This window comes from Amblyomma americanum, chromosome 11 (assembly GCF_052857255.1).
Source record: "Amblyomma americanum isolate KBUSLIRL-KWMA chromosome 11, ASM5285725v1, whole genome shotgun sequence".
NCBI classification, from domain to species: domain Eukaryota; kingdom Metazoa; phylum Arthropoda; class Arachnida; order Ixodida; family Ixodidae; genus Amblyomma; species Amblyomma americanum.
In genome coordinates, this window is record NC_135507.1 from 73,330,008 (window position 1) to 73,400,929 (window position 70,922).

A 70,922-nucleotide genomic window follows, 5' to 3' on the forward strand; every position below is an offset into this window, starting at 1 on the left:
TCGAACTCGGCGGGTTCCACACAGGGTACGCAGAGGAGCATATAGCTCAGGAGAGAGCGCAAATAAAGGATTCTGCTAAAACCAGCACTACTGCTACAGTATATTTGTATTATCAGACGGAGAAGTATATAGACCACGTGGGCTTCTTTCGTCGAAAAAATATCAGCGATGCAAAGGCAAAGACGAAAATATACAGACACGGCGTTGTGTATGTGTCCTTTCGTCATTGCCTTCCTTGCACTTTTATTTTTTTTAGTATTTCCAACTAACCAGATTGAAGTTCGACACACGGTGCCTTTAAAGTTTTATTGTAGAAGGGTCTAAAATGCCACCAAAAAAAAAGGGTCATGGACATGGCCATCTGGCAAGCAAGCATTTGTCTACTGACAGCGTGAACTTTTCCTGCGATATCAAGTTGCAAAGAAACTTTAAACTTGTTCCACGATTTATCTACTTTTCTTGCCTCTAGTACACAAAGATATGCGGAACTAACGTCCATGACCGTCATTCGAGAATACCTTTAAAACTGATCAGGCACGGGACACTCACTGTCGTGCCACCATTCCGTTGTATAATGGTAATACCCCTGTCACACTAGCAAATTTAATGTCATTCGTTTCGAATGGCATTCGCACCTAATGCGATTAATCTGCTGCTACACGGGAACATTTAATGTCATTAGGTTCGAATGACATTCGCTATCGAATGAGTTCACGAAACTCATTCGCATTTGATGTCGAACCGAATGTGTACTCTGGACACCATACGCACAGCACAAATAAGCGACGCGAAAAAATCGTGTGCGCACTGTCGAAGTTAGAAATTGTATTTATTTAGTTCTGCTAAAAAATGTTCATTTTGGTGCGAACTTTTTCACACTAGTAGCTGTCATGGATAGCTATTACTCTCGGGCCCAGCAGCAGCCAACGGCAGCAGCCGACCATGAAGCAGGGCCTTTCCCGCTACCGCCGATCATTTTTGGTTGCGTGTTTCTTGCTGATTGGCCTTACATGTTCGTTTAGCTCAGAAGTACTTAAAGATATCACTGAGCACTTCACCTTTCAGAAGTCATTTCCACGCTCCACGCGTCGCCGCGGGCCACCGTGTCAGCCATTTTGTTTGTTTACATTTTTCAGATTTGTGGTTGACTTGTACTTGGCTTGGCTTTTGATGGCTGAAGTTCCACAGAATGGCCAGAAATAATATTTTCAGCTTATAAAACTGCACAGAAATGTTCTCACCCACTCTTAAAACACTACACAATAATTTGTAACATATTGCCAGGTGGCGTTCGTGGCGCTCGTCCATCCCCTCCTCCTTTCGCGCCTGACCGTCGTCTCACCTACGCCGAAGCCCTGCGGTGCCTTGCTCCGGCTTTGGCGTCCTTCGTTCCGGCTCCTGCTGAAGTTCCGGGGCCGCCTGCACCCGTGCTGCAGTACGTGAAAGCTCCCCGACCGTCCGCGCGCAAACCCGACGTCTGGCGCACATCCGACAGACGCCCCCTATGCTTTCACTGCGGGGAACCAGGTCACCTGTATCGGCACTGCCCCTACCGCCGTCTGGGCCTCGAAGGGTTTCCCCCCGATTCTCCTCGACCCCACTATGGCGAACGACCCAGGGCCGTCGCGGATTTTCTTGAAGACCAACGTTGGCAACAGTCTCGTCGCCAGCGGGCTCGATCCCCATCGCCCGGGAGTCGTCCTTCACCTTCTACCGCGAGTTTTTCCCGGGCGGCGCAAGGCCGGTCGCCCCGCCCACGGCGGGAAAACTGCAACCAGCGACCTTAGGGGGTGGGCTCGCTGGACGTCGTTCTGAGGGGGACCCCCCATCGCCGCGGGCACGACATGCCGACGCCTCGCGGGTTCCGAAGTCCGCGGTCACCATTCACTCCGACACAGCGACACTCCCTCGACATAACGACGCTTCGACGGTTCCGAGGTCCGCAGTACCCGTTCGCTTCGACACATCGACACTGACACATGACGGCGCCTCACCGATTCAGACGCCCGCATTCTCCGATACTTCCGACGCACTGACCCCATTAGAAAGCACACGCCACGCCGACGAACTACCGGTGGCACAGCCTGCAGACAACGACGCCTGTACCCGATCATCCTCTCCGGAGCCTGCATCTCGTGAGCGGCTTTCCTTAGACATACCTGTGATGCTGGATGGTCGCCACGTTCGAGCGTTATTAGATACTGGTGCTGATTATTCGATTTTAAGCAGCCAGCTCGCCGCCGTCCTCAAAAAGGTTCTCACGCCATGGGCTGGCACACACGTTCGCACTGCGGGCGGTCATTTGATTGCACCTCTCGGCATGTGCACCGCCCGAGTTCAAATCCGGGAGTCCACATTTGTCGTCTGCTGTCTTGTTCTGAATAACTGTTCGCGCGACCTCATCTTAGGTGTCGACTTTCTGCGTGAATATGGGGCGATTATTGACCTACGCGATAACAAGGTCACGTTTTCAACTGAGAGTGCTGTCGCCCTCCCCAACGCGCCGCGACCAAGCCAGACACTTCGAGTTTCTACGGACACAGTCACCCTGCCGCCTCGAACCAGCGCCTTCATTACGGTTGAGTGCGAATCATTTCAAGACGGTGACGCCATCGCCGAAACCAACCTGTCATTACTGTTGACGCAAGGCGTGTGCGTGGCCCGCAGTCTGATCCATCTTCACAGTGGCCAGTCACAGGTACTTGCTACCAATTTTTCGCACGAGCATCGGCATCTTTTTCGCGGCACTTCCGTAGCCTTTATCGAACGCATCTCCGATGTTTCCGAGTGCTTCTCCTCAGAACCAGTGCAGCCTCCTTTTCCCCTCGAGAGCCTCGATGTCAACTCCGCGCTGTCAACCAGCCAACGGGAGCAGCTGTGTGCACTATTGCTCGAATTCAGACAGTGTTTCGCCTCCTCGTCGAAAGTGCGTCAAACTACCATAGCCAAGCACCACATCGTGACGTACGATGACGTACACCCGATCCGTCAACACCCCTATCGGGTATCGTCTACAGAGCGCGAAGTCATTAAGTCCCAAGTTAAGGAGATGCTCGAAGATGACGTTATTCAGCCTTCCAACAGCCCATGGTCCTCGCCGGTCGTCCTCGTTAAAAAGAAAGACGGCACCCTCCGTTTCTGCGTCGATTACCGGAAGCTGAATGCAGTCACGAAGAAGGACGTTTACCCATTGCCACGTATTGACGACTCTCTCGACCGCCTTCGGCGCGCTCGTTATTTTTCGTCCATCGACCTAAAAAGTGGCTACTGGCAAATTGAGGTCGATGAGCGGGATCGTGAGAAGACGGCCTTTGTCACTCCCGACGGCCTTTATGAATTTAAAGTTCTACCTTTCGGTCTTTGTTCTGCGCCTGCCACATTTCAGCGGATGATGGACACTGTCCTTTCTGGTCTTAAATGGCAGTGTTGCCTAGTCTATCTCGACGACGTGGTGGTTTTCGCCGACTCATTTAGTCAACACCTTGATCGCCTGCGGACGGTCCTCGAAGCCCTTCGTTCAGCTAACCTGACATTGAAGCCCCAAAAATGCCACTTCGGTTACCAGGAGCTGAAATTTCTCGGCCATGTCGTCAGCGCCGCCGGCGTGAAGCCCGACCCCGACAAGCTGGCCGCGGTTGCGGAATTTCCACTGCCACGTGACAAGAAAGCTGTTCGGCGCTTCCTAGGGCTCTGCAGTTACTATCGGCGTTTTATCGAAAATTTCGCTGACCTCGCAGAACCGCTGACTCGCCTCACCCGTGACACCACACCTTTTGTTTGGTCCCACGAGCAAGAAATGGCTTTCGCCGAGCTCCGCCTGCGACTTCAAACGCCGCCCGTTCTTGCCCATTTTGATGAGCGAGGTGACACTGAGATACACACCGACGCCAGCAACATCGGCCTCGGCGCGGTTCTCGTGCAACGCCAGGATGGCGTTGAACGAGTCATCGCTTATGCAAGCCGCGCTCTGTCACGCGCAGAGATGAACTATTCGACGACAGAAAAAGAATGCCTCGCCATTATTTGGGCTGCTGCGAAATTTCGCCCCTATCTTTATGGACGCCCTTTCAAAGTGGTCACTGACCACCACTCCTTGTGTTGGTTGACCAACCTGCGTGACCCGTCTGGACGCCTGGCGCGATGGAGCCTTCGCCTGCAGGAGTTTGACCTCACCATTGTTTATAAGTCCGGACATAAGCATGAAGACGCCGACACCCTCTCTCGTGCGCCTGTCGAACTCGCAACCCCCGACACGGACGACGACATCAGTTTCCTTGGGGCTATCAATTCTTCTGATTTCTCAACCCAACAACGCGCCGATCCAGTGCTACGACCCCTCATCGATTATTTGGAAGGCCAGCCAGCCACCGTTCCTAAATGTTTTTCTCGACACCTGTCGTCGTTTTCCCTGCAACGAGGCGTGCTCTATAAGAAGAACCCTGGTTCCAGTTCGCGCGCGTATCTCCTCGTCGTGCCGACAACACTTCAGGAGGAAATACTTTCTGCGTGCCATGACGAACCAACCTCTGGCCATTTAGGATACTCTCGCACGCTTTCCAGAATCCGCCAGCTGTTCTACTGGCCCAAACTCGCCACTGTTGTCAAACGCTATGTGCAGAGCTGTCGGCAATGTCAGCGCCGTAAGGCCCCGACCGCCAAGCCTCCGGGACTCCTCCAACCTATTGCACCACCACGCGCCCCATTCGATCAGGTCGGCATTGACCTTCTCGGTCCGTTCCCTTTGTCCTCGGGTGGCAACCGGTACATCATCATTGCCACAGACTACCTCACTCGATACGCCGAGGCCAAAGCCTTACCCCGTGGCACAGCGTCCGAGGTTGCGGATTTCTTCGTGCATCAGATCGTACTTCGGCACGGCGCCCCGACCTACGTCATTACCGACCGAGGAACCTCATTTACTTCCCAGATGATGGCCGAAATTTTTCAGCTAAGCGGGACGACCCACCGGAAAACTACTGCTTACCACCCGCAGGCAAATGGGCTGACAGAGCGGCTTAATAAGACTATGGCGGACATGCTGGCGATGTACGTCGATGTACAACACAGGAATTGGGATACGATCATACCGTACGTGACATTCGCCTACAACACAGCAGTTCAAGAGACGACCCGTTTCACACCGTTCCGCCTCCTCTACGGCAGGGAGGTTCAGACGATGCTCGACGCAATGCTCCCTTGCGCAACCGATGACCATCTTTCTGCTGACGCTGAGGAGTTTACCCACGAAGCCGAGCAGGCTCGTCAGCTAGCCCGTATTCACATCACCCAGCAACAAGACAAAGACTCGCGGCGATACAACCTCCGGCACAGACAAGTCTCCTACCATCCCGGCGACCAGGTTTGGGTATGGATACCTGTTCGACGACGCGGCTTGTCCGAAAAACTCATTTGCCGCTATTTCGGTCCCTACAAAGTCTTGCGGCGCGTCAGCGACGTTAATTACGAGGTAGAACCGGACGCTGAACTTTCCCAGCAGAGAAACCGTCGAAAGCCCCGTCCAGAGATCGTCCATGTTTTGCGCCTGAAGCCGTATTTGGCACGGGGACCCACCCAGAATCTTCGTGCCTCTCTTGTGTGATTAATTGTGCTTGTGTGTGCTTGTGTGTGTGCTTGTGTTCGCGCGCTCTTCTGCGCGTGTTTTTTTTTAAGAGGGGAGGAATGCCAGGTGGCGTTCGTGGCGCTCGGAAAGAAGACGACGCTCGTGGTGCTCTCGTTTTGAAAGACGTTGAAGTTCGCCGTCTCGCCAACTGAAGGACGTGCTGCCGAGCCCTGCCTTCTAACAGGTCCTCTCTTGTCACCAACACCGTGACAATATTTTATGTGCGTTGATGTGTTTGAATTGTACTTTTTTTTTCACTGATCGTCACTGCCATCATTTTCGAATGACATTATTTTTTACCGTGTAGCACCGAAAGACACCGAATGACATTCGAGGCATCGAATGACATTCGATTGAAATGACATTAAATTTGCTATTGTGACAGGGGTATAACATTACCATTGAGTGTGGGTTGGCATAAGACCCTTTTCTCGAGGGTTTCAGCATCTAAGAGCAGGCCACCGCGCCGGGGAAAACCTTCTTTCTACATTCTAAACGGAAAAGGAGTAAAAAGGAAGTGAGCTGTCGTATATAGCACACTCCTTTCTATAAAAGGGAATGCGCCAAAGGACAGCTCACTCCCTTTCTACTCCCATATAGCCGTATTTGTTTTTAGAGTGCACCCATAAAAACGGAGGGTAGCAGGCAAGCCTAGCAGGAGGTGGAAGAAAGTTAAGTGAGTGAATGAGATTAAGGACTTTGTGGGCATACGGTGGCCGCACCTGGCAGAAGGACAGGGTTAATTCGAGAGATATGGGAGAGGCCTTTGCCCTGCAGCGGGCGTAATCAGGCAGATTGTGATGATGACCTGGTGGCACAGGCGATCGAACCCAGCACCGCTACCGCTTCGGCACTGAAGTGACAGCGGGTTCTTCGAAGAGGTCAAGGCCCGGCCAAGGCCCGGCCTGGTGGTCGGCTTTTCTGGGTGCATGACTTGGGAAATGAGAATGCGCCTCCAAACTTCGCCACTGTGAGCGACCCTCGCGCGAGTCTTGTGCATCATGGATGTTGCCTGGGGCTGCTTGCCAACACTCACCAGGAGAAAAAACACAAAGAACGGCATACAAACGAAGCGCTTTTCTGTGCAATGAACTACCAACTACCCCCCGTTATTGCTCGGTAAGTGTCGAGTAGCGTGCTTAAAAGGCAAGAATCTTCATTTTGTAACCAAGTATGCGTACTGAACGGACGTTCTGTTTGTTCTACAGGTCCCCTTAGCTGATAAACAACAGTACAATCATACACTAACAACCTGACACTGACGAAGTACCCATCGCACACTCAACTCGACTGAGAGATAAGCACGCGCTGTTGTCCAGTCCTTTAATTATGTCGTCAGCGCGGATAACGGTCATAAACAAGGCGTTATAAGGTGACCTGCGCCTCGCGACGTACCCATCGAGGTTACGGTTGTTGATACTCAACGAAAATAAACATCAATGGTCCACAACGTCTGCATCTAGAATTAGTATTCTTTTTTTTTTTTGAGACACTGCTTTTCTCGAGCCCCGGACGCACGCGATCTTGATGTCACACATTCGAGCGCAAACGGCTACTGCTCACATCGTTTCGTCTAAATTTCACTTGTTTGGTTTACGGGGATTTAACGTCCCAAAGCGACTCAGGCTATGAGGAACGCCGCCGCGAGGGGTTCTCGAAATTTCGACCACATGGGGTTCTTTAACGTGCACTCACTTCGCACAGCACACGGGCATCTAGAATTTCGCCTCCGTGGAAATGCGACCGCCGCGGCCGGGATCAAACCCGCATCTTTCGGGTCAGCAGCCGAGCGCCATAGCCCCTGAGCCACCGCGGCGGCGGTAAATGGCACTTGTTTGCCTCTACACTTTCTCAAGGGTGACACCTGGTACGTTAGTATGCAAAGGTGTAATTCTAGTGCATATTTTTCTTGGCCTGATGCTGGGATTGTCTGTAGTTAATTAGTTGGAATAAATCAGTCTATAACCCCACCTCGTGCACCCCAAAAGCGCGTCAGTCGTACCGGTCTTTGTCCAAGGTACTTCATCGCTACTGAAATCAAATCAAATCATTATCATCATTGCGAATTTTATTATCGTTGTTCCTAACTTGAATTGGACCTCTAGCGGATATAGGACAGCCAGAGTTTCGACCTTACTTCGATTTATTTTTTTGTTAGGCGGTGATCAGAGCCGTGGGATATTCCATTGACGGTACGACGGACAATGCAATCCTGATAGGTAATGTGAACGCGTCTACATTAACTCCAGCCCTGTTCAATCCCCTAAACTCTCACCCCCCGATATCAACGTTAAACATCCTGGCGGCCGTGTTGATAACAATAACAATGAAGCTGTGCATTTTCCATTAATCTGGTGTCAAGAGTCCGAACAATTCAGTACGAGAGACAATAGCAGTGTATACTTGCGATAATGCGTGCAATAGAAACCTCTGGTCGTGAAAGAAAGCCTGCAGTTGGGAAAGCGTGTCCGATATGGCTGCACTGCATGCAGCTGATAACGAACATTTGTTGCTGTTTCGGACAACTCTCGAGCTACTGAACTTGGCAAACAAAGCTGTGATAAATGTGTTGCATATTTTCCGCTTCACTCGAGGTATGCCGTTGAACTTCTGCGCTGATGCGCACTTATTCTGTCTGAAGCAATCGGGTGTCCTTATTATGTGGGGTGTAGAATGCTGCACGTGGTTTATTCCCTACGAAGGCAAATATTGATTTGCCTGCAGGCATGGGGAACATAGCGAAGCAGAAATCAAACCTGGACACTTGGAGCTCAGATGGACCGCTAGTAGTTCAGTTTTAGTGAGGCGCACAGTTAAAGAAACAGAGTTAGTTCTAGACAAAAACTATAAATCGGCTTGGACCATGATTGTCTTTCCTATTACTCTCATAATGAGGGAGAAGGGAGAGAGGAAACAAAAGAGAGTAACGATAGGTGAAAATGCAGAAAGGCTTGAATACAAACAAGGCAAATCAGCTTGCATATTTTCGTTTCAATTTTACGCACAATTTTCTTTTTCGTAGCTCGCAGCGTTTCCCTTAGCTGAAGCTGAACCTTTATCGTTAGGCTCCACGTTTCTGCCCCATAGGTGAGTGGCCGGCGGTGATATGCAGCTGTCATTTACATTTATCTTGAGGGTTACTGTTCAGCTGTCATTTATGATCACAGAGTACCTGCCAAATGCGCTCCACCCTAATTATATTCTTGGAGTTATATTCCAATTTCTTGTTCCTAACCTGCGGTCACTACCTGCCGGCTGAACCTACCTCGAGGGGCATTTTCCGCTTCGTTCTTGAGTTGTCCCCGACCTTACATATCCTGCAAGGTACTTGCTGCGGTCCATTTAACCCCTTCCTTAAACCCTCTCTTCATGTGTACTGTTGAGTAGGGTGGGGCACGATACTTGAAAAAAATATGTGCGATACAAACACCCGATACCCGGTGCTCAAAGCTGCCATTATAGCTCACCATCATCATCATCATCACGGAGCGCGAGGCGTGGCCGGCGTGTCTGTTGGGGTCACCCGATTGCGGGTAAGAGACACGCGTGGTCACGTGATTAGGGGATGAGCGCGAGCTCAAGCCGAAAACGACCAACGTAACGCGAGGTATGTGCGAGGAGTGTTCACGTGATCTGCTACGCCTCCGCCAGCTTCAAAGCCGCGCAATAGGCAAGCAGGCAATTAACAGCTGCGCTGTCAAGGACAGTCCCTCTCATCGAGGGTCATATCATAACCGCTCATCAAGACCGCAACGTCACTTCCAGTGCTTCGAATTAGGAACTGGAAAAGAAGTGAATGAAATTATCGTGAAAACGTTTTTTGATGAAGACGACAATGGTGGATACGTCCACAACTTCTCTAGTAATAAACTTATTTTCACCTATTTTTCTTGCCGCTAATAATTGTTTGCAGAGAAGTTTCGGCCGGAATTGTCTGGGGATGCCGCCTTCTTGTCGCAGTCTATGCTGGTCTGTTGTCCTTGGAGATGACGAGCTCACATGCTGTTCCCTGTAGCCGGGCATAGAACGCCGTGCTTGGCGTACGATTACTGTAAGCATTGTTGTCGTTCACTATGCTCATACCTAGCAATTCTGGACAAAAGCATTTTTGAACGGGAAACCGTTTATGAACGCTATTTTTTCATATAATGTAAGATTTCAATATAACGGTCAACATATCTGCAGATCATCCGACGGCAGTCTTCAATTTTTTGTATTAATGTTTTTGCTGTCGTCAAAAGCGTTCTTTATTGGTTTTATTTGGCAGTATTAACTGTTCGATGCGACCGATGGAAACACTTTAAAAGAAAGATTTTTCTGCATATCAGAAGAATGGAGCATTACCTTCGATATTTCATTAAAACTATCTTACAATTTTCAAATTTTTGTCCGAAATTGCTGGACATGATAGTTCTTTTCAGACGAAGAAGTATCATCGTAAAAGCACCGCGCCGGACCACCAATTTTTCGCAATCAAAAAATCAGTTTGGACCTGTGCTCAAACACGCATATAGTCAGATAAAACTCAAAAACGCATTGCCATACTCCCCTCAAAGGAGACGCCTCCAGCTAATGGCATGCAACGATATTAATGACTCCGTAATTAATTTGTGCTTAACCTTCTGTCACACTAGGTTAATCCATGGATAATAACCTGTCACTCTAACTTGGAAAGGTATTAACCACGTATTAGTCTGGGGCCACAGACGACTATGTAAAAATGAATCGCGACGTTATGAAAATCGGTCGATGCCACTGGATGCTGGGCCTGATTTGAGGGGCATTTGCGACTTTGTTCTTGAGTTTTCGCGAACTACAGATATCTAGTGAGATGCTTTCCGTTCTTCACGTTCATAGCAGGCGGGTAGCTACACTTGTGAAGCGAGTTGGTGCAGACGTACGAAAGGAATGCCTAGCCGCGCAAGCGTAATGTGGCACAGATGGGGGCACTGTGGCGCTTTTAATGCTAGGGAGCCATGCAACGTGTCGTTATTCATATACCATCCCTAATTCACTGGGGTCTCGAGCAATGCATTGAATAAATATTTTGAATTGAATCCACAAGTCGTCCGATAGCCCTCGTCACAACAGTGCCACTTGTGAACGACACTACGACGCAAAAGCGAGTACGATGACGTCACGTGAATGCGGGCATCTTCACAACATATCATTTCAGGCCAACTAACAACGTGGTTTTCTGTTTACCTGCGCAGTTTTCATTATTTTATTTATGTGCCCCTGAAACACTTATTGGTTATTTCCGCCATTGAGACAAAGTAGTGAAATGGTCAGACAGTCTCTGACGAGAACGACAGCTAGTACAGGGGGCCTGGAGTGAAGGCTCCTCCCGAATCGGGGCATCGATTTCCGTTTAATATCAATTCACTATAGTTTTTTTCTTCCTCTTGTTTTCAATAAATACCAAAGTAGTAGTAGAAGAAGAAGAAGAAGAATCAAGTGAACAAGGGAAAAGAAGAAGAAGAAGTGAACAAGGTTGCTGTTCTCCGCCGCTGCAGACATTAGCGCCTTCACAGACCCGTTTTCTCGTACTTGTGATGGCATCCAACATGCAGGTCAGTTCACAGTCGCCAGCCCGCACAAACAGAGGCACAAAGTCTCCAAAGAAGCGCCCACCCAAGAAGGCTGCAGCCGAGGGGAAGTCCAGCCCGCACCGCAAGAAGGTAACTATGAGGGCGAACGCTCCAGACCACGCTAGACCTACTCACCCATTCGCCTCCTAATTTTTACACAGCCCAGTGCCAAGGTCAAGGACCGGAAGCTTCCAGAGAAGGCCAAGGAGGTGGACTGGAAGCATTCGCGGGAGGTAAGATCGGGAGGGCAGCGAGATTTTGGAAAATGCAGAACTCGCAGGAAACAAAGCAGAGCTAGAGGCAGAAAGATATATCATAATCACAGAACGGCTTCCGAAATGTGCGCCGTGTCCGCAGCGAAGAAATTAGGAAGTCAGCCTTGTCCATGATCCCGCCTTCCCCCCTTACCCCCACCCCCGTAGTGAGCGCCAACTACCGGCCCACGTAGATCACGTTCGCAATGACCAACAGGAGGATGTGGGAATTTTCAGTCAAGGGAAGTACGGCGCGCACACCGTTCATTCTTCGACACTCGCACCCGATCTTTGTCTATCATAACTAACTCGACGGGTGTGCGTACTAAATAATAGCCGCAAAAAAGACGAATTTTAAACGTTGTCCTTTTTCTGGCTTCTTGGTAATCCCAGCTTCCTGTGTGCACTGCTTGAAGGTATATCTACAAGATTCAGAACGTTTAACCGGCTGCAAGGCGGTGGCAGCACATCTTATTCATCTTTGCAATCGGCGTTTCTAGCTCAGACGCACATGGTTACCTCCATATGAAGTAACTTGACTAGAGTGTTAGCGGACATGCATGGAGAAATTTCAATCTTCGGTGTAATATGCAGCATCAGTGAAAATAAACATGGACTGTCTCTATTATTTACATTCTCATTCCAATAGAGCGTATTAATTAGTGTGAAAACTCATTCGGCAAGTTTACCACAATTATTAGGCTTAAAAGACGTAGAACAGTCCCGGCAAGTTCTTACATAATGCGTCACGGCAGCGGATAGACCAGGCCAGTTGTACCTTTCTTGAATTCTGGCGAGAGGTTGGAGTGACGCTGAGGTGGCCAGAAGAGGGTTCCTCGTGAGAGGCGTGCAAAATTTCGTCGCGCAGGCTTGCGGGCACGACAAGTAAGTACTGGCGACTGCTCGAGGCGAAATTCTTAATGACAAGAACGCCGTCGCGGAGACAGAGAGAATACAAAGCGCGTCTGAAGGCCTTAGGGAGCGTGCCGCGTGCACCTTGAAGGAAATCAAGTACGGCTCGGATATCCGGGTCAGTGCGCTGCTGGTCGGCGAAGTCGGTGGGACTGAGGGCGTTCACAAAGGCGTCGTCGTCAACAGGGGCTTCCGGAGCTTGTTGCAAGGGAGCACAGGAAAGGCAGTCGGCGCCTAGATGTTTCCGGCTCGACTTGTATGTCTCAGTAATATCATATTCCTGAAGACGTAGGCTCCATCTTGCGAGGTGCGCTGAGGGATCCCGGAGGTTGGCTAACCAACAAAGCGCGTGATGGTCGGTCACAACTTTGAAAGGTCTCCCGTAGAGGCGCGGACGAAACTTCGAAATTGCCCATACGATGGCGAGGCACTCTTTTACGGCGGCAGAGTAGTTGGCCTCTGTCTTGGACAAATCCCGACTTGCGTCCCTATTGTCCCTTCTGAATCTGAACCAGAATAGTGCCCAAACCAATATTGCTCGCGTCGCTGTGCACCTTTGTGTCGGCATCTTCGTAAAAATGCGCCAGAACGGTTGGTGTCTGAAGGCGATGTTTGAGTTCCTATCTTCGGGGCTTTCTAAACGCGAGCCATCTATTATAAATGTTACAGGGCTAGATATTACTAGCATTGGCCATATTTAAGGCATCACTGACCCAACACCTTCTTCCATATTAAATTATAATAATTCTCTTATTTTCCTTTTTAGTAAGTTGCTTTTGCTTGCACAGTTTGTGGAAAATACTAAGCGGAGATCCCCGTAAAGCCTTCGTGTTCTGAGATCTCGTCCTGCGTAGTTACTGATGTATTGCTACTTTTGCCATATAAACTTTTTTCTTGGTGCATTGTTCCCCGTAAAGCCTTCGTGTTCTGAGATCTTGTCCTGCGTAGTTACTGATGTATTGCTATTTTTGCCATATAAACTTTATTCTTGGTGCATTGTTCATAACGTTCGCCGAAAAGGACCAGTGGTATGAAAACTTTGGTAGCTTGCAGTTCCGGAAAATAATATCGATATGAACAAGACGTGCAGAGTTCAGAGCCTTGAAGGAAATCGCAACTGCTGACCCGTTCAGGTTCTCACTATAGGGTAATCTGTGACAGGTGTCGACGTTTATCAGACTCTGGGGAAGTCAAAATCAAATTCTACTCTTTGAAGCGGAATACCAGAGAAGCTTCGCTTTCTTAGTTTACTCAGGGCAAGGTCAAGCCCGACGAACACAAGCCTACTCCGGCCGTGTCTCCGTTGGAATGGCGAGTTGTCCAAGAGAGGAAAGAGCCCGCTTCAGTCCACAGGAAGAGCCTGGCTGGCGCCTCCACCACGGTCCGCACGTTTGCCACATCCGGAAAGAGCACCGAACAGAAAGCCGGAGCGACATCGTCCGTAGCGGGCACCGACGTGAAGGCGTTCATGAAGGAACTGGCCGAAAGGCACCCTGACAAATACGAAGAGGACCGCAGGGCACTCAGCGCACCGCGCTCAGTGGCGCCGCCTAGTCAAGACTCATTCGGCAAGTCCACCACAATTATCAGGTTCAAAACACGTAGAGTCGGCAGAAAAAGTTCACACGACTCGCTTGTACACAAAGAAAAAACTATTTCGACAAAGTCGCTTAACCCTATCGACTCAAAGGCCCGCGGGTGTGAGGGGACGTGCATGCCGCAAAGCAGCGCTGCAATACATTTGCTCACGATATTGTGCTGTTGGAAAAGAGCCAGGAAGATTTGCTAACTCTGGTTAACTGCTATGGAGATGAAGGAGACATTCTAGGTCTCAGTTTTAGTGCAGCTAAGTCTGGTGCGACGATTTTCAATGATACAACCGATCAGAAGCTTACAATACAAGGCCATGAAATACACCCGAGTGGCCGAATACGAATATCTCGGGGTATGGGTAAACGAAGGGCAGATGTACACGGAAAAGCACGAGCAGTCTCTCATAGCAAAAGGGGGACGAGATGCCGAAATAATGAAACATAGGGCATTGTGGGTTTAGAACTGGTATGAGGTACTCAGAGGTATTTGGAAATGAATAATGGTGCCGGGACTTGCTTTTGGGAATGCGGTTCTGTGCTTAAGGGCAGAAATTCAGTCGAGATTAGAAGTAAGTCAGAGAGCTGTTGGAATTTTAGCGCTTTGTGCCCATGGGAAAACCACAAACGAGGCAGTATAGGGGGATATTGGCTGGGCATCGTTCGAAGCACGGGAAGCTCAGAGTAAAATACTATTCGAAGAAAGCCTGAAGAAATTGGACGATAACAGGTGGGCAGCTAAGTTATTTAAATACCTGTACAGAAAGAGCGTTGACTCACAATGGCGGAAAAGAACTAGGAAGCTAAGCAGTAAGTATGCCAGGCACGAGGCCGGAGAAAGACAGAGCATTAAACGACAGTTTAAAAACACGGGAGACAAAAATTTGATAAATTAAGTGGAAAAGAAGCATAGCGTAGAACTATGTCGATACTGGAAACAGCAGATTTGGACGGAAGCGTTTTATAATAAGAGGCAGTGCCCTACTCTTTGAAGCTAGGTCAGGGTGTCTTAGAACGTGCAGCTACAAAATAGAAATTTAACGAAGAAGATGTAACATGTGCTGTGTGTGTGGTAAATCTGTAGAAACAATAGAACACCTCATACTAAAATATAATGGCATCCATCCCGACGTCGATGCTGGCACAGTAACTCTTCCTGAGGCCCTAGGGTTTAGAGATAACAATAGTAATGTAAATAAATCTGCAGTGGAAATTAGCAAAAAGCGATTGGAATATTCGTGGCTCAAAGCAGAGAGGTGGCATAAGGTTAAAAGTGTAGGAAGACGCATTTAAAGAAAATAGAGAATTTTAACGAATTACAACAGAGTTAGACAAAAATAAAGGGGAAAAAAGCTGAGCATGGTGGCAACTGCCATCACCCCGTTGTCAAGCTGTCGCCACAGCTTTTAGTCCCGGCTCCTCCTTTGTAAGAAAGGAATAAACTTCAACTTCAAACTTCAACTTCAAACGGGGACGCTCCTACCTTCAATCCATCCATCCATTATGGGGACGCGCATCCCGTAACCTTTTGCTGCCGAATGTACAACGAGGAATATAGAAGTGACAAAACACCCCATGAATTATACCGCGGAAATAACGGATGCGGAAAAGGAAGTAACAAGCCGCAAGTCATCTTTCTGCACGTTGCGAGCTTTTAATGCTGAAGCACTATATGTGCCATTAGCAGAAAAGCCGGTGTCCGTCGCCATCCACGAAATTACTTAGTGACGTCACCATGGTCTTGCATGACGTCAGCAGTCGACCATAAAATAGTGACGTCTACCAAAGGAAATAAAGTTTTCTTCCGAAGGCGCGGGGAACTGAACAAAGAACCTTCAGACTGCGAGCCGAGACCGCAGCCCATATGCCACAACACCGCGCTGATTCTTGGAGAATAAAAGCTAACCTACTGTATGCGTTTCCTTATGACTGATAATGAGTAGATGTGTCATTAGCTACGAAGTAATCTTGAAGGAACCTCGTAACAGAGCTGAACGATGAGGCAATGCTTTAGCACTCAAAGCCCATAAGCAGTCTTAAGTGCCCTCTGCATTTTTTCTTTGTTGATACTGTTGAACCATATGATACTGTTGAATCAGCACTTACTCTCTCTCTCTTGACTATTGTTCTTATTATTCAACACTTGCGCCTTCACAGCTTCTCCGCAATCAATATTCAGGGTCAGCAAACAAATCTGAGACCGAAGGCAGGGTGAGAAACGGATGTTACGGAGTCCCCGTGAATAAGATGAAGTGACAATAGGTAGCGACGCTACAGCGGAAGTAGGAAAGGAGCACACGGCCATGTATCGAAGGCTGGAGATTATATATGCAACTTTCGCGGAAAGCAGCGCAGTGACATTCTAATTAAGTGAGGCATGCAAAATTAACACAGAAAACTGTTTTCAAGATTGACGTCTCCGCAACTCACGTAGCTGCCGTTGTGGCTTCGGAGTGTATGTGTATTAATTCACTTTTTTTACGCGTACGACTGTTCTAAAGGCATGAATAAGCAGAATTGTTTACATAATGACTGATTCCAGAGAAGTATAACTGAACTCGTGAAAATAGCGTCACCTTAAGACGTGGAGATATTACCACTGGAAACAATTTGCATATTTAACCGTCGGCAAGTCTGCAATTTTCCTGTGGGCAATCCAGGAACACAGTTAACAAAAAGCTGACATTTTGGAAGCTCTTCTCCAACTGGATCATTATTGTCACTTAGGAGGATTACAGACAAGTCTATTTCTATTGCCGCTCACGCGTACTGGGGGCTTCTGTCCGCGATAGTACAACTAAGATCGAAGAACGCACTTGCGCAGTGTGCACTTCCTTTGGTACATCGCTGTCACCCCACGCGATAAGTCGCCTGCGGATTACAGACTGGGTCGACAATACTTAGGTGTCTACGCATGTCCATCGCTCTCAGGTTCTGAACACTCCAACACAACCGCACCTCGTCTGATGTTCGCACTCCGCCTGACGCTCACTCTCCGTATTCCCTTTTATTTCAGAAAAGCTCCTCGAGCGACCCATCATCCAGGAAAGCCGGCCTGCCGAACGAGAGACCGTCACTATGACCACCCACGGCGACCGGAAGCCACTGTTCAAGCACGTCCTGGTCCACAGGAGGCTCCTAGCTGCCGTGTGCGTCACCCTCGTCGCGTTAGTCCTGGCCAGCGCGCTATGCCTCCTCCTGATCAGCGCCCAGGACAAGCCAGTCGTCTCCCGGCCTGAGCCCCTTTTGGCCCAAGTAGTGCCGGCCTGCAGAACGAAGGAGTGCAGGAGTGCGATGCGCATCCTCAACCTCTCCATGGACACCAGCGCCGACCCGTGCCAGGACGCGTACGCGCTGGCCTGCGGCCGCTGGCACTTCACGGACGAAGTGGGCAGGCCCCTAACCTACATCGACATGTTGCACGACCGCTACGTGAGACAGGCGCACATGAATTTAGCAGCCAAGGGAGCCAACCGACTTGACCATCCGGTCAACCTTGATGTGCCGTCACGCATCTACCGATCCTGCATCAGGTTCTTCGTCGACGACCGCGCCCGGCTGGTTGATGTGTGGCAGGCGGCCGGGATGGACCTGAAAACGTATGCGCATGACATGCATGAGAACGCGCTTGCCTTATTCGGGGACAGCTTTTTCTGGCCTCATAGCGGAAGCTACGAGCGCGCAAGCCGTCAGCTTCTAGGCCTACGTCATTACCTCGAGCGTTCAGGAGCAGAACGCTTGTGGAATCACTTGTCTCGCGCTCGTAGCTTTCTGTGAATGCCACAGAAAGTTGTCCCCGGGTGTAGGTGCTCGAAACCGATGTTTCTCCGCACTGCTCTGTACGTGACGCCCGCTCAATGAACGTTGCCTTTTAGTGGGCAAAATATACTTTCGTTCATAAGTCTGTACCTCTTTCGTCGAGGCTTCCTGATGCTGACGCCGTCGTAGGCGCCAATGCCCAAGTACCCTATGACGTTCTAACATGAGGTTGTGGCCTTCTAACAAATGATAATTACTGCTTTCCGGGTCATTCGCATTGAGAATTTCACCCACTCTGCTTAGCAGTTCTAGTAAAGGATGTGGAATCTATCACTGACTTCTTCGCACGGAGGATAAAAAGGTGAGAGTGTCTCGCTAAATTTTTATTGTGTTATATACGTTATACGCACGTGTATATATTCAGTTTCCCGCCTCAGGATTCCTCGCCGCTCGCCCCGTCTGAACGCACTGGACCCTCCGCGGACGGCCGTCGATTACAATATAGTGTTTTATGGCCATCCAGTGTTATTCAGATTTTGCATGGTCACGTGTAGAGTAAACTGTAGAGTATGCATGGCATATCAGAGCGCTGCTTATTCGTGTTCTTTTTATCAGCTTAGAAAAACATCAAAAATGTGAAGAGGTACAACCTTTGCCCGTAAAGTTCCGAGACTGGGTCTATTAAAAAAAAGGTGTTTAACATTGAAATCATTTGCGCAGCACCCATTGGAAATAGTCTATAAGCAGCTTTCAAAGCTTATTGAGGTCTTGGAAACAGTTGGAAAACGCTTCTTTTGGCATGGCTGTCAGCTCCTTTGTCGTGGCGTCTTGAATGGCCTCCACGCTCTCCATCCAGCCATCTTTTAGGGCTCTCTTCACACGAGGAAACAGGAAAAAATCGCATCGGGAGAGGTCAGGCGAGTATGGCGGATAAGGAAGTACAGTAATGCTGTGCTTGGCGATCAATTTTGTCACGCTGAGAGCATTGTGCTGCCTTGCGTTATCATCGTGGAGTAAGCTCCATTTTCCAGATGCCCATATGTCAGGGCGACGGCGTCGCACTGCATCATGCGTGTGTTGGAGCACGCGGATATAAAACTCATGCTTCACCGTCTGCCCTCGTGGGACGAACTCGTGGTGTATGACACCTCTGGAATCGAAAAAACTGTCAGCATCGTCTTTGTTTCGGTCTTCTGTCACCGCACCTTTCTCGACGCCGAAGAGCTTGTGGACCGCCATTTGGCACTCTGTATCTTTGTTTCAGGATCATATTGACAACACCATGTCTCGTCTTCAGCAATGATGCTGTCGACGAATGCAGCATCCTTCTCTGCCTCGGAGAGCAAATCAGCGCTCACTGATTCCCGCGCATCCTTCTAGTCCTGTGTAAGGGAGTGCGGCACAAGCCTGACATTCAGCTTTCATTTCCCCAAGTTCTCACGCAAGATTTGGTAACATGTTGTCTTACTGATGTCAAGAGCATCTGATAGCATGCGGACTGTAATGATGCGGTCTTGCTGTACGATTTCCCTGTACCGAGCCACGTTGTTTTCATTCAGTCGTTGAAGGGTGCCCCGGCCTTGTGTCGCCTTCCACCGACGTTCTCCGCGAAATGAACCTCTTGTGCCACTCAAAAACTCGCGCCCGCGATAATGTCTCTTTGCCGTAAGCGTAACGAAGGAACTCGTACGTCTGTGTGGCTGTCTTGCCAAGCTTCACACAGAATTTTATGTTTACACGCTGTTCGAGGTGGACGTCCATCTCATTCACTCACAGTAGAATGCGCAGACGACTTGTGACAACGTATTTTTCTACATGTAGTGCCATCTAGCGGCTGCCACAGCAATTAGCATAAATAGCACAGGCTACCGAACAGATAGCGCTACACATACGCACCAACATTTGTTTTGGCGAATCATGTCTACCGAAGAAAATAAATCATTGTAGGACCAAAAGCGCAAAAAAAACACACGGACGCAAAGACAGACGAAGGACAAGCGCTAGATCAGCATAGCCATTTGTCGTGCGCGCTGGTACTCGTTCTGCATTCGCACCAGGACGATTCCACCTGAGGTGATTCACCTTTTCGGTGGTTTTGCACCGTGTACGGGTCACGGAAATCGGATTTGCAAGATGCTACAAAAAAAATAGCGCTTGTCCTTCGTCTTTCTTTGCGTCCGTGTGTTTTTTCGCGCTTTTCGTCTTACAATGCATTACCAAAACTAGCCCACACCCACACCTTACTAAAATAAATCAGTCTCGAAACTTTATGGACAAAGGGTAGCACACGACGATGATAGCTTGAAGAAATACGTCGGCCTCTCAGAAAACTCCTGTAAGGCAAGCCCAAAAAGTAGAGTGAGAAAGTCAACCTATTGCAGTTAAAGCTGTGGGTCAATCCAAGCGTAGCAGGGATTATCCCACACGATTTTAAAAAGATAGCTGTACAGATCGTTTTTCTCGAGTTCAATCAGGTAACGCTGCCCTAGTAGGTCGTGATTTAAAACTCCCGCCTTCGTCTGTTGGGCATTAAATTTGAAATTGAATCGGTGAATGGCGTGGTATAGAGGACGTCCCCTGTTTGGCCACGTAGGCAATCCAGATGAGCCGTCGTGTGAGCACTTTCACTGGTATAAAGATTTGGAGTGGGGAGGAGGAAAAGAGGAAGAAGAAAGACGGTACACCTGTGGCAGTCGCTTCTTCGCATCGAAAGGAACTGTATGGCAGCATTTTATGGTTAGGCTTGAGTACAGTGAAGTTGCATTCTTTACCTGCATATTCCTTTCGTTCGCCCCTCTCCTTTCTAGCTAACGAAGGGAGGAGAAGGAGAGGCAGGGGTATAACTCCGAAAGATGACTTAGCAAAAAAATTGCTGATGGTTTAGCCCTGGTTCAACCTAGTGTGTGCGCGACAGCTGACACGAAGAAGACGTGGCTTCGCTCGCGGCTTGTCGCTGTCGTTTCTCCGCTTCTTGACGGCGTCGTTTAGCGAGCCCTTCCTCTCGTTGTTCCGGCGTCTCGGCCGCGCGCTTCGCATTCCTGGCTTCTTGGGCTCGTTGTCGACTCTCCTTATACCATGCCACAACTTCGGGATCCATCAACGTGGCGTCCCGCAGTCGCCGTTGATGTCGGTCGCAGTATACACGCGTACTTTCCGCTTCTTCACCCACCGTTCTTCTGAAGAACGAGCGCTTCGCACCCCCTGTTTATAAAGAGGCAGAGCAATGACGCGCATCTGTTGCCCAACTGCGCATGCGCGACGCGCGCAGCAAGGCTGCGGTAGGGTCAGCCTTGGTAGGGTGGCTAGACTAGAAGGTGTGAAGATCGCGGCGTTTTCCCTCGGCAGCGCGTGACCCCTCTGCGCACCGATGCCGCCAGGGGGAATGCGGCGCTGCAGCTAGCGGCGCGGTAAGCTCAGCCGCTCAGCCGCGTCGGCCTTGCACACGTCGTTGCAGTTTTAGTCAGTTCAGTTCGTTTCGCCGCCTGTATTGGAGTCTCTATAGCAGCGTTTTTTGTTTTTTTTATGCGAGGGCGAGATGCCTTCAACAGCAAAAGTGGCGCGGAAAAAGTTGAAGTGGCTGTAGGCCATCACAGCTACGCTGAGCGACACAGCGATGCGCGGCTGGTATATTACATTGCAGGCTATGTGGCTAAGAAGGGTGTTTTGACAACTCATCGAGAAGCCTGCAGAAACTCCAGGGACTCCGGAACAGGAGTGGGGGGAACGGTTGCCCCCCAGCATTTCTACAGAGGGGGCAGCGCCCCCTCCCCCAAGTCTCCAACTTCTTGCACTCAGATCAGATTTCTGACAAACACTTCATTTTCAGGACGTTATAAATGTAAAGCACAGTGAGGCTGAGCTCGTTCGCTTCATACCCAGCCTTAAAACGTTTATTATCCGTAACCTAAACCAATCATGTCCCAGCAGAAATGGTTAATTGAATGAGCTTTGTTCATGAGCATGATTACTAGCATTGAAAAAGTATGAACAAACTTTTTTTAATGCAGTCGATCACTCCTCATCTGTACATTTTTATATATATGTAAAGTTGCCCATTTCAATTCAGGTTTTATATGCGTAACAAATATACTTTTGAACAGCGAAATATAATATTAACAAAAACGAAATAAAATAAACATTTAAATAAAATATGGAATAAACAGACAAACAACTAAGAACTCGAAGACCTGCCCACCCCTCGAAAAAAAAACTTCCGGAGTCCCAGCAGAACAGCATGTCTCTGTGATAAAGGCAACATACCCAAAAAACTTCCAGCTGAGGCAACTAACGAGTTGGACCTTGGGGGCCTTTTACATTCGACAGTCTCATTTTACGATCTTGTCAACGTCCTGGAAAACAAACTTGCGTTCAGCCGAATGCTCTTGCATGCCGAAGCTGCGGCAGAGATTCTACAGTCAAATGGTGATGTGCCAAAAATTGGTTGTTCTGAGAATTCTGTTGCGCTGACAGCATCAAGTGTACGTTTTTATTGCCTCACAAGGATTCACTTTTTGCTTAAGGGTTTGAGGATAGTGAGAAGAAACGGAAAACACTGAAACCTTGTGTATTGTAGATCAAATTCTGCAACCCCCCTCCCCCCAGGTGAAAATTTGTTAATAGGATTCTGCTTTCTAATGGTTTCATCTGGCCCCAGAAGGAAGCCGTAGATCTGGTTTGCTGCTGGTTGAAATGATCACTGTATAGGGCACCCAGTGGTGTTTTGCTTGGCTCTACTGGTCCCAGAAGGAAGCCTGGTTTTGATCTGGGGTCTGCTGGTCCCAGAAGGGAGCCAATTCTGATTTGCTGCTTGTTGATATGGGGCCTTCAGTTGTAGATCAACAATTTCATGGCCAGATGTGTTGCTTCACTGTCTAGAATCGTCGGAGATTGCTTACAGCTTACATGAACGTCAAGATGGCATACATGCTACAGGCTCGCAAGCGGCGACAAAAACTGGTTTGTGTGTTGGGGTGGCGCTCGGCTACTGATCCGGAGTTCCCGGGTTCGAAGCCGACCGCGGCGGCTGCGTTTTTATGGAGGCAAACCGCTATGGTGCCCGTGTGCTGTGCGATGTCAATGCACGTTAAAGATCCCAGCCCAGGTGGTCGAAATTATTGCGGAGCCCTCCACTACGGCACCTCTTTCTTCCTTTCTTCTTTCACACTCTCATTTATCCCTTCCCTTACGGCGCGGTTCAGGTGTACAACGTTATATGATACAGATACTGTGCAATTTCTTTTCCCCAAAACCAATTATTATTATTATTATTATTATTATTATTATTATTATTATTATTATTGTTATTATTATTATTATTATTATTAATATTATTATTATTATTATTATTATTATTATTATTATTATTATTATTATTATTATTATTATTATTATTATTATTATTATTATTATTATTATTATTATTATTATTATTATTATTATTATTATTATTATTATTATTATTATTATTATTATTATTATTATTATTATTATTGGGGCGCTTTCAGCCAATGCGACTGCAGTTGCGACGTCCTACGGCACGCGTTACAACGTGCTCTTCTCGCCGTAGTGGCTGCGTTTCGATAGCGGCACAACGCAGAGTCAGTGCACGTTAAAGAAACCCAGGTGGTTGAAATCATTGCGAAACCTTCCATTACGGCGTCGCTCACATCCTGGGCATCGTCTCGAAATGAGCACGCACAATACGAGCTTGTCCAGCTGCGCAATGCAAACTGCGCTTGTGAAGCAGCATATTTCACGGGAATAATGATGCGAGTTGACGAAACATTATTTTATGGTAAAGATTCATTCTTTGACATTTGCAGAAAACTAGCGGTAAGCGAACGGGCTCATTTTCGCCTCAGTGGTAAAAATTTTGCCTACGCGATGCGCTCATTTGGGCTGCGCGCCCTACCGCGCCTCTGCCGTCAGCGCCGCCACATGGCATCGGCGCGCTGCGGGGCCATGCTTCCCCGGCCGGTTTTCACACCTGCCCACTCTAGCCACCTTAGCTGCGGAGTCAGCGGCGGCGACGGCACAACTCTGACGTCACGCGTGGCGCATATCGGCGCATGCGCATTAACGGCCCGGGCTCGGCACGGTGGCCTTGACTTTGCATGGCGTAGTGAAGCTATCGCTTCAAAAATACGGTAACTGGCTTCTTCAAAACTTTTTTTTTTTCCCGCAAGTAATATCGTCTCGCCATGAAATATTGTGTTACAGTGCAGAGTCAGGGTTTTTAGCGATAGCGATAGACGCTTTTTGGGGGGATTCGAAAACTGCAGTGCGGCGGCGAAGAATTCATTTCGGCGGTAAAAATCGGGGCCGTAATTTTCTCTGCAGATGGCTGGCCGTGAGACACTTCTCCGAACTGTTTTCCTTGGTTGTGCGTACCTTTGTGGAGAACGGCCTGGAAACTGTGTTCGTCGTGGGAAGAGCTTACCATTTCCCCCACGTATTGACGGGGCGATCGATGAAGACAGGGGACGTCTATACATTCAATGTGGTGACTGAGCTGTTCAGGTGAGAAGCTCCGGAACCAATCATTCGGCCAAGTTGGTTTTCGAAGGTAAAAAAATTACATCAGTAAGTTTGCGGGCTCACGGTGACCGCAGCTAGCAAAGGATAGGGTTAATTGGAGAGACATGGGCGAGACCTTTGCCCTGCAGTGGGCGTAGTCAGGCTGATGGTGATGATGATGATGATGATGGTTTTAACAGTAGAGAAGCAGGGCGATTTCAGATAAGATCATGCATTGAGTTGCTGGTCTAGGTGTTGTATTTACCTATTATTTTATGTCATTGATTAATGACTGGAACGAAGGCGCGCTGAGTTTTTTTTTAACTTTGGAGCCTTTAATCTGGAAGAAGAAATAAGCTATGATCGCAATCGTTTAACGTTGCATTGCTTACAAAGCCTCTCTAATACAAACTTCACCAACGTATTTTAAACGAATACGGAAATATTGAGCAAAGTTCAGGAAAACACAAATCCATATGAAGTTGGTTTGCGATTTAAAATAGCATTTTTAATGTATTTTTATGTTCTGTCCAAATATTGCATGCATACGAATATTCATAAGCATTAAAAACATGTTGCGTAACATTGCTTGCATAGTAGACACAGCTCCTCTGAACAGACCACATTCCTCTCCTTGTCAGCTTCGGTTATATCTAGAAATAACTTACCTGAAAATGCTTAAGAAATTTTAGAGGACAATATTCTTGTCAACTCCTAACATTTATTATGTTTTCTAAAATTTTGCGGGCAACAAGTTTCTATGCTAAACGTCGAGCGCTTTGTCTCAGAAAATAAGCATACTACAACCGTAAATAGTTTCAAAAGGCGTTATTTGCAAACGTATCTAGAAAATGATATAGAGCTCACTGTATTAACCATTACTAGTACGGAAATGCAAAACCTTAAACACAAGAAAGGCCGCCGCGGTGGCTCGGTGGTTGCGGCGCTCGGCTGCTGTCCCGAAAGATGCGGATTCGATCCCGGCCGCGGCGGTCGAATTTCGATGGGTGCGAAATTCTAGAGGCCCGTGTACTGTGTGATGCCAGAGCACGTTGAAGAACCTCTGGTGGTAGAAATTTCCGGAGCCCTTCACTACGACGTCCCTCATAGCCTTTTTTTTTTAGTTGGGACGTTTAACTTCATAAACCAAACCAATCAAAAACAATAAAACACAGAAGGACAACATTTTGCACAGCAATTACAATAAACGCTTCAGGTATATTTTTGTAATTTCTATGCGTGTTATTGATTCTAGACGATTCAGAAGTATTGTAAACAAACTTCATGACGTAACTGGGAATAAAGCAAGTGTAATAAGACCATTTTGCAGGGCTCGACACACATTGCAACTGCGAAAATGCCCGTTTCCTGCTACGCGCATTGAAACGCCGGCAGTTTGTTTCCAGAATGGTAGTTAACAGCTAAATAAATTAACAGTGGAATATGTAGATCCTCCCTAATTGTGCCAATAACCTAAAGTCAGTGTCACATACGGCCGAGGCTTCGGTTAGCGTATAATGCACATGCATACTCAACCATTCGGGACAAAAGCATTTTTGAACGGAAAGGAGTTTGTGAACGCAATATTTTTTTTCATATATCGTGAGATTTCACAATAACAAACAATATATCCGCAGATCTCCCGTTGGCAGGTTTGAATTTTTCTGCTATGAACGTTTTTGCCATTGCCAAAGGCGTTCCACATTTTTTTTGTGTGTGTGGCAGCCTTACCTGCTCGATGCGAGCTATGGGAAAACATTAAAACAAAGATTTTGAGACACATCGGAAGAACGACCATTACCTTCAATATATTCATAGAGCACATTGCAATTTTCCAATATTCAAAATTTTTGTCTGGAAGTGTGGTACATTGAAAATTTTAATTTCTGGTGCTCGAAACACAAGACAACGCACATTCGTTAACAAGCTTGAAAGTGTTGAGGTCTTGTTTTTCATTGTGCGGTTTAGCCCGCTAAAAAGACTCACGACGTGAAGAACGCCGGAAATTGACTGAACGTTGCAACGCATCAATTAGAAACCCGAGGCTCAGCGTTGAACTTGCGAAGTGTCGATTGATATTCGCGGTGTGGCTGCGATACAGCTGAGGAACACTTATGTAAGCACATGGGAACGACAGAAAAGACGGCACATTCCCACTTAAATAGGCGTTGTCCGTAAACGCACTAATAAGATGTATTAATTCACTGAACCATTTATTAGGGGCACTGTGCGTTAACACGGACGCCGTATACTGCCGCGCAGGAGAAGGGTACCATCGAATGGACGGTATGCTTTCCTTGGAAGGCTAAGGATTGTGGTGTGAACATTGACAAAGGTCGGTACCTGCTTCTACCTTACTTTTTTTCGAGACGACTTGATCATCAGTGGAAGATCCGAGAGATTAAATGTAGGACAGATATCTAGAAAACCTCGTTCTTTCCATGGACGATCAATGGGTGGAACAGGCTGCCAGCCGGCGTCACTGAGTGCTGCACGGAAGAATTCCGCGCATTCTTATCTGATGTGTGACGTGACGCGCAGTTCTCTTGCGCGTATCTTTCATTTCATTGGTGTCATTGTATTTAGGGAGCGCAATTGTCCTCCTTCAGTGCAGGCTTTTTCCTCATCCATTATTAATTGTGTCATTGTATTTTTGTTATCGTGTGGTACTTTCGGCCAAACGAGCAGAAGTTATTGTGTTCTCCCCTGCAATAATTCCTTCGGGCGCTGCAGGTCTCTGTAATAAAAAAAATATTAAAATGGTATGGTATGGTATGGTATGTTACAGTATGGTATGGCTTGGTATGGTATGGTATGGTATCGTATGGTATGGTATGGTATGGTATGGTATGGTATGGTATGGCACGGTGTATGGTATGGTGTATGGCATGGTATGGTTTGGCATAACATGCTGTGGTATGTTATAGTATTCAATTCAATGTTTATTTTCCAGGAAGTGCCTGGAGGGTCTCCCTGGCTAAAAGCTACTCATGCAGTTTGACTAAGGCCAAGAAGACCGATACATAGCAGTATCAGTGACATCATATTTTAGTTAAAACTGACGTGTTACCTCTAATTTTCAACAGTAAATACAAATTTTGTACAATATTCAGAGCACTGAAAGTTATTGCAGGTAAATAACATAAGTCAGACATCAAACAAAAAAAATGCATTTCAAGAAGCGTGGCAAAAACATTGTAAAATTGATTTGCATGAAATGAAGCACAAGAACAGAAAGAGAGAAAAAAATGATAAGGTGTAACAAAACAAATTATAACAAAACAAGTATTACCAGAGCAGAGCAATTACAAAAAACAAGATCTCAAGCGTCTTCTATTCAATCCTAAAGTGTGAGTATTTTTGTTTTGTATAAGTGGGAGGTTATATAACGGTTTATATTTAGAAAAAGTTCGGTATGTTATGGTATGCTATGATCCGGCAGGGCGTGACATTGAATACTATGGCATAGTATATTGCATGGCACGGCATAAAAGGTAAGAATTGATACGGCACGTTACGGTATGGTGTCCGTAAAATGGTATGGTATGGTACAGTATTTTATGGTATGGTATGGTATGGTACGGTATGGTATCATTTGTGCTATGAGTGAAATAGTAGTGTAGGGCTCTACATTAATTCTGTCCACCACCTCTTTCTAACTATATTGCTTAACGTGCACTGGCATCATACAGCGCAAGGGCGAGTTTTCATTTGCTTCAATCGGCATGGGCCCGAAAACGTTGTAACGAGGATTCTTGCTATATCTTTTTCCACGGTCATACTCGTGCTTTTGCAATCCGAAAGTGACAATTTTCTTTACGCTGTGCGATGCATTCTCGCCTACCTCGTGGGACGCAGGGAAGCTAACCGGATCCTGGAACGTTACAGAAGGCACATAGACTTCGACATCGATGCCGTGAAAAGGCTGGACGATGCCATCGAGAAAGTGACGTCAGCATTCAATAAAAATAACCCGTATCATGAAGTGGACCCCGAGCTGCTGGACAACGGTGCCTTAGGAGTGCACTGGACCCCGGTGCTACAGAACACCATAGTACGTCGTTATTTATTTATTTATTTATTTGTTTGCACAAAATACACCTAAGCTCAGTTCGAGGGTATTACATAGACGACGGGGGGTACAGGCATGTAATAAAAAGTAAACAAATAAACTACAATTTCACCAAACTACAAACAAAACAGATAAAAGCATATGAGTGTTTGCAAGAAAAATACAAAGCACAAAATTAAACATTGAAGCGTAGAGGGGAAAAGAACAACATGAACAGAGCAGCAGACAGTAACGTTAATACAAGTTGTACAATGTCTCACAAAGGACGGAATGAAAATAAAACGAGAATCATCAATAACAGAAATACAAGAAAAACCTAATGCACTAGTAAGTTAACAATGTACAGAAAACATTTAAGCAGAGGTAGTGGCAGCCAAGGTTATAAAATTTATCCGCATCAGTGACGGTAGAAAGTTGTGAATGCAGAGCGTTCCAGTAAGTTATAGTATGTGGTATGAATGAAGGTGCATAGTTAGATGCACGTCATGACAAGCGTTAAATTTAAACGGATGGTCGCGGCGGTCAACAATGGAAGATGGCAAAGAAAAAAGTCATTCTGAAGAGTTGAATGATGATACAGCTTATGAAAAAGTGATAAACTTGCCACTTTACGACAGAGACATAGATCCTAAAGATCAGCGCGTTTAATCAATGCTGTGATGCTGGTATGACGCGAATAATCAGAGAAGACAAAACGAACTGCGTGATTCTGCAAAGATTCGATGTTATTTATTAAGTATGCTTGATGAGGGTCCCAAATAGCCGACGCATATTAAATTTTTTGTCGAATAAGAGTGGTGTAAGCACGTAATCGGAGGTGGCATGGAGCATGCTTCAAGTTATGTTTTAAGAACCCTGAAGACCGATTAGCGGATGCAAGAATAAGGTTAATATGGTGATTCCTTGTTAGGTCTGGAAGAACGCGAAGACTGAGGTATTTATGCGTGGCTACCAGCTCAACTGGAGAGTGTTATTTAAAGGATACGCTGTTTAAAATCTAAACATTCGGTTAGTAAAAGACAAAAATTTTGTTTTAGAAAAGTTAAGTTGCATGAGCCAAGGAGCTGTTACTGTGTCGAGGTCGGATTTAAGGGTTAGGCGATAATCGTTAGTATATATTTTGTGATAAATCACATATTCGTCTGCGAAAAGTCTGATTCGGGAAGAAACTTAGTTAGGTAAATCATTAATAAATATCAAAAAAGCAAGGGGCCACACACGCTTCCTTCTGGAATGCCGGAATGAACTGGGCTGAGAGACGAATTATGGTTATTGACACTGGGAAACTGAAACCTGGAACAGAAAAGATATTTAACCCATGTAATAACAAGAGGGTGAATATTAAGAAGTGGTAATTTGGATAATAACCGGTTGTGAGGTAGTCTGTCAAATGCTTTGAAAAAATCAAGAAATATGGAGTCAACTTGAATACCAGCATCAAGAGATTAATGAAGATCTTGGATGAAACCAGTAAGTTGCGTTTCGCACGAGTACCCTTTACGGAAGCCGTGTTGGTATTTAAAGGTGATGTCTTGCTCTAACAAGTTAAATACCTTCGAATGAATCACGTGTTCAATGAGTTTACAAATCGTGCTAGTTAATGAAGCCAGTCGATAATTTAGTGCTAAAGAACGATCACCGGTCTTGAAAATCGGCACAACCTTATCTCGGCGCCAGTCACGTAGAACCACACCAAATGAAAGAGACTGCGAAAAAAAAAGCGTACAAGATGCGATTGATACCTTGAGATGAATTCCTGAATATTTTGTTATTAAAACCAAGGTGATCAGACGCTGATGTCGTTTTAAGTTTCTTTGGTACAGATAGGATTCCAGTTTCACTAATAATTATTTCGGACATTGAGGTATTACAATTATTCGTAGTAGCAGGGGCTGAATAAACCTCTTCTCGAATGAAGACTGATGTGAATGCGTCGTTGAGAGCTTGTGCGCATTCAGCCACAGGAGCGCTGCCTCCCTCGGCGTTGGTTAGAGTTATGTCAGGATGGCTCGAAGGGTTAATTGTCTGCCAGAACTTACGAGGGTTATTCTTTAACATCGATGGTAAATCATGGGTGAAGAAATGGGGACGAGCAGATTTAAGCGCCGTCTGATATTCCTTATCGCATACTTTGTAGCGTTGACAGGAAGAGAGCCTGTTTTTGTGGGCCTGTCTGTAAAGACAATTCTTATTATTGTTCAGGCGACGTAGGTGGCTATTAAACCAAGGCGCGGTGTTAGTGTGTGGTATAGTGATAACAGGTATGAATCGGTCGATAAGCGCAGCAAGTTCAATTGTTTTTGAAAAGGTTTCAGTTGTCCTCAACTGAACGTGTTGCAAATCCAGAAGAAAGTTCTCAGCAAAAACTGACAACTCAGCGTTTATTTCACCGAAGTTTGCTCGGTTTTAGTATCTTATTCGCTTCTTGCGAGTTGTTTTTATATGGGGTGTGAAATTAAGCTTTCCGGTGGTTATGTAATGATCCGAAATGCTTTCTAAGAGCGCAATATTAGAACATAGCTAATGATTATTGGTGAATACAAGATCAAGAACATTTGCAGACGTGGCGGAACAACGCGTGGGTTCCGATATAAGTTGCTGCTAATTATTCAAGGCAAGACTGGCGGAAAGCCTGGGCTTCAGCATCATTAGTTGGAGCAAATAAAGAGGGCAAGTTAATTGCCGGAAAGTTAAAATCCCGTATAAACAGGAAGCTTGAATTCGGAAACCGAACAGCAAGTTCGCTTACGGTTCGACCAAATTCACTTGAGAAAGTCACTCGTAAATAAGAAATAAATAGGTTTTTTAGGAAAAAAAAGGCGCAGTATCTGTCTCACATATCGGCAGACACCTGAGCAGCGCCTTAAGGGACGGGATAAAGGAGGGGGTAAAAGAAGAAAGGAAGAAAGAGGTGCCGTAGGGGAGGGCTCCGGAATAATTTCGACCACCTGGGGATCTTCAACGTGCACTGACATCGCACAGCACACGGGCGCCTCCGCGTTTCGCCTCTATCGAAACGCCGCCGCGGTCGGGTTAAAATCCGGGTACTCCGGATCAGTTACCGAGCGCCCTAACCACTTAGCCACCGCGGCGGGTCCGTTAGAAATACTCAGAAACGAAAAGCTCAAGGGGATGCTCAGGTATCCGTTGAGAGTGTAGCAGTTACTGCACTTTTTGTTTTGTCACAAAAATTTCCGTTAGAAATACTCAGAAACGGAAATTTTTGTGACGGAGAAAGGTGCAGTAACTGTTGCACTCTCGACGGGTACCTGACCACCCCCTTGAGGGTAAATTAAGGTAAATTGAGGTAAATTAAGTTGGCTTTGAGGAAAGCTAAGGCAGCTTTAACTGTTCCAGGTACACCCCAACCACGCTCTTATTGTAGTGATGGAAGGTGGAGTAAAACAAGAATAAATTCGTCAGATACGTTTGGGACCTCGTTGGCGAATGCGGGAACATTACCCTGCAGTGTGCATTGCTCTAATGTCAATGCATTACTGCGTAGACTCTCACACACAAACACACACACCACCCGCACTCGTGCGTATGACGTAGGCCGGAACGGTGTACGACGAACGGTTTATAAGAATTTTGATGCTAAAATCGCCTTTTGAGAAAGTACACGGCACAGTAACTGTCTCACATCTCGGTGAACTCCTGAACCACGCCTTAAGGGAAGAGGTAGTCTGGGAAGGCATTCAATTGAAGGTGCATATGTCGTCGTTTCCAATCCTTGTCGCTAGCTATAGCCTCTAACTTAATCAGAACATGTAAGATATATGCAACGAGAACGCGTATGACGCCACTCGGTACGCCATACGACAAACGGTTGCATCACTATTTTGCTATGAATGTTGTCGGGAAAACAGGCGCCGCAGTGAAGTCTGCCAAAGGGGACTACGGGCCGCCGCGGTGGCTGAGTGGTTATGGCGCTTGGCTGCTGACTCGAAAGACGCGGGTTCGATCCCAACCGCGGCGGTCGAATTTCGATGGAGGCGAAATTCTAGAGGCCCGTGTGCTGTGCGATGTCAGTGCACGTTGAAGAACCCCAGGTGGTAGAAATTTCTGGAGCCCTTCACTACGGCGTCCCTCATAGCCTGAGTTGCTTTGGGACGTTAAACCCCCATAAACCAAACCAAACCAAAGGGGATTACATATAGACGAACGACATGTAAATGGTTGTCTGAAATGATGGTGCTCGGCTTTCCCTGTGTGTCATACAGCCGCTTGATGGCGTCACAGTATTTTTCCTGCCATCGCTGGGATTTCTTGTGCCACCTGCGAATACACACACGCAGGCGGCACACACTCACGTCGCAGGCTTTTCTGGTAATGGGTCTCGTAATGCAGTCGCATTAAAAATGCGAGAGGTGCCGCAGTGGGGGACTCCGGAATCATTTTGACCGCCTGGGGATGTTAAACTTGCACCGTCATTGCACAACACCTGTCTGTCTTTTGCATTTTGCCTTCGACGAGGTGTGCAGTTCGAAGCGAGGGAGTTGAACTTCTATGAGCGCAGCTGTGTTCTCACGCCTTGTGCACATGGCTGTAAAGGCCTCAGCGCTGTCACTGCAATTTCGTTCCTAGAGCACACAAAATTTCCCGTATCCTCCTGCGTATGCCCACTCCGGACAGGCTCTTCCGCTAAATCGGTATGCAGTCTCGAAAATGCTCTAATAGGAACACTTATATCTCAAATTAAATCTTTGAACGCAAGCAGTTAAATCTAAAGAAGTTAACGAGAAGGCGTTATCGTGCCGCAAGCGCGAATGACGCTAAAGTAATGTACTCTACGTGGAGGTGCCATCGATATGCCATTTTTCGAACCGTCGATCGTCAGCGGCACCAAGTATACGAAATGTTGTTCGATAAATTTGTAACTATAAGCCACTCAAAAGAACCACTGTCCCGGTAACTACCTCCGATGACTTGATTAATTGATTGATTGATTGATTGATCGATTGTTTGTTTGTTTGTTTGTTTGATTGATTGATTGATCGATTGTTTGTTTGTTTGTTTGTTTGTTTGATTGATTGATTGATTGATTGATTGATTGATTGATTGATTGATTGATTGATTGATTGATTGATTGATTGATTGATTGATTGATTGAATTTTCGACACAGGGCACCAAGGAGCCAATCACGAAAGTCATCGTCGACGACGTCGCAACGCTTCGGCGGCTGGTTGCGCTGCTGGGTGGGGCGGAACTGAAAGTTGCCGCACTCTACACTATGTTCGTGCCAGTCGCTGAATACATGAGCCTGGAGTACAACGTGTCCCGGCAACGCGGCAAAATGCCGTACGGCACTCGGCGGCGCACCTGTCTCTCGAGCCTCCACCTCCTGCTGCAGGATAGGTTCAGCGCCGCTCTGGCCAGTACCCTCCAGCACAAGAGCACGGCCGCGGTGATCGCCAGGATGTGGAAGGGTCTGCGCCAGGTCGGAGCGTCCATGCGCACTATCGCCCAGGGGCTCCAGCTCAGCGACATGAGGCTCATGCACGCCGAGCTGGAAGACAAAAGTGAGGGCGCAGCGTCAGAACCGTCTCTGGTGTCTCAAGTTTGGTCCACGATGGTCGCTGCATTTCGTCTTGCACGTGTTCGCTTCACTCACAAGGTGCAGAACAACACCCCGATGACTTGCTAGGCTCACTTCCTTCGACTCTGATTCAATGTCTTTCACCGAGTGCAAACGCACTTAATTGGACTAGTATGTCGGTCAAGTGAATTCTTTTGACTACCCTATTCAGACTGGGACTTATTGCCTGTGACCTCTTGTCCTCGTCTGAGTTCACTGGTAAAGGTACTTCATATTTATACTATTGCCCTTCCCCGTAAGCGAACCTGGAGGCGCGTCACTTTGCAGTGTCCCGTCCCTCTTCAGTTTGCGCCATTGTCTTATCCCGCATCCCTACCGTGCAGCGCTTGCATTCTGTCAGACTGACGGGACGGCCAACTATTCCTGGTCCACCAGACTGTCGACCATACTAGTGTAGGCATTTATTAAGGCCCAAGTCTTTCTTGCCGCATCAGTGTGCGCAAGACCTGTCCGCAGGAAACGTGTACAAGAAGTGTCGGCTCCACCTGTCAATAAAGAAGAAATTTCAGCGAGGATGAGATTCGATCTCACGCGCGCAGAGCCCAATGGATTAGCACTCCATCTCCGTAAAGACTCAGCCACCTCGTCCTACGAAACGAGGGTGTTTTAGAAGGTATATGTCGTAACTTTAAACGGGATGTAGCGAAAACATCGGATATAACGAAGGTGTAGTATGTCGTAATTTGAAACAATATAACGAACACACCGGATATAACGAAAGTGTGGTATGTCGTAACTTGAAACCGAAACTGATTCGGCAAGCGTGAGGCGATCGCGTTGAGCTAGAGAGCTCAACAGGACGACAGAAAGGCTTTCGACTTGATGCACGTAAGCTTACTTTGGTGCGCTCCTGAATTTGTCATTCTGATCCGAAATTGATTATCACTCCTCAACTTCAGAAAGCACCGCGGAACAAAAGAATACACACACACACATCGCGGATGGGGCGTGTTTTCAGATAGGTCGTAATTTGCGCGCAGTTCCAGGCACGCCGCCTTCCATTAAGGATGGAGTTTAGCAACTGACGCTATTACAGCGACAGCTGTTAGTGGATCATACCTGGCGCAACATTATCATTAATCTGTAGTCAGGTTCACTGATGTTAGGCAAGTCACACAAGCGCAGCATAAATCTAATAAGTGCAGTCTCGAAACTCGGAATTCACCTTACCACGCACTGCGCAGCGTTCACGTGTATTTTGTAGGTTAATAAGAACAGAGCACGTTTAATAAGCACAGAGCAGGTTAATAAGCAATGTTTCAATGCCCAATAAAGCATGGCAAGTCTCCACGCAGCAGCCAGACGATCGTAGGTTAAGAGCCAACCGTTCAACTGTCGGCTCATCTTTTTTTTTCATATAAGCGTCAAGTGGGTTAGGGTTACGGACCTGTAGCAGATGCAGGGCCTTCGCTTCAATTGGCATGAAATATTAAAGTCAGATTAATGGCCCCGGCCCGGAAGCAAGGTTTACAGCGAGAGCTGTTATGCGCCCGTCCTTGGCTTGTGCATAGCCATCGCCGTCGGCGTCGTCAGCGTAACCGGCGGGTGCGTCACCATGGTAACCATGGTAAAGCGCCCACCGGTTACCATGTCAACCCGGGTATAGTTATTATCCCGCGTGACGCCACGTAGGCTGTGTTAACGTTTATTGCTGTGCGTCTGTGTCTCGTCGTCTGATGTCACCTTATGTAACCTGGGTCGCATAAGCCTACGGGTGGCTCTGTTTGGAACAGCCGTCTGCCAAAACTAAATGCCTGCACAGCTATCACTGAATCTCGCGTCACATAGTCGTAAACGCTCTATGAATTCTTTTTTCAGGCTATAATCCGCCGGAGCGTCTACTGCGCGCGGCTTCCGGATCGAGAGTGGCGCTCCTAGCAGCCGCTTTTGTCCGCAAACTAAACTTATTTTTTTTCTTGTTAGTGGTTATTTATTGATAAAATAACAATGGTAGGAAAAGATGTCCCTAGCCGCGGCATCTGCCATCGGAACATGAAGCACCTGAGCTGCGACTAGCGGGAATAAAAGGACATGGAGAGGACAGGGAGAGGGAAAGAAAGGGGGGAGCGATAGTAAGAAAAGACAGTGGCAGGGGGTAGTATACGCTATGTACACGTTAATAATATGGAAATAAATGCGGGATGCTGCGCCGCGCATGACAGGAGTACTCGACGGGAGTTTCAGAACCATGAGGAGTATTGAGATACTCTGGTGTTGCATACATTGAACGACAGCCGTCCTCAGCCTCATACCAGTGTGCATACCCCTGCAGAGACCGAGAACGTGCATTCTCAGGGCAGGGAGTCTTGGCAGTGGGGATACGAGGATGCTTTCGTCTCCAACCTGGTCAAGCACGTGAAATTCACCAGGCGACGGGTGGCCGCCCGAGACGTGCTCTCGGCTGAGTACGAGCAGCACGCCGTCATGCGCCTCATGCCAGACTACTTCTACCCGCTGGCTGCCGAGACCAGCATCAACTACGGGACACTGGGCACGTACATGGCCGAGGTGCTCTTCAACTCCAGCTTGCCACCGTACAGGGTGCAGACACGCGTCAACTGCTTCGTCAACTACGCCAGACAGCTTGGCCTCGACTTGAGCGGCGGGCTGGAGGACGTTGTGGACGCGCTGCGAACCAGGTGAGGAGTCGCCTGTTGGGGTACGTTCCTTTGACGCTCGCGCAAAGGATATATCTAGTGCTATAGAGCTAGGAGGCAGATATTTGACTAAACGAGATTATTTTGATACTTTCTCCCTGGCCATAAAACTTTCTGCGCAAAGCTGTGGGGGAAGTTTGCATGCACCCCACCTAGGGGCGCTGCGCCGATTTGGAGGCACAGTTGCTGTTCTCAAGTTACAATGAAGTTGGCACCGAGAAGCGGCGTGTTGCACTGTCTCGCCGAACAGGTTACTGCACGGAATTCATCCGCCCATCACGCTCCTTACGTCGACTCCCAGCAACCCACATCACGCGTCCAGGAGGGAGGGGGGCGGAGTTAAATTGGTTCTCTTTCCGTCGGGGTGAAGGTTTTATCCTGACACTGGGGCCGCTGCGCGGTGCCACTGGTTAAGTCGGTTGCACACGCCACAGAAACAGCTGGTTTGCCATCGTGGCAGTGATCCAACGAGCCTGTTGGATGCTTTGATTGCAACAGGTGCTAGCATAAATTTTCATTAGCTGTAAGTGAATTTTAGCTACACTAAGAGGTTTGCCACGTGAGCCGGCCCAAGAACCTCTGCTCTTCGTAGAAACGGTTTATCCCCCGTACGTGGAACAGCCCCTCTTTGCTAACTTTTACAAGTACATCATGGAAGCCAGCAACCCCGCTGATATATGCCGCCGCACAGCGTGCTAACCGTGTTTGATACCTGCTCTCCACCTGTACCAGTACGAAATGGTTAATGGCATGACCTGTCAACGGATTCAGGTATTGTAGTCTGGCAAGGTACACCTGGAAGCTAGAGCAGGTCAGCTGCATAACACAGGGGGGAAAGAGGCAGGGCCAGAAAGTGAGGACGTCATCTCTGCACCCACAAAAGGATCAAACCGAATGCATACTGTATCCTAGTAAACAATTTGGCTCTAATTAGGAGAAACTCTTTCGCCAGCCGATACGCGGAGGAAGCCCCAGTTGCAGCCCAAAAGTTGACTGCAATCGAATGCCAGCTGGGGCCCGCCAGAAATTTGACCTTGGCTGATTTAGACCAAAATCGATGTCAAACCGTAGCTGAGCGTGCCCGACACGATGGCGACCTCCAAATGTGACCTGGGATGTTTCCAAGAATATGGTCCGGGCCACCCCTGAAAAATAGTTCACTGCTTTTAGATTAGCGCCATCTCTTTGCTGCGGTGTCTCTTGTGGTGTAACCATTTATGTCATCACGCTTTCGCACGTCACACATCGGTTTAAGCCTGGACTCTATGTGCGCGAAAGAGTGAGCGACGCGACAAGGCGGCACGGCGACGCTCGCTCCGTCGCTTGTGGGCAACCTCCATGCAAGCGAAGGCGGCAGGCGACGCGAACCCGCGACGTGCGCAGCGGACTCCGTGCTTTGCGCACTCAACTTAATAAACACGCTTGTAACCTGCTCTCTCTATTAAAATTTTGCGAATGTGCCTCATAGTCAGGGCCAAAGGAATATTTCCTCTACGGCAGCGGTGTAGCGGCAGTGGAGATAACCAAAGGCGTGCTTGCGGAGACGAAGTCACATCACGGGTTCACGGGGGAGGTGTGCTTTCGTTCGGTGCCTGTGCACTCCAGCTTAGTAAAAACACTCCCATAAACTATCACCGCAATCTGATTGTAAGTGAGCAAGCTATAATATACCAGTGAGAATGCGCGCCGTGAGTGTTTCTGCACAGTTGGAGCGCAGCGGCACGGTGGATCGAGCGCCGGAACCCGCGGCTCGGCACGCATCTCTCCCTGCAGTACGCCCGCTCGCGTAGCCCGCTCCAAATGCTGTTAGCCCTCCGCACCCAACAAGTAGATTGTTTTAATTATTTAAATCATGCGGGTCTGCCTCTCAGCTACAAAACCAAATATTTTATCGACGGTGGCGATGACCAAGACGACGGGCGGGTTTCGTGAGATGTACCCGTGAGAAACCCTAGACAAACCGGAAATGGCTTTGGGGGGCTCTGGTTGGCCAGTCTAGTGGGGGACTTCCGGGCTTGGAGCGAAATTTTCTGTGGGTGCAGATCCGAGCGACACTGCAAGCGACACATGCATTTTGCTTCGCGCGACGGCGTCGCTCGTCGCTTGCCGCCGTCGCCTTCGCGTTCGCATGAGTTTTCGCGTACATGGAGTCCAGGCTTTAAGCGGAGTTACCGTAGCAGCACAACTAATAGGCTCAATACTGGAAATGTATTGGAAAATGCCGGTTCTACAAAGGACCAGAGTGAGGCCATCAATCTCCAATATTTGGCCGATTACCTGTGGTGTTTTGGTAAGCACCGGCTTTTTTTTTTTATCCCAGGAATGTATATCATCCTCGCGGCGTCCACTGGACGCACACCCAAGGTGCGAAATGAGTCCCACACAGAATAAAAAATTGAGATCACTGCGGCACCCGTATTAGAGGAATGTGTAAGCACCAACTTTCATGACCATATATGGACATGTTTATCACCGGTATTCAATTCAATTCATTTTATTTTACCAGAAGTTTGTAAGAATATCTTGGCTACAAGCTGTGAATCACAGCTTGACATGGCCCAGAAAACCTCTACAAGACAGTGCCAACATAGTTATTAACAATACTTAAGAGAAAGAATGGAGAGATCTAGAATAGCAGATACTATACAATGATAACTTTGAGTAGTATTCAAAACACAAACAAGCTTAGTTTCCAAATATTATCAGAAATAACCCAAGAATACATCATACATACATATTTGAATAAAACTAGATTTCTACAATCATAACTGAAATCGATTGCATACTGGTACAAGAAATAATAGGTCAGTGAAGCAAGCATATATCATAAGCGCGACTACTTATAGCTCACAGACGTCGACTTCCTGCCTATGACGTCTCACTTATGACGTCACACCACTTTTTTTTTCTTTCCAGACGTCGTTGTAACCCATCCACACTCTTGACGGTCACTGTGACATACGACCGGAAGTGTAGTATCACGTGTCCCAGGACACCATTTGTCGCATTTTCCCCCTCAATTAACTCTAATTAATTAACTGTCACACCATATGACGTGGCCCTCCTTTTTTTCTTTCCAGACGTCGATGTAACCCATCCACGCTCTTGACGTCCACTGGGACACGTTACCCCGGACGCGATTTTGTCACATTTTTACCCCTTAATTCACACTAGTTAATTAACTAATCTAATGCAACCATTATTTTTCTGATAACTCAATTCGTTCTAACGTTATTGTGACGACAAGATCGTGATGCCACGAAACCGAAAACATAGCCATACAGTGCTTACGCATTAAAACAATAAGACCGTTGCGTTATACACCGTCCACGTGCTGTGAACTTAACCGAGCCGCAACACGCAGGTGGGCGGCCGAGGTGGCGCTACAAGCGTGGAAGAACGACCGGCCAGGGGTGTCCCTGTTCGCTCCTCTGACGCAACTCTTCTTCCTGCGCGTCGCAGTCACCTACTGCGGCGTGACGCCGTCGAAGCGGACCCCGCTGCGGTTCGCCATGAAGACGTTGGCCAGCTACGCCACCGTCTTCAACTGCAGCGTCCCGCCGCCGGTTCCCTGCTGAAGAGCAGAGTGACAGCTGCGCGCGCCTGACGATCGTCAAGCTTCGCCAGGCGCCATCGGTCGATCAGCCGCTGCTGCGAACTGTTCCCCTCGGCCGTCAGTCGTTCAGGTGTTATTGCGGGCTATCGGCGGCCATTGATCGCTTTGATTTTAGAAGAGGCAACGAATTTTGTTTCAAAATACTACGCAGGCCATGACAAGCAGCCCATGTGCGCACCGAACGCCTCTCAGACTTCCGCATCCGTAACAAACACAGATTGGGATCCTCTTCATATTATTCTATGATTGTTCATTAGCTAACCCAGATGATGACTATTCCAGGTGATGACCAGTCTTAAAACGAACATTTTTCTATGTCAATACGGGGAAATAAGCAGCACACTATAATTTTTTAGTCTCTCTATGAACGAAGCGTGACAGGAGACACGATTATCTGACTGACATTATTACTCTGTAATCGCTACATCTTTATAAAAGATAATCTACTTGTTATCTGTTAAGTGTGTAAAATGTTGGCAACGCTTTTGGGCACTAATAAAGTCGGAAATATAAGTAAGCACGTAACCGATGCGGCATCGCTTATGCAACTGTTTGACATGCGATTACGGAAATCTGCCAGCTCTTATTGCATGAGATACCCCCTGCTTAAACTGTTTCCGTTCATGTGTCCTCTCCTGACATCACGTAAACGGAGGAGAACGCGTATGCAAATGTCAAAGTTGGGATCTTGATGTATCTGGGTGCCACCTGAATCCACCGCATTAATCAGCGAACGATGGTTGGCATTAGCGGCCGAGAGGTCTGCTGTGGCAGGCCCGCATTGACGCTTCACAGGCGAGGTGCATACTCGGCCTGCTTTTGCTTGCGGTCTTCGGTTCGACCGCGTTCCCGGCACACTTCATGGACTCCAGGGCCTACTCGCACGAAGCAAATCGTCTAGTTCCAAGCGTTGTCTCATTCGCAGTCTAAACCCCGTCCGTTGGTTTTGAGGAAAGAAAGGCGCATAACTGACTCCTTGGGTCGGTGTACAGCTCAAGCTGGAGGTGTACATAGCGGTGGTGTCCACCTACAGAAACACGTTACCCGTAACGCGTTACACGGCTGCCGTTCTACCCGCTTTATTGTTTTTACTCATTCGTTTATGCACGGGTAATTACAGCTTTCGCTGTAAAATAAAAATCACCCTCTCGCATCCAAAGAGGCACTGACAACCGACAGAATAAAACTCTCAGACAACCCGCCCTCTTCATGGGACACTGAAGTGACAGTGATAGAAGTAGAGCGCCACCCTCTTTCCGCCCAACACAAGGTCCAACTTCAAGCCTGCCTTGGCTCATCCCGCCCGGACGACATGACCTAATAGATCACAAATGCGTTAAGAGATTTTTAGCATAGCGTTACCGTGTACCGCTATCGCATACAGCTACCTCCAGCCTCCAAATCGCATTCGCATGTGGCCCTCGATGAGCCTGGTGCATTGCGCCCATATGCCCAGCGCTTTTCCAAGCGGCGGCAGCGGTTTGCGCTTACAGTACCCTGTAACACTGTGCTAAAACTAGAGCTTTAGTATAGCAAGTTTCACGAAACTCCGCGGAGTCATCTGCACATGCGCAGATGGGTCCGGGGACGCAGACCTGCCACTGCGCAGACTCAGCTCGGTCCCCGCTTAAGCGAATCACGATGGTGTTGTACTAAATGGTCTACATTCGGCAACAGAGCTTTAGTATAGCTATACCGCTAGCGATACCGCATTCCGCGGCAGCCCATTCAAGAGAATCGCTGGCTGGCGGTTCGCGGTAAACGGCAGCTCTAAGCCGTATACGCTATGCTAAATCTCTCTGCTCCCGTGAATGACAGCTTCGCGGCTCTCCTGCATAAATTCTCAGTGACCATGAGATCGCAGTTTTTCTTTCGGGATATACCAGGCCGGCAGCGACGCTATCTTCCTAGGTAAAAGGTGCCTATACTGCGAAGCACATTTAACAAGCCAAATAAAAGGTTCTCAAGGGGCTCTCATAAAGTTGATGTGTGCATGGGATGTTAAAGGACGCCAGTTCGCGAATATCCTCAAGCTAGAAATTTTCTGTGCGTTTGTAGCAGTTACTTCTACTTCGGATGGTGTGCTACCTGAATTACCAGAGCGACGCGGCTGACTGGACGCGACTATGGTAGCTTTAACCACCAAACAACTAGTAGCTAGTAAAAAATCTAACCAATAGCCATCCTTTAGGAGACATATGTAGACACGCGACGCGTAGGAGAGCAAACGTTTCTAAAAGTTGTCGATAAGGACTCACCGACCTTCCCCGCGCCATTGTGGATTCTGTGCAGCATGTAGAAGTGTATTGTTTGGCCCAGCTGTTCATGTCAACGCAATGTAGTGATCGAACAAGTTTATGTACTCTGCTCAGAACGTGTTTCAGGGCCCCCTTAAGGGAAAACCGCGGTACGCCGACTCTCCGCGCTTCCAGTAGCAAGGAAACAATAAGACAGACAATTCTTTAGCCGGTAAAGGGTTCGTTTATACTTAAGGCCAAAGAAGACCCGTTTACAGCACACATAATATACTACTATAGCTGAAAATTTAAAGCGCCTCACCCGGCATAAGGAAAGCACGTGCTGTGCTCTGAGACTACAATGTGCAAAATGGCGACTAACTGCAACGCTTGCGAGTCGCGACGAGCCGTTAGTTTTTAAGGATTAAGTGTATAACTCATGGTTATTCTCCGGTTATTGCCTCCGGGGGTAATGTTATCATCTTTTTATGATTATTGATAATGAGAACAGTTCCCAAAAAGGAATCGACCCTGCACCACATTCAGCCATTCCTCGCTTAGAGTACAGAACAGCTGTACACCAGACTGTGAAATCAAATGCGCCATGCGGGAAAATGCCTTTGCCTCCTTTCATCAGTCACTTTAAGCCCATAAAAAAAGAATTTCTTTAAAGTTCCCTCTCCCCCTTCTCATCGAAAGCGCAGGAAACGAAGCTTTGGTAGGGATCCATTTAGTAGAATGTGGTACAAGATCTGAACTAGTGAAAACTGGTTAAAGAGAAAAGAACGCACAAGAGAACGATGACACATTTAATCTCGTTTGCGTGCAGGCATTTTTCTGTTTTTCAATTAACTTGCGACAAACAAGCGCTACTAGCTTTTTACAGTGGGCCATCCATTATTCTTTATGCCTTCAACCTCCCTCCATGGCTGGAACCCATGGTGGCGTGCAGCAGTGTAGCCCAAAGCATTCGGTGCGTGTTTCATATTTAACTCTTTTCAATCGCAATCTGTCACGCATGCAGTCATCTTACGCTTAGCAAAATATACTCCTCGTTCGTGAGCGCGTCCTGGCTTAACTCAATGCAATACACTAGCACAGTCGGGAGTCTAGTGGATCAAGAATGGTTGGCCTTCCTGGCGGTCTGAGAGAAAGCAAGCGCTGCACGGGAGGGATGCGGGGTAAGAAAATGGCGCAGACGGGGCACCCCAAAGTGGCACGCTTCCATATTCGCTTACAGAGATGTGCAATCGGGTAAATATGAAGCATCTGACGAGTGCACTCAGACGAGGACTAGAGATCACAGGCAAGAAGTCCCAGTCTGAATGGTGGGGTAGTCAAAAATTCGTTGGAGGCACTTAGATATCTCTTAAGTGCGGGAAGGCGAAAGCCGTCTGCGACTCATTGCACGGGTTTGAATTTGAATTTTCCGCTCTAGAATTCATTATCATTTAATATCATTACTCTATATGAATATTAACTAAACCTTGTACTAGCACAAGAACTGTGTCGTAGTGATTAAGATAGCTCGCCATACGCGTGGGAGGCAGCAGGTGGGCTGGAATTCGGTGCAGTGCCACATGCGATGCACTCCAGGTTGGCATTGCACCCTACCGAAAGACTGTGACTGTAACTGGACACTGGTTCCCTCGCCGGGTTGAGGGCTGGGTGCGGTCCTCCTCTATCTGAAGCAACTATTCTTCAGCGGTTTTTCTCCCAGCCTTTTTAGTTCCAGAGTTAAGACTTCCGGCACGTGCCAAGGTCCCAAGTTTGGAGGTCTGCTTGTGATCACGTGACCTTGCCACGTGACCTAGGTGGCGATGTAATTGACGAGCACGATCACGTGACCTAGAATGTAATGGACGGACACGGTCACGTGACCTAGGATGTAACGGACGGACGCGAGTATGAGAAATTAAAGGATTATGCCTTAACAAACTGCCCACCACACATTTGTTCAGTACCATGCAGCTAAGTACCCTTGGCGTGCCGTATACCATCATCTCATCCAAGCTCTGTTTGAAGGTGCAAGCAGAGTTGCAATGCTAGTGAATGTGCCTGTGGACAAGGGACCCTTTAAATCAAGGACATGACAGGAAAAAGCAAATTAATCCTATGGCCATAAAACATGCAGACTCAAAGTAAATGAGCATATAGAGGGTGTTTCACCCGAGACATGCAATTTTTAGAAATAGTTTTTTTGAGTTAGAAGAGTTTTTTCGGCATAGCGTCGTCAGTGATGTAGGGCATAAGAATACTGCTAAGACGAGTTATGTAGTATGCTGGTTAACTAATATTGAGTAGCTAAATTTTTAAGGCGAAAGCCTTTAATGGCTCATACTCGCGTCCGTCCGTTAAATCCTAGGTCACGTGACCGTGTCCGTCCGTTATATCGCCACTTAGGTCACGTGATTACAAGTGGACCTGCAAACTTGGGACCTTGGAACGTGCCGAAAGTCAACTCGGGAACTTGAAAGGTTCGGGGAAAAACGGCTGAAGAATGGTTGCTTCAGATAAAGGAGTACCGCACCCAACCCGCAACCAGGTGAGGGAGCCAGTGTCCAGTTACCGCCAGAGTCTTACGACGGGGTGGAATGCCAACCTGGAGTGCATCGCATGTGGCACTGCACAGAATTCCAACCCACCTGCTGCCTCCCACGCGTATGGCGAGCTATTTTAATCACTACGACACAGCTCTGGTGCTAGTACAAGGTTTAGTTAAGATTTATATAGAGTAATGATATTGAATGATAATAAATTCTAGCGTGGCAAATTCAAATCAGTGCAATGAGTCGCAAACGGCTCTCGCCTTCCCGCACTTAAGAGATATCTAAGTGCCTCCAACGAATTTTTTAACTATTCCTGTTAGTATCCTTATTTATTCAGGTGTGTGACCCAATATCCTTATGATTTTTTGGCTACTTCAATGAGTTACGTGCCCTGGAGGGGTTGCTTTGCCTCCAAGCTTTTTTAAAGCGCATGTATTTTGGCGCGATGTAGAATAAATTTGTTGGACCACACGGCCGAGGGCAGCTACGTTTTCGAAAGTCTAAGCAGATATGAATATTACTTACGGTGGGCTACGCACCTCTCTGTAAAAAAAGGAGACCAGCATTAATAGTTAAATCTAACTGTTCAGTATTAGTTTAGTTGGCACGTCTTAGCTGTCTTCTGATGTGCTACACCGTTTACAATGCTATGCCGAAAAAAGCGCTCTCCTTACTCAAAAAGACCTCTTTCTTCCTTTCTTCTTTCACTCCCTCCTTTATCCCTTCCCTTATGGTGCGGTTCAGGTGTCCAACGATATATGAGACAGATACTGCGCAGTTTCGTTTCCCCCAAAACCAATTATTATTATTATTATTATTATTATTATTATTATTATTATTATTATTATTATTATTATTATTATTATTATTATTATTATTATTATTATTATTATTATTATTATTATTAATATTATTATTATTATTATTATTATTATTATTCAAATAACCTGTTTTTCAAAATTGCGGAACATCTTAAGTGAAAAACCCTGCATAGTGTGTTCGCCCATGTCACGTACAGTCATTCATAACATTCTTTGTTTCCTCGGCGTCCCATGAAAGTGGCATTGCCTTTACTGGTTTCATCTGAAGGATGAAACCAGTAAATGCATCACACTCAAGCTAGGAATATTTTGTTGCGTGCATGAGCATCAGGCTGGAAGCATTTAAGTACCTGGTGTTGTAGTGATCGCCACTTGTGTTTGGCTTCTTTGTCACCAGATGGCGCTGAGAGCAAGGGGGCGGCTCCTCTAAATGGGTACATATACTCCCTGTGGGCAGCAATAAATCTTCGTGTTCAGGCTTCCCATGATGGGGGCACAGTAGCCAAAGCACCATCTCTCGGCAGGGCAGAACAGGTGCCCTAACTATATCCTCGACCACAGAGCAGTGATGCATTGAACACAGTGGTAAAAGGTGTTTCTTTATTTCGGTACCGGTGACACTAGAAGAACGTGATGATTTTCTTTGGATCACCTGGTCACCGTACAAATCCGGCTTAATATACATAAAACTTCAGACTGGGAAAACAAAAAAATAGCTGTGGTTTATACTTTGGTTAACCATGGTGAGAAGCGAAAGCTTCCTTGGCATGGCTACGTTCACAAACGCCTCACACACTGCCGAACGAATTTTCTGTAACGCGTCGATGAAATTCTCGATGGGGCAGTTGCCACCTGCCACGGTGGGCAGATTGTGATGACGACAGTAGGTCGCATGACCTGCTACGTGACACCTGTCACGTGACTGCATTGACGCTGCCCTCTAGAAAACCTAGCGTAGTGGAGCTTTCGCTTCAAAATTACAGCAAGTAAGCTTCCCGCACAAGGCAGGGCTCTCCGGGTAAATTCTGTCACTGAAGGGTTGCCGCACAAGCGTAGATTCCCTCAATGTATTCTGTTGCTGAAAGCGCTGATGCTCACCCTGAATGTTCGCAGAGCTTTCTACTGAAGCTGAAAAAGAGTTCGAGGCTTTCAGCGGTTTCACCTTACGCAAAGAAATCTTCGCCTTGCTGCTCAACTGAACGCCAAAAATAGATGTCTGTCATCGTGAGTGCTTGATAGCGCTGCCGCCATCTTGCCTTTCCGCGAGCCTCCGAGATCGACTTTTCAGTTTTTGTTCTGACCTCGTATGCGTCTCCCATAGAAGGAGGGAAAAAACAGGAGAGGCCCTTTCACTACACTCCCGCGGCGCGAAAGAAAAGCGTGGCGGAATCCATGTGGTTCAGATGGCGATCTTGTCCGGTCACCTTAAGCTAGAAACTGCGTTGCAGTTGCTTTGGAAGAAGGGCTGTTGTGGCTTCAGGAAGCAGATTCAAGTAAACAAGAAAGGCCTTGTAAACGAATGAGAAGAATTTGTCCGGATGAGTAGTGCAGTCATTATGCAGGCCAACATGCCCTGGCACCCATTAGCAACGGCCAGAAACTGCGTTAGTTGTCCTGTGAGGTAGTATTCCTCTTGTGGCTCTCAAAAAATAACGTCATAGCCATTTCTGCCTTCCTCATGATATCTTCCGAAGGTTTCACCAGGCTGCGACTCTGTTACCGCGGGATTCCATGCACTCTTCCCGCATCTGCGTTTTCAGGCAGGCACAATCTCATGGGTATTTGAGGCGGGCAACGAATTCCGAACACATGTCCAACATTCTTGGATAAAAATTTTTAATATTGAAATATTTTAAGGCATGGCCATAGAAATATTGAAGGCAATGGTCCATTTTTCTGATATGTAGCAAAATTTTTTTTTTTAGTGTTGCCATCACTAGCATCGAGCAGTTAAGGCTACTATAGAAAAAAAGTGGGGAGCGCTTTTGAAGGCAGCAAAAACGTGAATAGCAAAAAAATAAAGCCTGTTGACGGGATACCTGCAGATATATTGATTGTTACAGTGAAATCTTGCAGTATATGAAAAAAATGAGTTCATAAACTCGTTTCCGTCCAAAAATGCTGTTGTCCAGAATCGTTGGGTGTGATTATGACCGACAGCGCGGCCTTCGTGCCCCTCTTGTGACTGCTTTAAGCAGTGTGCAACCAACGAACATCACCTTCCTGTGTCTCGAGTTATAAATATGCCATGCACAACAAAAGCTTCAGGACCAACGTGCAGACTTCACAGAACACAGTTACTGTCGGCGGTGCACGCAGAGTGAGGCTAGGACAAATACCCCGAGACCCGACGGCAGCCCGGCGGTCGCCGAGGAAGGCACGAGTGTGTGCCTCTGCATCATGAGCTGCTCTCGGTCCCAGTTGAAACCCGACGAGCCTCGATGCACGGAGTGGGGTTGGTGGTGGCCAGGTGCGTTGTAGGCGCCGGCCGACGTGTGGACGCCCTGCGGATTGTGGCAGCCGCGGATGCGGGGACAGTGGCGGCTGCTGCTTCGCGTGCAGCAGACCGTGGTCGGGTGGGCTCCCGTCGGAAGGTGGGCCCCGGTTTGGGAAATGTGGCAGCAGCGGTCGTGGTCCCAGCAGTAGCGGCCGCTTCCTCCGCAGTCTCCTGTCGTTCCGCCTGTGGGACAGGAAGTCGAGCCTGGGTTTTGAGACCGGAACTTGAAATAGAAAACTCATCCCAGTTTTTTTCTTTGTGCATTTGGTTTTAATCGAAACACTTCCCTTGAACTACCAGAAGCATCAGCAGGACAAGATTTAAGTTTAGGTTTATGAGGGTTTAACATCCCAAAGTGATTCAGGCTATGAGGGACGCCGTAGTGAAGGGTTCCGGAAATATCGACTACCTGGGGTTCTTTAACGTGCACTGACATCGCACAGTACACGGGCCTCTAGAATGTCGCCTCCACCGAAATTCGACCTCCGCGTCTTTCGGGCCAGCAGCCGAGCGCCGCAACCACTCAGCCACCGCGGCGGCAAGCAGGACAAGAGATAACGATAAGCCCGAAGAAGCATAAAGAACACAGGAAGTTGGAAGGAGTGAACGGAAAGCAGTACAGCTTCTGAACGTTTACTGAAAGCAGCGCCGCCGTTTACACATATCAAGCGCAAGTGTGCACCGCAAAACAACCATGAGACGAGGGCGAAAACGCGAGTGTAGTGCAAAGAAAAGTTAAGCCGTGTTTTACCAAGGCTGTGCCCATGACCAGAGCATGTCCACAGCAATCGCGATGTCGTTAGGAAACGTTTCCCTGAAGCACATCGAATTGACAGCTATAGCGTACCCGCACTGGACACCACGGATCCTTGGGAAGAGATTCCCTGGTGCCGTCTGGTTACCACGGGCACCAGGAGAACCCTGCTGGGTCCGCCTGGCCTGGGCTCAACGCCCACGCGCACGCATGTCCGATAGTTGGGTTCGCAGCGGTAGCCGTCCCTGCAGCAGCCGCTGGGACCGCGACAACAGTCGTCCATGTCCGCGGAAGAAGGCACGGGCCGCGAACGGTCGGGATTCCATCCGTAGCCTGCGTTCAAGCCGGTGAGAAACCCACGAATTGCGCGGATTAATTATGCCCATATACCCTTTCAAGCGATGGCATATACAGTTCGGATTATGGTTTAAGGGTTTTAAACGTCCCAAAACGAGTCAGGCTATAAAGGACGCCGTAGGGAAGGGCTCCGGAAATTTCGACCACCTGGGGTTCTTTAAAGTGCACTGACATCGCACAGCACACGGGCCTCTAAAATTTCGCCTCCAGCGAACCCACGTTGCCCGCATCTTTCTGGTCAGTTGCCGAGCGCCATAACCACTGAGCCACCGCGGCGGCCGATATCGTATACAGATCGTTCGGTCGAAAAGCCGTCGGCGTAGTCGGCACCGCGTGTCAGAAAAAATCGGGGCCTACGTGAAAAAAAGTTGTATCGTGCTAATTTGTGGTTCTAGTGATTGATGATTGATTGGTGTGTGATAGGTGACGACGAGTTAAAAAATCATCTTAATTGATTTAAAATTAATGATGAAAAATGAAAAATTGAAAAAGTGCGTTGAAAGGTGTCAAAATGCTCAGAATGAAAAGTCAATGCTTGACAATGTTAATTAAGAAGATTTAGTCTGTGTAAGTTATCAAGTAATTAATTGAAATAATTGAAAAATTCCTTCAAAGGTATCAACCTGCTCAGAATTGAAAGCCTAGCCCACTACGCTATTGCGGCATACCCTTAACGCGGAGCTTAAATTTCCTCTCCAATTTTTTTTCGTCTTATTGTCACCTCACAGTGAGAGAGGAGAACAGCGGAAAATAAAAGATACAGGCATACTATTTCATTCGAGCCGCAATGCGCCATTTCCTTTCCTCACGCGTGGAGGAAAGAAAATTTCGGACCATCGTCATATCAGCAGCGGGGAACACAACCTGTGCAACGTTTTGACGCAGTCTGACATCATCGTCTTTTCTTTCTCCGCGTCAAAAAAAAATGGTGGTGGTTTAGCTCTGGTTAAACCTGGAGTGCCGCGATAGCTACAGATGCCCGATGGCTGGTCACGTGACGAACCACGGGACCAGCCACAGCGCTGCGCTCCCGGCGGTGGCGGTGGCGCTGCCGGCGGTGGCGGCGCCGCCACGTTGAAGGCTCGAAATGTTACCGTAATGTAGCTATCGCTACAAAACTGTGCTGTGTTCCCCGCTCTCAGGGATTACCAACTGGCAAGTTATGTCACGTATGTTCTATTTGGCTCCACTTGCTTCAGCAGTTCGTTAGAGTTCTGCGGTGGTGCCTCGAGCGAACAGCACCAGTTCCGGCACTTCACGTGCAGTTTGGCACTCGCTGCTTCCAAAACGAGTAGTCGAGTGCAGGTTTGGTCGTCTGCTAGGCTTGGCGTCGCCAACACATTGCAGCCAGCTGCGGACAGGCCACCCACGACACCGGCGACCAACGTCCCGAACCGCGTGGAGAATTTCGAAACAGCGCATCCAAATGAGTGTTGCCAGCCTCGATGCATGTGCACCTCACGGCACGCGTGTACGTTCTTTTACTGAGCGCGACTGAAGTGCCGACGGGCATCATGCTGAATGTACGCGTTCGCTTTTTAGACCTGGCGTCGAGTACGCATAGCCGTTTGCGTGGCGAACTCGGCCACTGTTCCCGTCGACCAGCGGAATAACTTGTGTCCGTTCGACGTTTATCACAATGCGCAAAGCATCGTCTGCATCAATGGCAGCGGCACGATCTGCACGATTTCGGCACTGACCGCTCAGAAGGGGCACAGCTTTCCTCAGCTTTTCCTGAACTAGACCTTCACGACGTCTGATGTACTTGTTTGAAACGAATAACGTCGTGCCGAGGGTGCCATGTATTTGCATCCCCTGAAACGAGCGGCGAAGTGCAGCACTCTGTGAACCAGTTGGTATAGTGCACGCGAATCGAACGGACCTATCGTGAGCTGGCCTTCCCATGACAAGCCTTCTTGAAGCCGCTCTCTTAACTTTTTCTCTCTTTAGGTGTACCGTGTGTTGGATCGGGCCAATGAAACACCCCGACGGCCATCAAGCGGGGTCAGCTTCCTCCCTTTTATTTCTATGCATAAGCTTCAAATTCGCTGTACGTGGTTCTCCCTCCGCAGTTTTGTTTTCCTCCGTTGAATTACGTGTGACTCTACAGCAAATGAGCACAGCCCCTAATTTCCCTACCCTTGAGTCTATATTCGCTCGTAAACGATAAAAAATAAAAGCAAGCGCTTTCAATCCTTTTAATTACTTACCTGCTTTATTTGTTTCTAATCATTCACATTTATTCGTCCCCAAACAATATCTCCGGCACTTTTCTTGAAGAATCAAAGGCATTGTGTTGGTACTAACCTCGAACTGTTGCGACGAAGCCGAGCAAGATGGACACCCTTGTGGCTGCTATCATGGTCAAGACACCGGGGTAAGGAAGATCTGCGTGTGTGAGAAAGGAGGGGGGAGGTCTTCGAAGCAGGAGATGCTATCACTCCCTTAACAAACGCAACCTTATTATGTTTAACGCTGAAAGTTGACTGCTGCAGTCGCATGCGATGCGATCTCTGCATTCCCCTCCCCATTTCGTTTTCTCTCTCTACTCCTTCGCAAACCTCTCTCTACTGCTTTCCTATTCGCGGTTGGAGTTGGGTATTCTATGGAAACATGGTTTCTAGAACGAACGCCCTGGTTCCTTTCACCAGTGTACGCATTACCGCAAAGTTTATTTGCTACGTTAGATGTTTGCTACGTTAGATGCCCAGCCATGCCGTTCGGCCGCATGGCGGCACTCGCAGAATGTGAGCAGGGTGGCAATATTTTAATTTATTCCTCACAAAATCAAACACATTGTCAAAGCACACATTTGAAATTTTTATCCACCGTTTCTACGTGACCTGTTGCTCTTCACTGTGTTTTTGCCCTTTTGTGTAATAACCCTAACTCGGCCTTCCAGAGGACACGCGTGCTCATGGTTATTATTAAAAGCAATTTCTTTGTAGGTCGTCCTGTCGATAATGGTAAAGTTCGACATGGAATCCGTTTAACATAAATGAGGCAAAGACGAGACCTTTTGAGTGGTGCTCAGAACTGCAAATAACTCTGAGCAATGAAGTCCAGATTAAAATGTTACAATGTGCTTTTATTTGATTTATTTTATGAATTGCCACCAAATAGACACTTCGAACTGCGCTAGCGTCATCTGGAACGAAGATATTCTGAAAAAACACTTGGTAGGAGTATACTCCCTAGAGAATGGAAACAAACCTATGTAGTCGCAGTGTTCAAAAATTACGTTTAATTCATCCGTAGTAAACTATAAGCCTAACTCGTTGTGTTCCGTGTCCTGTTATATATTCCAACATATTCTGTACAGTAATATAACCAAGAATTTAAAACTGAATACTTTCTTTTTTCGAAATCAACGTAGGTTTAGAAACGGTGTATCTTGTTCCAATCAACAACTGCCAGTCTTCCACGATGTAGGCATGGCTTTCGAAAACGGATTAGAAACGAAAGCCGTTTCCTAGACTTTCGAAAAGCCTTCGACTGTGTCTCGCACAAGCTCTTAAAATTTAGGATGAAGGACGTACAAACTGGTGGAAAACTTTTAATTCTGATATAATACTATTTTGATGAAAGAAAACAGTGTGTGATTGTAGGTGGCAGTAAGTCGGATAACATAAATGTGACAACTGTGGTTCCACAGGGATCTGTTCTTGGACCCTTGCAGTGCTTAATAAATATCAATTAAATCAGAGGCAATATATCTTATCATATTAGATTCTTCACCGACGATTCAGTAGTTTACCTGGTATTGTCAAGTAGCTGCGGTACAGAAATCTTGCAAGAAGAATTAGACCACATAACCGTATGGTGCCCGTTTCGGGAGCTCTTATCACTAACAAAAGCAATAAAATCACTTTTTTTAAAAGTTAAGGTAAGTACCTTCTTCTACGATTGGAAATAATATACTAGAAAAGTGTGCGAAATTAGGCATAAGATATTAATCACCAAAGGTCTCAAATTCAATCAGCCCATCAATGGGGATAACCAATAAAGCAAGTGGAATTCTTAACTTAGTAGCCCGAACGCTTCCTAGCGCTCCCCACTAATTAGGACTTGCAGCTTACCAGGCACTCGCAAGGCTTCACTTTGAATGCACCAGTTTCGTACGGAACCCACGCCAACATTATCTAATAGAGAATTGAGAACGTATACAATACCGGGCAGCCAGGTTCATATCTTAACAATATTCAAGAGAAGTTAGCGTAACTGACATTAAGAACGGTATCGCACGGGGACCATTGGTAAAAAGGTGAAAGAAAATCGGGTTTAAGCTGATGCACTCGATATATTATTTTACGAAAATATAGAGGCACGAATACATTCAACCTCATAACTACCGATCGGACAGAAGGGACTATAAAAACAGGATTAGCGAAATTAACTGAAGGTTAATTAATTAAATTCCTTTTCCCAAAAACAATCTCTGAATGCAATGCTCTGCCAGCGACTGTGGACTGTGCAAGCAGCAACACTTTTGTCTCGTTATTGAACGAAGTGTAAATCCTCTATTTCTCTTTTTTGTCCATGAGACGTGTTTGGAAATTTATTATGCTTTTATCTACGTACTTTTTCCGCAAGGAATATCTGATTTGTGTAATCTAATATTATCTACTGCACTATGATACCCGCTTCCCTGGTGTAACATGCTGTCGCTGTAGGATAAAGTATAAATTAATAAATAAGAGCTTATAATTAACAGCTTTCTAATTCTTATAAAATATCAATTCACACACATATACAACTATATATACATGTAGGGTTGTTCACTAAAGGGTTTTATAGATTTTTGGAAGCTCGGGAAAAAAATTAGGTCCTATTTTGATGCGTTTGAGGTAAGTTCATTTGCGTGTCAATTTATGCGTTCGAGGTACGTTATTGATAAAGTTCATATCATTTCTTTAGGTAGTTCCAAAACTGAAATTTTGTTTAGTCTTTTACATTAGAAACAAATACTAGCTCTCGTTTTTCTGCGGAACATAAAAGTGACCGTTTCTTCATTCCTTACATGAATTACCTATTGCATGCTGCCCCAAGAAAATGTTTTCTCAGTCAAATGTCTCTTCTTTCCTCTCATTTGCAACAATTATTTCTGTGCTTAATTATTTGTAACCGTAAATGCTGCCTTTCTCACGTTTGCTCATTTGGCGATGACCATATAGCGCTTCGCCACTCTAAAGCGGTCGTCGTCCCTGGCAGGTTCTCTAAGAGGAATGGTAAATAAATCAAAATTCACGGCACGATTGAACCCAATGGCCGTGTTACTAGACCGCAGTTGGCTTTTCTGGGACTCGCCAGGAGTGTATTCCATCAGCAAAAGGAATATTTACGACGGCATCAATAACCTAGCAATAACAGAAACGTGGAGGCTAACGGAAAGGGTTCAGCTTGAGTTAAGTGCCACGCAGCAATCTATGCAAAGAACATGATATGTGTGACATTAAGAGATCAGAAGCGGGCAAAGTGGGTCAGGGAACAAACGTGGGTTAATGGACATCCTAGTCGAAATCAAGAGGAAGAAATGGGCTTGTGCAGGGCACGTAATGCGAAGGCAAGACAACCGCTGGTCCTTAACGGAGTGGATTCCAAGAGAACGCAAGCTTAGCAGGAGGCGGCTGAAGGTTAGGTGGGCGGATGAGATCAAGAAGTCAGCGGGGACACGGTGTCCGCAGCTGAGAAAGGAGACAGGGTTAACTGAAGAGACATGGGAGAGGCATTTGCCCTGTTGTGGGCGTAGTCAGGCTGATGACCAAACAATAATAAAAATAATAACCTCTCCACCCACTTTCTGTCTACGCCTACCCCCCTCCCCTTTCACGGCAAACAGGCTTCCTTATTCAGGCCATCGACCTTGCCTCAGTTGTGCAACTCACTGAGCTCAGCTGACACAACAATGGCGCGTAGATCCTAAGGCGCGTGAGAGGCGCTCGATCTGCCATCAAAAGCGGTCAAGGCCTCCATAGGTGAATAGCTGCAACATGCAGCGTTCGAAATGCAGTCATCCAGAGGTTAATTGCTAATAAAGAGCGATGCCGCTTTTCATTGGCGATATAAAGGCCCACATTGAACTTACAAGGGCAAGTTTGTTTGCTTTTTTTTAAGAGTAGAAATGAATTCAAGAGCCTCCGGTCCAGATTTTAGTGGACTCACATTCTCTTCCGTGCTACAAGTATAACCTGAATAGCAATTTATTTACAAACTCACCTGCGTAACCTAAAGAGCACTCGTAGCTTCATAAGGGTACACTCTATACAAAGGGCTCTTCGCTTTCGAATAAAATCTCATTTTAACCGGTTCTGGCACCCAATGTTTTAGTTAAACCCGATTTCTACAAGAAAAAGTACCTTTTAGAGAAAATAGTTTTAGTTTTACAGCAGACAAAACTGAAGAAACAACACAAAAGTTTGTCGATGTCTTGTATTTACTGCAATAATTTTTTGTGTTAGCTCATTATTTTTAAAATCTCTTTAACTCTTATTATTCAAAACGAGGCCTAATTTGAGGAAAACCTCGAAAAATACTTATAGAGCGATAAGCCGTAACACGGTTACTGACAAGACGCCTTTTTAGCATCACTCTGTCAAGCGCTACCTACTCTAATGATGTCCTGCTCTAAGGCTCTTATGGGTTTAAAATGGTCGCCTTGAGGTTGAACATTTCGGTAGTGCACAAAGAAAGACAGGTCTTGTGCGAGCATTGAAGAGCTGCGCAGGAGATGATATTGTCTGCGCGGCAAAATAATTGTAACAATAGCGAAAAAAAGATAAATATTCGATTTGGTAGACCTGTTATTTCTATACTGTTTACGAAAATTCTCAGCAAAATATACAAGATTTTGTGTCCCGCACAAAATTAAGCGCAGGTAATAAATTATCTTCTGCTGCAAAAAATAACCCCAAAAACCGTAAATTCTGGATTTTTTTTTGAATAACCCAATCTATACCCGAATTTGATCTCAAAAAGTATTACCCTATTTTCACCCCCGATTTCCGCAAATATATGAAGGCTCTAAACGAATCACCCTAGCGTATACACGACAAGTATAATGCATACTGCATACAAGGAACCGTCGGTGGGAGCATATGCTATCCACTTTATGCCTGTGCGCTTGGATGAGAAGACAACAGCCTCTGCAGAATACGTGCATGGTTTCCACGCGAGGTCCCGGCTCGACTGTAATAAGTTGTACCTATGAATTTATGAGCGTCTACTGCGAGCATGGCCACGTAGTTAGGCAGACATCTTATCCGCAACATCCGGAGAACCTTGCAAGAATAGGAAGGCGACGAAGCAAGAAGCAAAACCAGATAGCTCTGATAGAATACACTGAATTGCACGGGCGATCTGCGATAATACATTTCTGCAGCAGTTGAGCCCTGCATTCTACATGGGTATCTTCAGGTTTTTTTCAGGCGTGATTCATTACATCGCCAGGGATGACTTCTAAAAATGCTATTTAGGTTAAGAGTGAAAGGTCATTCAGGAAAGCTAACAAGCGCTCAGGCAAATGCTGCGTTGTTATGTTCAGCCATCGGCCAACGGCGAAGCTTTGAAAGAGTGCGAAAGCCTGGTAAAATTCGTTGCGCTACGAGTATTTCGAAACGCTGCCGTTAACGTATTCTAACACCGTGCTTCGCAGGAGGCTGGCGCGTAAGGATTTGCACCAGTACAGGGTACAAGGGTAAAACTTAGAGCTTCCGTCGCGTACTCAAGTTTTATGTGCGAGGACTTGAAAGGTAAACAGAATGGCTGCTGAACCATTTCCAGAAGAAGTTTTGTTAGGTGGCAGCGATCATTCATTGGCGGGCAAATGAAAGCCATCCACCTTACTGGGGTGGCTTAAATCCTCAATAACTTGCAGGTCCCTGCGCCCTAGAAAAGCGCATTCTGTACACTCAAACACTGCTTTCCAGGGGTGAAAAAGAAAAGGTTAATAAAAAAAACTATTGAATACACTAGTGTTGTTTACTAGCTCGCTTGCATGAGTCAACAAATATACATGCATTACGACTTGATCCGCATTATCCCGTCATAAATTACTACATTGCATCTGCCGTTCCCACAAAGTTATTACCAATTCTCATTATTACGTTCCGATTAGAACTTCCCTCTTGACGTTTGTTCATCGCCTTTGCTTCCGTATCAAATCATCGAAACCTGCCTATAACTATACACATGCCGTAACAATTTTCCAGTTCCATTCTTTCTTTACTCAAGCAACAAAATACGAATTATTTTCTCCATGCCGACTGCTCCTGCTTCAAGTATTGAACAACTCATTCGCTCATGGACTTCCATACGCCGCCCTCATGTAGTGCTCCGTGCAAGCGTACTCAAGATATGAATTGTGAGGAAGATAATCATTAACCCAGCCGCATTGCCATCGCTCCGAGCGAGACCCTGCTGAGCCTGACCGACAGTGGGCCACCGCTGCTTCACCGCTACTTCCGTCGACCTCAGCGTCACCAAATAAACCACAGCTCCAGAATAAACAAATAAAGTTATACTTCACAAATAAGCAAAAAACAAGCGAAAGCGGAGAGAACAACGTGACAATGGTGAGCTTTAGCCAGTTCCACCACACTGCTGACCGTAAGCATTGTTCCACGGAGCCTTAATCAAAAACAAATAAAAATTAACAAAATCGAGGCGAAGTTGACATGCGCATACAGAGAGCCTAAGGATCTTTTCCAGGAAGTAACTTACGTGGTTGTTCACAAGTGAGGGCCGGTTGAAAGCCTACAGCCGGAGTCTCGGCGCATGCACTAGAAAGCGTTCACGACGAATCAACAATCCGGCTCGTCGAGTGGCGGGCATAATAAACGAAGTACCGATGACGGTTGATTTGTCGCACCGAAAGAGGGCGCGCGCAAGCGAATCGGGATGCGTATAACGCACATCGGCCGCGGCCGTAAACAAAAACAAGCGCAGACCAGCACAGACGCGTCATCAACGAGCACACCGCTGACGCGTGTCACGCAGATGTTGACACGTGTGCCAGGCCAGGGTTGATACGCGCGAAGGTTGCGCGTCCATGGAGCCTTGGAGCCAAACACAATGGCCCCTGGAAAAGCGGCCATTAACACCACACGCTGCTTCGCAGACGGCCCCTTGTTAGCCTCAGATCATGTGCTCAGTCTGTTCACATGTCTAACATTCTCGGACAGAAATTTTGAAAATTGGAAAATTCAAAGACACTGTTATGAAAACATTGAAGGTTATGGTCCATTCTTCTCATACGTAGCAAAATCTTTCTTTCAAATAGTTTCCATCCATCGCATCGAATAGTTAAGACTGCCATAAAAAAAACAATGGGGAACGCTTTTGGCGATAGCGAAATCGTTAATAATATTAATAATTTGTTTTGGGGAAAAGGAAATTGCGCAGTATCTATCTCATATATCGTTGGTCACCTGAACAGCGCCGTAAGGGAAGGGATAAAGGAGGGAGTGAAAGAAGAAGGGAAAAAAGAGGTGCCGTAGTGGAGGGCTCCGGAATAATTTCGACCACCTGGAGATCTTTAACGTGCACTGACATCGCACAGCACAGGGGCGCCTTACCGTTTTGCCTCCATAAAAACGCAGCCGATGCGGTCGGGTTCGAACCCGGGAACTAGGGCTCAGTAGCTCAGCGCCCTAACCACTGAGCCACCGTGGCGGGTATCGTTAATAGAAAAAAAATACAAGATTCCGTCGGGTGATTTTCGGATATATAATCGATTGTTATAGTGAAATCTTACATTATATGAAAAAATGGTGTTTATGAACAAGTTCCCGCTCAAAAATCTTTTTGTCCATAATCGCTGGGAATGTGTTCCGTTCCTGCTCAGTATGTGTGCGGGAACTGCGCTCAGCTGACGTCATCGCATTCATCTAACCTCGTCTAGTGTGTGGTCATGTCTCCTGTGCGAGCGCGGCTCTACATGGGAAGCTTGAAGGGTGACTCCTGAACTATTTTGAACGGCTGGCGTTCATGAGCCGATTCTGCTCATTAGAGTCATCTCTTTTTATTACCAAAGAAGCTTATTTTTTCTAATAATATCGAGCAAAATTATTTTCAAACAACATGCAGGAGGCGGAACTGGGCTAGGGTAACTGGGCTCCACGAAGTGCTTGAAGCTTAAGAGGCCCCGGAGCGACCTTCATGTTTGTAGACGGTACCCCAAGTTGGAGCTCTACCTAACGGTGCTGCATCCTCGATGACTTGGAATTACTTCGTACTGTTGCAACGCGCACACGGACAGGGAGAAGAACGGAGACAAAGCAAGCGTGGTGAAGATTTGTGCCCGCATACCTGCTACGTCAAGTGGAACCTCCACGACCCAGAGTTCCAGCGCCTCACCTTCGGCCTGAGCGTCGACATTCAGAGATGTTGGTGTAATGCTGGCTGTCTTTGAACGCGTGGGAAGGTAGCCGTGTCTGTGCAAGCTTCTGCACAGAAATAAGCAGCGGGAGGCTCATGACAACATGCAGGCATTCACGGTACAGAGCCCGCTCTTACAAAAATTTCTTTAGACAGTCCATAGACTTCTGTCTACAAACTCTATAGACTGTCTACAGAGAAACCCTAGAGAATAGTTTATAGGCAATACAAGTTCCATAGAAAGTCTATAGACAATCTACAGATTTATGGCCATACGCTTTTAGTAGACATTTGTCTATAGACAGTCTATAAACTATAAATAGAGAAAAAGAAACAGCTAAAGAAAGGCAATAGAGTTGATATGAAGTTTATAGACTGCCTATAGACCATTTTTATAAGGGCGGAGTTGCGGACTATGCATCTTGGTTAATGGGAACCGCATAATTGCCTGTACGTCACGAAGGCTGCGGTGTATCAGAGAGGCCGAAGGCCCTTACCATGTAGACCCAGCACACCGAACCAAAAAAGAAATAAAACAACAAATAAAATCAGATTCAAAGGAAAATAACTTCCAAAAAAAGCAACACCAACGACCGGTGAAACGTGCATTACCGCATGGCAACCGCTTGGAGGGCATATCTGAAACCTATAGGCACCGGCAAACACCTTTCTGGGGTTGAAAAACACAAGATGGGACCACCTAGAGTTTAATCATTTCCGTGAACTCAAGAGCTCCTTGAGTATTTCGTAATGAATTATGTTAACACTCCTCATTTACGCGGGAACCACCCCATAACGGCATCAGATGGCGGTACTGAGCAGGAATCAAGAATATCTACGGTGTGGAAGGTACGCTTAATGATATCGACGACCAGCAAAGATGAGGGTCGTCCGTTGTTGCAAACGGACTGCATCATCACACGCCTCAAACCTTTAAAGCGTAAACTCAACGACACGGCAGTAAGAAATGCATCCTCGACACCGCTTTCATCTTTTCCGTCTTGAAATAGTTCCGAGCGTGCTTCTGCAATTACAATACGCGTATGGCGCCGTTTCCAACTGGTGCTCAAAAAAACGGTTTCTGAGCGATCCTCATTGAAGCTAGATATTCGTGTCAAAAGTGTCACGCAGGTGTTCTCGATTCGCTCCTTTGAAACTGTATTTTGAAGACGGTGCGGATCTCCGCTTAGCCCCTATTATGTCCGCCGCCTTTCCTTCACGCATGCTGACGGTCTGGACAGATGGCGGGCGGCGTGTCGAAAGAAAAACAAAGTCATACCTCTAGCCCCGTCCGCGACACTGACAACTCGACTCGTGTGCGGACACCCCGATGCTCGGTACACTCTGGACGACTGTGCACCTCGGTTCCTGTCGCAGACGAATCAAGGCCACGCAGAGAGCAAAAGTGAAGCTTCTCTTATGTGTCTTCATTGCACTCGTTTCGATTGTCTTTTTACTCAAGGTATATTACGCGCCTCTGCTGCAACACATACAAGGAGGTGTCATGACACGGGTCCCCACCACCTTCAACGTGCACTCTCCTGGCCGTCAGACAAGGTACCTTACGCTCTCCCCAGTAACAAGGACTAGTGCTTTCGTCCCCGAAACCACAACAGATCACTCCTACTTAATATCTAAATTCAGCGACGTCTGCAACCCATTGGATGACGCCAACGAGACGTTGGCTCTGATCACAGTATTCACAGCAAGTGATCACTTCGAGCACCGCTTCACTGTGCGAAAGACTTGGAAAAGCGTCGTGAACAAAATGGCGGGCTTCAGACTTCTGTTTCTCCTCGGACGCCCTCGAAGCGGCGCTGTTCAGAGACGTATCGTCCAGGAAGACAAGCTGCACAGAGACATCGTACAAGGTACCTTCCTCGACACGTACCAAAACCTGACCTACAAGTCGCTCATGATGTTGCACTGGGCTAAGCGCTACTGTCCCGAAGCAGAGTTCGTCCTCAAGGTCGACGACGACGTGCTTCTAAATGTGTGGGACCTTGCCGTCACTCTGAACCGCTTGTCAGAGGACAAGGCACGCTTAAGGATATGGGGAACGCTCTGGACAGCGTCGAGGCCGTCCCGCAGTGCGAGTGGGCGTTACCGGAAGTGGTACGTACCGAGGTCGGTATACCCGAACGCCACGTACCCGGACTACCTAAACGGGCCCGCTTACCTCATGTCAGGCGCCGCCCTGTCGCTTCTGGAAGAGAACTCGAGATACGTGCCCTACTTCTTCATCGAGGACGTCTACGTCACGGGTCTGGTTGCAGACAGGGCAGGCGTAGAACGCATCGATGACAAGGGGTTCCTCCCCGATCGCAAGCACGATATTAGACCTTGCCGGAAACCAAGGATCATCGCGAGTCACGGATGGAATCCCCATGTCCTGCGGCTGGCTTGGAAAAGGATGCTGCGCAGGATAGACTGGCAGAGGTGCATGTCTTTGGGACTGAGGACATGGCAGAAAGGCATCTGACGCTTCGATAGGACAGCTCGAATAGGCAACTATCATGTGAAGTGTCACGAATACGTGGTGGAACGAACTCGAATGCTGGAGACTATTGTATTGTGTGAGAAGAAACTTCCACCGGTGATGAATCAATGGTTCCGCTGGGCCAGCCCAAGTTAAATGAAGCTGTTTTGCTAATCCTGCTAATTTATATCTGCGCTACTCTTGAAATATTGTTATCCCGGTGTGGGCAGTTTCAAAGAGCCTGATTTTATAGTGTGGTCTCTCTACTGCCTCATTTTCTGCTGAAAAAATCGTTTCATGACGAGAGGCAATCATAAAAACGCCCTAAGACCACGATTTAAAAATGTACAGCAGCATGCGTAAATTTTAAAACACTGGCGATACTTCCTCCCCCGCCGCGGTGGCTCAGTGGTTAGGGCGCTCAACTACTGATCCGGAGCTCCCGGGTTCGAACCCGACCGCAGCGGCTGCGTTTTTATGGAGGAAAAACGCTAAGGCGCCCGTGTGCTGTGCGATGTCAGTGCACGTTAAAGATCCCCAGGTGGTCGAAATTATGCCGGAGCCCTCCACTACTGCACCTATTCTTCCTTTCTTCTTTCACTCCCTCCTTTATCCTTTCCCTTACGGCGCGGTTCATGTGTCCAAAGATATATGAGACAGATACTGTGCCATTTCCTTTCCCCAAAAAAACCAATTATTATTATTATGGCGATACTTGCAATATTTTCTCGAGCATTCATGAAGAAACGTTACCCATCCCCTCAACACACATCTGCATCATTTAAAGGAGAAATTGAATTTTAGACAGGAGGATAAGCTGAGGTCCCCGCTGCTCTCTTTTTGAGGTGGCTTTTATTTTTATCTCAGGAAGATGCTAAATATCTTTGTCAAATGGCCGCGACCCGTTTTCAGACCGACGACAATCTTACAGTGAGAACAGTGATAGGCATACCACCTCAACATGAGTCTACTTGAATGAATACGTCAAACAAATGTCGGGTAATTATAAACAGCTACAGACTTCGTTATATGAAAAGTAGGATCATGAAGAGGGAGCTTATCAAGCACCTGTTGAAAAACTCATGAAATCAATAGCGATAACGGGGAATACACTCCGCCTTATAGCTTCCAGGAAACGATTTGCAAAATGATGACGTATGTCCAACATTCTTGGGCGAAACTTTATACTCCGCCGTTTATACACCGCTGTTTAGGCGCGTTTATACTCCGGCGTAATGCGCGCGCGCGCGCTGCACAGCGATGTCACGTCGGCCACAGCGAGACCCTCTATACTCCAACTGCGTTTGACCGCCGACGCGTTCGGCGGCTTGGCGCACACTGACCGCACTCGCAGATACTTGGAGCACGTCTCTATTTCGCGCCGAGTGCGCCAGCCGCCGCCGGCCCAGCCAGACCGGTTTGGCCCCGCGGCGAGGCGCGCGTTGTGACGTCATGTGCCTCCTCGGAACACCGCCATGGCCAAATCGCAAGTTCGGGGCTAGTAAAGCTTTCGCTTTAAAATTAGCTGCGGTACAAACCGGTTGAACCTCAGTAAGACGAACGAAATCTCTGTTAAGGTAAGCACACGAGGGTAAGCAGGCGCCACAGGCTTTTAAATAGCGAACGGAAAATTAAAATGAAAATTAAAATTGCTTTTTGGTGGAAGGAAATGGCGCAGTATCTGTCTAACATCTCGGCAGACACCTGAACTGCGCCTTAAGGGAAGGGATAAAGGATGGACTAAGAGTAGAAAGGAAGAAGAGGTGCCGTAGTGGAGGGCTCCGGTGCAATTTCGACCACCTGGGAATCTTTAACGTGCACTGTCGTCGCACAGGCTTTGCAAGCAAGGCGAACGGGGGCGTTGCGCGCACGCTTTCGCTGGCTTTTGCTTGTGCCGCGTGGGAAGTTCCATGTTTTTTGGTGTGTTCCGCTTTAAACACCCAGAAAAGTTCGACTCCATTTGACTCGTGAAGTCATTCGGAATCCGTGGACACCAGTTTTGTGACCCGGGAGCCGTTACTTACACCGCAACGTCAGAAGTAGCCCTCCACTACGCGGCAGCCGCGCCAAGCCTACCGATAGGTAGGAGACGCTGGCAGCTGCGCCGGCGATGCCGGCAACGCAGACGCTGACGATGGCCCAGGCGTCTGCGCTCGACACAAAGAACCCCGACGGGCGTTCCTCTGCTACGACGGAAGAGGACGTGGACCTTACCGGACCTTCGACGAGCAAGACCGACGGCATCAAGCAAGGACAACTCACACTGAAACTATTGAAAGAACTACCACCGAGGACGACTGGCATACCGTCCTCACTTTTCGTAAAGGAAAACAACAAGCGAGAGAGAAGAAACAGGTACTAAGAAGACCCGAAGAACGAAAACCGAAGAAAACTCACTTCGAAGGAAAAGGAAGGGGATCAAATACCCGCCGTTTCTGAAAGACGACTTCAAAATAGTGATTCGACCCCACAAGGGCCTACCACTACGAACAATCACCACCCCGGAGATGGCTGAGGCAGTCTCATATGCCTGCCAACACACCGTAACAGGTGAGCACTTTCTCTTACAAATAAAGCCGGGATCAAACATAGTTATCTTATCAACCTCGAAACAAGAAGTGGCAGAGCGAATTCGTCGCTTAACCACACTCACACTAAATGGCAGTAAATATGCCATAAACGTGTACGCGGCGACTGGCGAAGAAGCCCTCAGGGGAGTGGTGCACGGGACACCAGCCAGCACACCCACTGAAACGCTCATGGCCAACTTGCGGGTGAGAACGCAAGGGGTGAAAATAATACATGCACGCATGATGAGGGAAACGAAGAGTGCAGCGGTCACCTTCTAGGGGCCGACTCTTCCGCGCTTTGTGTATTACTGCGGGCGAGAACTAGCCTTGCCATCCGTATAAAGCAACAGTGCAGGTGTGCAAGACCTGCTACAGCAAGGGGCATCGTACAGATGGGTGCCCCCACCAGACACTCGCGTCTGCCGCATATGTGGTACGAGGGCCCCGCTTGACGCACACATGTGCGCGCCAAAGTGTGCCTCGTGTGGGGAGGAACACGTCACAGGTGACCGCACCTGTACACAGCGACTCGGACAGCCAAGAAAACCCACCAGGCAAACGATCGAGAAGGCGCTCGCCCAGCACAAAGTGTAGGGCGATCCGCTGGTTTACATCTGAGGAAGAAGAATCGGAACTTTGTAACCAAGAGAATTCACGATCGCCAAGCCGATACAGGACTCCGTCACCCAACAATCGAAGAAGAGTCCGAGCACGCTCCAAGACATCGCCTACACCCCGACGGAGATCTAGCTCAAGGTCCAGGCCTTCACCGACAAACAACAGTCCGAAACATCAAGCAGGCGGAACGCAGCTGCCCACTCGAACCACCACGGCATCGGCGGCACAGAAGTCGACTTCCCTACGAACACGCAGGTAAGCTGGGCAAGGGTCGCTACTCCCACGACCACCCCAATAATACAAATTGGGGAATATCAGAGAATAATCGCAGAAAATAAGCAACTTAAGTCCAGTCTTGCTGAACTACAGGCCGAAATCGCAGCACTCAAACAACATCTAGCAACTACGACCCAAAGCCAGAACACACAAAACCAACCAACACAAATGCAAACGGACGTGACACAATACGCTACCCCCGCGGCGCAACACGGGGAGGGATAGATACGCAACATAGAAACCCAGCTCAAACTTCTGTTTGCGGAGATAGGAAATCTCAAGCAATATGTCGGCGACTCCATCAAAGAGCTAAAAAAAACACGGAAACGGGGAAACCCAAGCCCCGGAGGCCGCGATACCAAGGTCCTGTTAACGACTGGCACGGAGACAAATTTTGAGAGCCCCTATGATGGCTAAACAAAACACATGCAGTCAAGAGAATCTCGAGTTGCGGCAGTGGAACTGTCGCTCCCTGCACAACTAAGAAGCTGCACTGACACAATTCGTTGAAGCAGCGGCAATTGCACCAGATCTTATATGCTTTCAAGAACCAGGCCAACCGAAACGCTCAATAAGAGGATACACACTCCACAAAAACGCCGATCACGAGGAGACGGCAGTATTGGCTAGGAAGGATCTCGAGGTAAGCGTCGAAACTATACCGGGCATTCAAATACCACATCAAATAGCCACGGTATGGCCGGTAAAGCGAGGTCGCCCGAAGAACATCGCAGCAAATGTATACAGCTCGCCACCAGACCACTAGGCGGACTTCACACCAATTATCTTACACATCATGAACACCGCGAGACGAGGAGATAGAGTAGTATTGCTAGAGTATTTCAACGCCTAGCACACGGAGTGGGGTTACAGAAGGGACATGGCCAAAGGTAACAGCCTACTGAAGGCAACTCAGACTCACGATCTGATCCTCGTCACGCAGCCTGACTCGCCCACCAGACTGGGAAATAGCGTGTCAAGAGATACGGCCCCTGACCTCACTTTCGTAAGCGATGAACGAGGAGTCACTTGGACTAACCTAGACGAGACATTGGGGAGTGACCATTACATTCTCAGTGTCTCCATTCAAACGGCAAAAATAAGACACCCGATCGGCACGGCACGTCTGTCATACTGGAATAAATTCAGGGAATGCCAAACTGAGGCCCCGAAATACAACACGATACAGGATTTTACGGAGTATTAACGGGACGCAGCGGAACAAACCACCAGACAATTTCAAACTACACAGGAAATCCCAGTGGTCGACAGCCATCTGAGCCACCTTTGGGAAGCAAGAAGAAGCCTTACCAAAAGATGGAAGAAACAGTGGTACAACCGAAAGCTTAGAGAGCGCGTAGCACGACTCACGGAGGCAGCCAAACCATACTCGCAAGAGCTGTGCGCTACGAACTGGAGGAATTTCTGCGACTCTCTCCGCGGCACTCTAAGCACGAAGAAAATGTGAGCAATCCTTCGCAGTATGCTCACTCCTGCAACCACGCGGAGAGAAACGACGCTCGCCCTGAGGCGCATAGCTAACAATTACGCAGGCTCAGACGAGGAGCTACTGAACGAGCTCCAAAACACGTACGTGGTAGAAAGGGTGACCCCAACCATCACACCAAGTGATACGGGACCGGCTAACCCCACCCTTGACGAACCGATATCGCTCGCAGAAGTATACGCTGCAGCGCTGTCTTTCAAGAGGAAGATGGCGCCCGGACCGGATTGTATCACTAACGCCATAATCAGAAACCTGGGCACCGGAGCTTTAGAGAAACTAACGCAGCTCTTCAACGACACGGTTTGGGAGATAGGAGGGTCCGTACCACCTGAATGGAAAGAGGCTGAGAAAATTTTAATATTTAAGCCGGAGAAACCAAAATCCCTACAGAACCTCCGACCAATCTCGTTAACCTCCTGCCTTGGCAAACTTTTCGAAAAAGTCATTAAAACAAGGATTGGGAGACATTTAGAGGATAACGAACTCCAACCAAATTCGATGTACGGTTTCCGACATGAGGTTTCCACGCAGGACGTCTTCCTCCTCCTTCGGGACAATGTTCTCAACTCACCACACAGAAGCATGAACAGAATCCTGCTTGTCTTGGACCTGCAGAACGCCTTTGACAACATATTGTAACGAAGACAGGACCGGCACAGATCACAGTCTCAGCGAAGTCCAGTGCACAGCAGGGAACTCACAAGATGGCTGTCCGAACCACACACACACTTCGTCTTTGTCCCCCGGCACACGCACACACTTCGTCTTCATCGTCGGCGCGCTCCCATGAGCACGCGCCATTACCCCCTCCATCAAGGCGGCGGCCCGACGCCGGAAACGAACACGGACAGCAAAGGTAATGTTCGGTACAGACGGCGGACGGCAGAGAATGCAGAGAGCTGTTAAGCTGGTAAAGCGGCGGGTTGCAGCCTGTCATGGTAGGGCTTCATGCACACCACGTGGACCGTCTCGGTCGGATGGCGCCGACGTGGTGAGGAGGTCGTGTCCCGCGGAAAAACTTCGTATGTGACATCACTTATACGACGAACCACCTCGTACGGACCGAAGTAGCGTCGGAGGAGCTTTTCGGAGAGTCCGCGGCGGCGCACAGGTGTCCATACCCATACAGAGTCGCCGGGCTCGTACGGAGCGCATCGGTGTCGGAGGTTGTAGCGACCAGCGTCGAGTTGTTGTTGATGTCGGATGCGGCACCTTGCGAGTTGGCGGGCTTCTTCAGCCCGCTGGACGAATGTGTCAACGCCAGCGTAGGGGCCGATGTCTCCGTCGTTGTGAGCAGCGGGTAGCATAGCATCCAGCATGGTAGTGACACACCGTCCGTAGACCAGCTGGAAAGGTGTAAGACGGGTAGTCTCCTGTTCTGCCGTATTGTAGGCGAAGGTTGCATAAGGAAGAACTTCGTCCCACGTACGATGCTCAACGTCGACATACATAGCAAGCATATCTGCAAGCGTCCGGTTGAGGCGTTCAGTCAAGCCGTTTGTTGGGGGATGATAGGCTGTTGTCTTCCTGTGACTGGTGTGGGTGAGTTCGAAGAAAGATTGCATTAATGCCGCCGTAAAGGCGGTTCCACGGTCCGTGATGACGACTGATGGCGCACCGTGACGCAAGACGATTGATGTCATAAAAAACTGAGCCACTTCTGCAGCACTAGCGTGGGGGAGCGCCTGTGTCTCGGCATACCGCGTTAAGTAGTCCGTCACCACAACAATCCATTTGTTCCCAGAGGAAGACAATGGGAATGGGCCCAGCAAGTCCATGCCCACTTGTTGGAAAGGTGTTGTAGGCGGTGGGATGGGCTGGAGAAGCCCTGCGGGTTTAACTGGTGGTGTCTTTCGTCGCTGGCAGTCACGGCAGGTCCTCACATATTGCTGGACTGATGAGAGCAACTTTGGCTAGTAATACTTCGCACGAATGCGGGCATATGTCCGCGTAACACCCAAATGACCAGCCGATGGCTCGTCGTGGCAGGCGTGCAAGATTTCTGGACGGAGTTCGGATGGCACAACCAGAAGAAAGGTTTCCGTGTTATATGCGAAGTTCCTCTTGTAAAGGACGCCATCTCGGAGACTGTAGGAACCCAAACCTCGAACGAAAAGCCGCGGAACAGCGACGTTAAGGCCCTCCAGATGCTCGATGAGCGGACGCAAGTCTGAGTCAGCCCGTTGACGCCGGGCCATATCGGACGACGTGACGAGAGCAAAAAACGGGAAGTCGTCCTCCGTTTCGGCCGGAGCAACGTCGGCAGGTGCACGTGACAAGCAATCGGCGTCATTGTGCTTACGGCCGGACTTGTACACTACCGTGATGTATTCCTGGAGGCGAAGGCTCCATCTCGCAAGCCGTCCCGAAGGGTCTTTGAGATTGGCTAGCCAGCATAACGAATGATGGTCACTGACAGCTCGAAACGGGCGACCATAGAGATATGGTCGGAACTTGCTAATCGCCCACACTACCGCAAGGCATTCCTTCTCTGTGGTAGAGTAGTTTGCCTCTGCTTTCGAGAGGGAGCGGCTGGAGTACGCTATGACTTTCTCGTTGCCATCCTGCCACTGAACTAGAATAGCGCCGAGACCAACATTGCTGGCGTCAGTATGAATTTCAGTGGCAGCTCGTTCATCAAAATGGGCGAGTATTGGGACAGTTTGTAGGCGGCTGCGTAGCTCGTCGAAGGCAGATTCCTGATCATCATGCCACACAAAAGATACATTGTCTCTAGTAAGCATTGTAAGGGGCTCGGCAATTGTGGAAAGTTTTCAACGAAACGTCTGTAATAGGCACAGAGGCCCAGAAACCTACGAACGGACTTTTTGTCGGTTGGGCGCGGGAACTGTGCCACAGCGGCAGTCTTCTCCGGGTCAGAACGGACTCCGTCAGCGCTTATCACGTGACCAAGAAAACTGAGCTCTTCGAAACCAAAGTGACACTTTTGTGGCTTTATCGTCAACTGTGCCGAACGGAGCGCCTGTAACACCATTCGCAGCCGGTTGAGGTGTTCCTCGAAGCTAGGAGCAAAAATGACAACATCACCAAGGTACACTAGGCATGTCTGCCATTTCAGCCCATAAAGAACGGTGTCCATCATGCGTTGGAAGGTTGCTGGCGCAGAACAAAGTCCGAAGGGTAGCACTTTGAATTCATAAAGGCCGTCAGGTGTCACGAACGCTGTCTTCTCTCTGTCCCTTTCGTCCACTTCGATCTGCCAGTAGCCATTCTTAAGGTCGAGTGAAGAAAAAATATTTAGCGTCACGCAGTCGATCCAAGGCGTCGTCGATACGTGGGAGGGGGTAAACGTCACGTTTCGTGACACGATTCAACTTCCGATAATCGACGCACAATCGCAAGGTGTTATCTTTTTTCTTCACCAATACCACAGGCGAAGCCCAGGGGCTCGTGGACGGCTGGACTACGTCGTCTGCAAGCATTTCTTGCACTTGGGATCGTATAGCCTCCCGTTCCACCGGCGACACTCTGTACGGGTGTTGGGATATGGGGCTAGTCTCCTCGTTGACGATGATGCGGTGTTTGGCTACCGGGGTGCGCCCTACCTTTGATGTCGCGGCGAACCACTCTGCGAAATCGTGAAGGAGCTCTAACAAGCGCTGCTTCTGACCCACCGACAAGCCGGGATTAATGTCCACGGTAGACAGAACGGTTGCTGCATCGCGTCCGTCCGGCG

The 70,922-nt window shown here is 47.8% G+C and overlaps 4 protein-coding genes and 1 pseudogene across 5 annotated transcripts; 4 read left to right on the top strand and 1 right to left on the bottom strand.

Annotated features, from left to right (window-relative positions):
* The first annotated feature begins 11,112 nt into the window (after positions 1-11,112).
* On the top strand, positions 11,113-28,346 carry LOC144109697 (membrane metallo-endopeptidase-like 1). Its single transcript, XM_077642498.1, has 6 exons — positions 11,113-11,301; positions 11,373-11,444; positions 13,624-13,945; positions 16,983-17,565; positions 24,065-24,244; positions 28,100-28,346. Exons 1-6 carry the CDS (start codon positions 11,176-11,178, stop codon positions 28,344-28,346), a joined length of 1,530 nt encoding a protein of 509 aa, XP_077498624.1. The 5' UTR covers positions 11,113-11,175.
* Positions 28,347-33,621: 5,275 nt separating this feature from the next.
* Positions 33,622-40,300, top strand: LOC144111235 (uncharacterized). Its single transcript, XM_077644456.1, has 3 exons — positions 33,622-33,836; positions 36,186-36,552; positions 39,935-40,300. The coding sequence occupies exons 1-3, from the start codon at positions 33,734-33,736 to the stop codon at positions 40,146-40,148; spliced, it is 684 nt and encodes a 227-aa protein (XP_077500582.1). The 5' UTR covers positions 33,622-33,733; the 3' UTR covers positions 40,149-40,300.
* A 6,090-nt stretch (positions 40,301-46,390) lies between these two features.
* Positions 46,391-58,225, bottom strand: LOC144109497 (uncharacterized). Of its 2 annotated transcripts, XM_077642320.1 has the most exons (4): positions 58,120-58,225; positions 51,709-51,789; positions 49,138-49,377; positions 46,391-48,473 (listed from the first exon to the last, which is right to left on the bottom strand). In XM_077642320.1, the coding sequence occupies exons 2-4, from the start codon at positions 51,761-51,763 to the stop codon at positions 48,091-48,093; spliced, it is 678 nt and encodes a 225-aa protein (XP_077498446.1). In that variant the 5' UTR covers positions 51,764-51,789; positions 58,120-58,225; the 3' UTR covers positions 46,391-48,090. The 2 variants fall into 2 exon arrangements, with proteins under 2 accessions (XP_077498446.1, XP_077498448.1); XM_077642322.1 differs by lacking the exon at positions 51,709-51,789 and having other exon boundaries at positions 58,120-58,207.
* Positions 58,226-61,279: 3,054 nt separating this feature from the next.
* Positions 61,280-62,257, top strand: LOC144109698 (beta-1,3-galactosyltransferase 5-like). Its single transcript, XM_077642499.1, has one exon. It carries the CDS (start codon positions 61,280-61,282, stop codon positions 62,255-62,257), a length of 978 nt encoding a protein of 325 aa, XP_077498625.1.
* Positions 62,258-64,364: 2,107 nt separating this feature from the next.
* On the top strand, positions 64,365-65,418 carry LOC144109699 (uncharacterized; annotated as a pseudogene).
* The last annotated feature ends 5,504 nt before the right edge of the window (positions 65,419-70,922 follow it).

What these genes read in the sequence shown, in the direction of transcription:
- LOC144109697 (XM_077642498.1), top strand. Translation starts at nt 11,176, where the DNA reads ATGGCATCCAACATGCAGGTCAGTTCACAGTCGCCAGCCCGCACAAAC. An exon ending in CCAGCCCGCACCGCAAGAAG is followed by an intron (nt 11,302 to 11,372) that starts GTAACTATGAGG and finishes ATTTTTACACAG; the next exon opens with CCCAGTGCCAAGGTCAAGGA. An exon ending in GCCTAGTCAAGACTCATTCG is followed by an intron (nt 13,946 to 16,982) that starts GCAAGTCCACCA and finishes CTTTTATTTCAG; the next exon opens with AAAAGCTCCTCGAGCGACCC.
- LOC144111235 (XM_077644456.1), top strand. Translation starts at nt 33,734, where the DNA reads ATGTGGAAGGGTCTGCGCCAGGTCGGAGCGTCCATGCGCACTATCGCC. An exon ending in CGCCGAGCTGGAAGACAAAA is followed by an intron (nt 33,837 to 36,185) that starts GTGAGGGCGCAG and finishes ATACCCCTGCAG; the next exon opens with AGACCGAGAACGTGCATTCT. An exon ending in GTGGACGCGCTGCGAACCAG is followed by an intron (nt 36,553 to 39,934) that starts GTGAGGAGTCGC and finishes CGCAACACGCAG; the next exon opens with GTGGGCGGCCGAGGTGGCGC.
- LOC144109497 (XM_077642320.1), bottom strand. Translation starts at nt 51,763, where the DNA reads ATGATAGCAGCCACAAGGGTGTCCATCTTGCTCGGCTTCGTCGCAACA. An exon ending in CTTCGTCGCAACAGTTCGAG is followed by an intron (nt 49,378 to 51,708) that starts GTTAGTACCAAC and finishes GCTTGAACGCAG; the next exon opens with GCTACGGATGGAATCCCGAC. An exon ending in ATCCGTGGTGTCCAGTGCGG is followed by an intron (nt 48,474 to 49,137) that starts GTACGCTATAGC and finishes CCTGTCCCACAG; the next exon opens with GCGGAACGACAGGAGACTGC.
- LOC144109698 (XM_077642499.1), top strand. Translation starts at nt 61,280, where the DNA reads ATGACACGGGTCCCCACCACCTTCAACGTGCACTCTCCTGGCCGTCAG.